General features: G+C 36.8%; 1 protein-coding gene across 1 annotated transcript; it reads right to left on the bottom strand.

The window, feature by feature from the left end:
• Window positions 1-23,292: 23,292 nt before the first annotated feature.
• On the bottom strand, window positions 23,293-60,568 carry SLC6A15 (solute carrier family 6 member 15). Its single transcript, XM_066319237.1, has 12 exons — window positions 60,477-60,568; window positions 49,907-50,381; window positions 40,637-40,794; window positions 40,034-40,160; window positions 38,002-38,183; window positions 36,662-36,772; window positions 33,019-33,260; window positions 32,722-32,914; window positions 31,370-31,562; window positions 28,773-28,932; window positions 26,037-26,199; window positions 23,293-24,647 (listed from the first exon to the last, which is right to left on the bottom strand). The coding sequence occupies exons 2-12, from the start codon at window positions 50,193-50,195 to the stop codon at window positions 24,276-24,278; spliced, it is 2,190 nt and encodes a 729-aa protein (XP_066175334.1). The 5' UTR covers window positions 50,196-50,381; window positions 60,477-60,568; the 3' UTR covers window positions 23,293-24,275.
• Between the last annotated feature and the right edge of the window lie 380 nt (window positions 60,569-60,948).

Raw genomic sequence — 60,948 nt, forward strand, 5'->3', positions numbered from 1 at the left:
TTTACACATTTGGTCATGCTGTTTTTATTAGCTTAATATAGCATGAAGAAAATGAGTGATTTCAGGTAGAACTTTTAGTCTGATCAATTCTAGACATTTAATTTTTTAACTATTACCCCTTCCTCAAGATCTTTTGTCCCTAATCAACTTGAAGAAATTTTTGGATGCCTTTATATTTGAAGGTGTTGACAGTTGTCTACATACCTGTTGTGATTTATATTTTCTGTTTAGCTACTTCTAAAACGTACATGAGTGAGAAGTAAGCAAAGCCACAGAAGGGTGAGCTTAGTACTATTTTTTATCCTAACCTCATGTGGATATCCTCAAGAGTAAAAATATCATTCCTCTGTGTAATCTCTGTAATTGTGTGCATTCTGACAGATGAAGTCGGGGGCAAAATTATCAACTCCTATTTTTTATTGTGTTGCATGTTTTACAAAAATTTGTTGTTGAATAACCTTCTAAAATATATCTCTTCATGTGAAAACATATATTGTTTTATATATTTAACATCTGGTGGCCTGTGAACTCAGACCTGTGCAAGTCCTTATTTTTGAAGAAGGCTTGCTCTTATGAAATTCATACCAAAGGAAAAGAATTGCACATGTAATGATTGATTTTCTTCATATAGAACTCACATATATAAGCAGAATAATTTAAATGTTACATAATTGTTAATAATGGTGTAGGAACCAAATTTAGGCATGTCAATAAAATGCAAATGTTTATTAAATAATGTGAATAAGTAATAAAAATGTGCATGTCTCAGGATTTCAGTTAAAACAACTGAGAAATTGAACAAGTTCCAATGTCAGTCTACAGAGTATAATTTCATTACTTGCAGACTTTCCTAAACTCTGCCACTTTCAAAAAATTAGATTTATTTTGAAAATAAAGATGGATAAGGTTCCACATGAGCATATTTTGCCCTTTCCACTACAAATTTTAATGGGATTTTTTTTTCTTTTAAATCCAAAAAATCAAAACACTGATTTTTCTTCTTTAGGAAACTGAAACCTGAAATTCAGAAGTTTGTGTATGTGTTGGCTAAAGACTCACCATTTTTGCCATAATCATATCTCTGTCAAAAGAGTTTAAGGAAAGTATATGCTCTTTTATTTAACTGAAAATAATTTAGTGATTGGAAAACATAGATATTAAATATTTCTTAGCACCAATAATAAGTCAAATACTGTGTGATTTATGCTGTCCACCCAAATGAGCAACCACTTTTTCATCTTTCTGCTATCAAACACAGTTTTAAAAGGATTTAATGACAGTGGTGGCCAGAATAATAAGTTTTTGTGCTTTCTAATCATATTCTTAATTTTTAAAATACCTTTAAATCTTTCTCCTTATTTCTCTACAGCTGAAACACTTCAGGGAAAATATGAGTCCAAAAAGGAGTGGGGAAAGAAAGTGCAAGTTATTATATTGAAATTTTTGATTGCACAAAAACACCAGTTTCATGTTTCATTTTGTTTTAAAGTAAATACTATAAGTAAAGACTTTGCCTTTGAAAGCAATGAGATTTCTGAAGGTTTAGATTATTTAATTATCTGAAGTCCACAGAAGAAGCCTGTATTGGCTGAAGTCTCTCCTTTGCGGCTATAAAAGAAGTAATGATTTCATTTAGTTCTTTCTTCAATAAACATTTAAAAGCCAACAGTAACTCAGTTTATAAAAATACAAATATTAAATCCTACACTAAAAAAACCAAAAGACACCTTTTCTGTTTTGACCTTAAGAAACATTTCACTGTGTGGTCTGGACAGGTACTTCTGATTAAATTACAATAATGAGTCAGATTTCATCTCTGCTTTGTGTTGTGAATGGGGAAGGCAATTAATGTGGAATCAAACTGGGAGTCATCCTGTATGAAATAATGTACTTTATTACAGGAGGCTGCAAAAGATAGCAGTTCATGTAATGATTTGTTATCAATATACAGTTACCCTTCTGCCTCATGGCAGGAAGGCTGGAAAAATCATCCTTCCATACCCAAGCAATATAACTTTAATGTATACTGTAGTCTTGGGAACACCTGTGCTCCAACTTTGTCATGCCAATAAAGATTACAGATGAAAATGCTTAAATAATTCACCAGTTTTACATCAAAGAGAGACAGATTCTGACGATACAAAACAAGTTAAAATGAACAGAATGCAGAGGAGAACAGGAATTTCCTGTAAAAATCACTGATTACTTCAGATGCCATTGTGTAATTAAAATCTGAAAAAAGCCAGGGATCACTTTAGCTGCCTGTAAAATAAATTGTAATCTTTCTTTTGAACATGTCCCATGCTGCACAATTTGTATTTACCATTGCATTGCCAGGTTCAATTTAAAAAGCTGCACCCTTTTCAAACGGTGTGAAACTGAAATGTAAAAGAAAATATAGTGCTATATAATGTGCAGAAGAAAAGCTTATTAGACTTCAGAGATAGTTAATAAAATCCAGTCTTGAAACAGAAAATAGATTTGAAAAACAGAAATACGAGATAAGACTTTTGTCTCAATCAAGAGGACTTTTACAGAAAGTGTCAAATGTAACAGAAACAAAGTTAGATTTTTGTCTCATTCATAACAGCTTGGAAAAAAAGAGTGCTAGAGCCAAAATGTTGCCTTTAATGTTTTTTTCAGTATTCCATCATGATTTTTATCAGTCATACCTCTTTATAACAAGGCCTTTCTTCTCTTTCCATGTTGAGGCCAATCTTGCTGCAGAGCAAAACAGATCATCATTTTCTTTTTCATTTTTAACCTAGTCAAATGGTGAGAAGAAACATAGCAGTCTGATGTGTTCCCACCCTCTCTGTCCTCTTTTGTAAAATGAGGTATTAATAAAATCCTAGATCATTTCAGTGTTAGTTACAAAAAAATCTAGATATCTTAGGTGCTGAACATAATAGGAAAATCACAAGCCATGTTTTAAAGAGCATCAGTTTTCAACTGATTTTACAAGGACTAGGCAAAGAAGGTGAAAATAAAACACAGTATGTTTAAAAAAAAACAGAAAAATATTTGAGGGAAGACCTCTTTCAGTATGGGGAAAAAAGCTAAAACAATAAAAACCAAGACTTTTTAATAGGTGTCGGGGAGGTACTTGTAAGCAGTTGAAAAGAATCAGAAAATGAGAAATCACAGGGTGAAAAAAGTTTAAAAGGTGAAAATAATGAAATGTAAATAAATGAAATGTAAATCAGAACCAGACTGGCTAGAATAAATTGAGCAGAATTTACAAGGGAAGAAAGAAATAAAAAGAAGCAGATTTATTTCAGAACTAAAGGCCCTTCAAAGAAATCCAAAATGTATAAGAAAGTTGACCTAAGTGAAATGATGTGCAGTTAAAACTGGAAACATAATTAAAAGTAAAATGGTTGAAAATACTATTATGGACAAAAACCTGAATACTTAGAAATTGAAAAGAACCAAAGAATAAAAATTAATACTGCTGACTGAAACATAAAACTCAAAGTAAATAAACTAGAATTTAATTCAGAGTGTGAAAATAATATGGCATAAAAAGCTGCAAGATATAACTTTGTTCATTTCTACAGCCTACCCCAATGGAAGAGACTTGACCTTCATTTTAAATATACAAATCAAAATGGAAAACCATTCTTTTCCATAGACAAAACCAAAGGCTGTCACTTTTTATTTGCAGCACAGTTATGTTTGGGTTTTTCTTACTATTTCTCAACATAGAAGTTTGGAAACACACTAAAAACAGAGATCTCTTTTTTAAAATTTTATTTTACTGACATTACATTGGCAAATACCTATCCTGGAACAAGCTAAGATCATAGTCTTTCTTCACTGATGCCTCATAAGAGCAGGCTCAATAGCTTTGACTCTCTCCATTGAAAAGTGGCTACAACTGGACACAGAAGCTTGTTCATGCAAAAGCTGACTTCTTTGCATGTATTTTTATACCAAAGGAAAAAAAAATATTTTGTTCAATGAGAGGAAGAATAAGAGAAGAAATATCGAGTTTCTATCAACTTTCCTGAAAAAGATGGCATTAAATTTCCTTAACTGACCGGCTAGTCAAGATCAAGTACACCTTTATTTTATGTACTGTTGTAGGCTGCTTGAGGTAGGAAACTCGTGATGAGCTCTGAAGATTGCATATTTGGTTCCTGTAGAGAAAGAGTAGATGTTTAACTCCTCAAAGACTTAAAGATAATCTGGTATCTAGGCTTAAAGGTTTTTTTATTTTCACTTAAGCTCTCTACTGACTTCAGTTTGAAATCAGAAAAAAAAACCCCAAACCAAACTGCAGTATGAGTCTGGTGAAATGAGGCTGCCAGAGTATGTTTCAGATATTTATACTTAGTCTGTTTTTAAAGATCTAGATTTGCTAAAATTTTATTCATAGTATTGCCTTGGATTTACTGCCTATATTAAGCATCTCTACAATAAATTGATCTATTTCTTGTTCCAGTGTAATTTTTATATATTATGGTTATATATTTAAGTTATATATTATGGATCAGAACTAAGGAAAATCAAAACTTCTTAAATTAAAATACCATGTCACCTTCATTTACTTGAAAAAAAGAAACCTTTAAGAAAACAGCATGAAGTTATTCTGATCCACATTTACAGTAAGTATGCATGTGACAAAGAGACTTTTAAGACATAAAATCTTACTAACGGGTATTGTATTTCCTACTATTGGAATAATAATACACCATTCTCTTTTTGAATAGAGTATTTTATTTCAAAGTGTTACCTTTGGTTACTGTGGTAGAAGCAACCCCAACAGTTTTAAAGTTTCTTTTGAAACTTGAGTTGATGCCAATAACAGTGAACTTGTGTTTCTTTTGAAAACTCTGAAATGTGTGGAACAAGCAGCTATTTGAAAAGATATCCTCAAATAGAAACATTCCCTAATCCAACATGGAACAGAAGATGTTGTTCTCCATACTATAGAAATATTTTCTAATTTCACATCAACAAAATGGAAATGAAACTGTTCTTTATGAGTGTATCCTTGAATGTCTAGTAGCATACTCAAGGATGGCATTGAGCAAAAAAATTAGAGAAATTAATGTTGCCTGATGATTTGGCTAATGTTTTCATACTGAGATACAGCTTCTTTCCTATTCTCTGCAGGTCTGCTGGCACAAGCACTCATGATGAATAAAAATGGTACTGTCTCATTTTGTTGAAAAAGATAAATGCCAAGGACACCCTACACCGGGATTGCAAATCCCTCATGATTCGTAGGCTAACACATGGGGTCATGGGCTTGTCACAGCAATAAGAGCACTGACACAGTAACAGGCTAAGAGAAGATGATGCTTACAGTGAGGAAAAGGAAGGATGCACATCTGTTAGTGTAGCCAAAGGCTACACTGCTGCAGATTCCTGGACAAAATCCTACAAACTGTATTCCACAAGATATGAGCTTAGGTGTCAGGATCATTAAACTTTTTCTTGGATTCTTTTTGCCATACTCATTATTTCAACAGTGCCAGTGCTGCTGGGTTTTGATGCATTCAGACAAGGATTCTGTGTTGCTAAGACCATTCACTGAAGAAGGATGGGAATGTTTACTGTGAACATTATGCAACCTCCTCTGCCTCAAGCACAGTTTCTGAAAATCTTTGTGAAAATAAACTTTTCCTAAGGAGCAGGGGCGAGGGGGGGGGGGGGGGGGGGGGGGCGTTGGGGGTATTACAGTAAAAAAACAATCTTTGGTCTTTTGTCCATTATTACTGTGTCAGGGAGGAGGTTTGCAGTTTCAGAAGATTAAGAAGTCTCCCAGTTAGAATATGTCCCTATACTTAAGCATAATTTTCAATATTGTGTTTTGTTATCCATAGTGAGTTAAATCATCTGCATCAAATGTTATTATGTTGTATGAAAGCTGTCTCAAGAAACACTATCAAGGTTTTATGACAAAAGGTATTGAATTTCCAGAAAGATGATTAGCTACTCCTTGTCACAAAACTAATGTGTGATTTGGAAGTTTTAAATACAGTTATTAGTTATCTAGGGAGAATGAACAGATATGAATACAATGTGCATTTGTCACTAAGATGAGAGGACAGTTAAAGTACTAGAATAAAAAATAGAAAGGAATCTAATTAATATGTATGCAGTTAATGATTTTTAGTATGTTTACTGAAAGAAAACATGAAATTGTTCTTCATTAAGTTTGTAGATGATACACAAAGAGAAAGAGTATTTATATTCAATTTATTTGGCAAAGTTTGGCAGCAGGGGAGCTGCTGGGGTGACTGCTGTGAGATCAGATCAGCTTAACCCACCACAATCTTTTCTGGTGCCACACATGAGCTCTGCAGGAATTTGAGAAAAGAGCAGTAACCAAGAGAGGTATTGAACTCGATCTGAACGCTACCAGCAAGTGGAATATTTGTGAGGACTGCTTTGTAGTTGCAATGTGGTATAGGGGCAAAGGGTGTGGGCATGCATGTGTTGCCCACCAGCGTCAGTGCAGTCATGATGGCATTTCAAATTTGGTGGATAATACTCTTTATCTGTGTATGTGAGCTTTGTGTAGACTGTGTGATGAATGTATATTTTAATGATAATTTTTAAATATGTTCCTCGCAGAGGTGAGTGGGGGATGTCTGGGGGGCTGATGACCCAGTGCAGGCAGAATAGATGTAACCTGAAGGAAGCTGCAGCCTGTGGGGGGGCTTGCACTGCAGCAGCTCTGGAAGAGTTGCATCCCATGGGGAAGACCCTTATTGAAGAAGTTCATGAAGGATTATATCTCATGGGAGGGAGACTGCAATGGAGCAAGGGAAGGGCATGAGGAGGAAGGAGCAGTAGACCTGAAGCATTATGAACTTACCACAGCCCCATTCCCCATCCCCCTGCCCCACTCAAGGGTGCAGGGGGCAGAAGTACAGGAGTCAGGAGAATTTGAGCCTGGAAAGAAGTGGGAATAGTGAGAAAGCGTGTTTAATTTTGGTTTTGTTTCTCACTATCCTACTCTGTTTTCAATTGGAAATAAAAGAAATTATTCTTCCTCAGTTTTAATCTCTTTTACCTGTTATTGGTGAGGGATGTCCCTCACTCAGCCCATCAGCTTCTAATCTTACATTGTTGCCTTGTCTTGCTGAGGAGCAGAAGCCACAAAGTGGCTGGGTGGACACCCATTGCAGTACTGAATAAAGAATGAAAGGGTAGTTTCTTATCAACATCCCTATTCTCTGCGAAGTGTGTGCAGTTAAAAATAAAGTCAATAAGCTATGCAAACTGGAGGGCAACTTTTTAAAAGCAATGACTAAAAAAAGGCACTGAGAAAATCAGATGAAGGATAACTGGTTGAAATTGCTTTCTGTTAAGTGTAATTTTTGGGAATATCGTGGTGAATTTCTTACATGTAAGCAGAGCACAAGGATTGGAAGGTGCAAGTGTAGATCCTATGATTTCTTACTGTCTTTCTCTGTGTGGCACTTGTAAAATAATTTTTTGCGATGTCCACTTCTGATGTTTATTCAAAAGAAAAAGAAGGTGATTACATTACTTTCTGAGGAAAGTATGGAATAAATTTCTTAAAGTACAGACTTCTTAAACAGGCAGAAATTTCACAGGTGTACAGTGGCTGGAGGCTTTTACAAGATTAATTCAGACTAATATTGAGGAATTCCTTTTTAACACAGAGTAGCCAGCCATTGAAATAGCGTTCTTATAATTGAATATTATATCATCTGCAGTCTTTAAATAAAGGCTAGATAATTTTTTTAAAACGTCTCTAGCTCAGAAGTTGCAGAGATGGATAAATGATGGATACATCATTTACCAGTTAAAAGTCTACAGCTTCTACAAGCAGGTCAAGCTATGATGATTCCTTACAGACTTGAAATCTGTGTTGATTCTTAAGAGGCATATTAAATGTGAGTGATAGATTAGAAAAGTAATTGCCAAGAACAAGGAAACTTAGGAACAAATTTAGTGAAGTGCTTGTAGAGGTGAAAAAGTCAAACACAGATTTGTATGAACACAAAAGTCTGCATCCAAAAGAATGTGTGGATTCAGTGAATGAGTAGTGATTTCATTTCAATTCATCTTACTATGGGTTTTATCTTGTAACACAAACTGGAAAGGTTTTGGAGAAAATCAACAATTCTATAAGACAGAGTTTATCTTTTATTGTCGTATTTCTATTTAATTAAGTAGATTTCATGTCTGAATTGCAATATTTTAGTCAATGGGTACAAATGGCAGAGAAAGCAAAGAAAACAAGGTGTAGGACTCTCATCTTTCTGTACACTTACCCCTAAAACCCTGGTTTAAAAGTAGGATCACTAGCATTTCATCACATCCAGATTTTTGGTGTTTTCAATTTTCGTGATTCATGAATTCACGCTATATTTTCTGGAGAAACAGCTCTAGAATAGGGTGCAGCCAGGTGCTTATCACAAACTATATTATATATGTAGTCACAGATCATTTGTTATGACTCTGGCCACATACCTCCCTCCAGGCTGAAACTTCCACTGATTTTTGGAGGTGTTTAAGAGAATGCTTGAAGACAAAGGAGAAATTGTTCATAAATTTAACCAGCTTGGAACAACTACCACAGCATTGCTCCCTGAAGTTTTCAATGACAAGAAGCTGACTTTTATGCAGCTGCTGACAGCAGAAGGACAAACCAGCAAAACTAAGCTGTCTATCATTAAACCTGGAGCAAACTTACAATTAAGAAAATAAGTTTAAAAACTGTTATGGCTGACACCATGCAATTTTTTTAAACTTTTTTTTCCTCTCCAGTCAGTGTATTCTATCAGAGTAACTGTGTATTTTTATTATATTAACAATAATGCTTTGTCCAGAAAATAAGAGTGATTAATGATTGATTTGCCATTGTTCTATACTTTACCATGTGGCTCTTGCTATGCTTCAATTTAAATGCAGGTTTTATTGCCAATACCTTTGTTCTACATCCCTCCAAGATTGCTTTTACACAGTAGGAATAGCAAGGAAAATTGCCAAAGGAAGGCCAAACTTTTCACACAGCACCTGTGCACACAAAAGCTGCACATCTCTAGTCAGTCAGAGGGCAGACCAAGTTGATCAGTATAGTTCCCTTTTCTTTTAAGGACCGTGTGTCTTGTGGAAAAGCAATGTGTGAAGTTTGACATCCTACTATGATCTTCCTCATGTGAGAAATAGAAATTAAGGCTTTTCCCATTTCATATGAGGGCTATTCAGGTTTAGGAGTCATGTACAGCAAAATTTATTTGGTATCAAGTCCATTTTCCTTTCTGGTTTGATTCTTCCCATTGGCTTTAGCAGCCTACCTTGTCTAGCCAAATGTGTTTTCTCCTTTTCTGGATGGCATTCACAGGCACCTCATCTTTCAGCTCCAGACAGGATCAGAGTTTTCCTGGAATAGTTCTTCTTTTTCAGAATTGAGGATGACAGCTCAAATGTTCTTAGAGCCTTTGCTAAATGGATTCTGGAAGGTGTCTTAACAAGAGGCAGAGCTGGATACTGATCAGGATGTCTTGCTGTACTAAACTAAGATGCATGGGTGCAGCAACCTTAACCTTTTTTCATTTTCTCCTTGACTGCAGGGAAAAGCATTGTATTAAACCACAGCAATGTAGATTTAAATATAGGTAGAGTTTGGGATTATTTCACAATAAGTGTCCTTTGATTCTTTCACTTCTTGTGGGGCTCACCAGTTCACTACTAATTAACTAACTAACTAGCTAACCCACTCTTAACTAAACTGGCACTAAACCTCATCTCTGCATCTCTTAGAATTTAGGGTTTTTAACAAGTGGAGCTAATGCTTTCCTTATGCAATAGGTGGAGTGGCAGCCACTGACATATTCCAATATTATTCCTGCTTCTAAACAATATTTATCCTGTAAAGCACATTTACCAAGAGTAATCCTACATCATTAAATCTTTTAGTATTCATATTCTATATCAGATGATTTCTACTATCTTTTACCTTTCAAAAAGAGTTAGAAATCTCTTCCACATGCAATTAGCCAGATAGCTGGGTGTCGACTATGTGTGCGTCACTGGGGGATAGTATATCACTACTTGTGAAATTTCAGAAGATACACCAGGGTACTTGTTGTGTGGTTTTATGAAATTATGATGCATTCCACTGGTTTATTTCAAGTTATCTATTATCTGGTTCTCAAACCCAGACCATTTATTATATCGAAAAAATTCATCTCTATCCACAAACCAAAAAGCTATTTCTTGAGAAAAGTTGTAAAAACAGATAATGCAGTTTGATTTAGGAAAACTGAGTTTTGCTCATAGTAAAATATGACTAGCTGGTAAGCGGGCATTTCTTTTCAGTAGCAGAGATAATTAAATTTCTTCCTGGCTCATATTTTTGGATTGGAACAAATAGCTGCAGAGTTCTCAAGGCAGGGGTGTTTTTCACCTCTACAAATATGTCTCCCTTCATATTTTAAAATTAAATTTATTTTCTGTATACAGAGAAAAGAAATAGAAAATCTAGTGATAAACTCTCTTTTTCTGCATTTAAGGGGGGGGTTCTCTAGTCCCCTGTTACTAGACAGAATGAGACGCTCATGTAATTTTTTTCTGCTTATTTGGCTCGAAGTACTGTACACTACAGTACAGCACAGTACTGTACATGGCTATGCTGCACTGTCTCTTTTTGTGTCCATGAGTTGTATGTTTCCAAAGCTCAGAAGTCTGATTCAAAGAAACTATGAAAATGCACAGGCAGCAGAAATGACAACTTAGAATATTTTCTGTGGCTCACAATGGATGGGAGCCATGTCTTCTGTCTCCTGTTACTTTGTGTGGGTGGTCACTTGACAAGGTATCTGCAGGAATATTACTAATACACTGATACTTTCATTTGAAGTCCAAGCCTATCAGTTAGAATGAAATCATGCTGAAGAACAAACACATTTTACAAGGACAGTGAAAACTTTCTTTGAAATAAAACTTAGCCTCATGAAATCCATAGCTCTGGCAAGTGTCTCCAAGTGGATGACCTATTCATCACCAGCAGTTTCTGTAGTTAGTCGAGGAAAACTATCAACAAAACACCTCATTCCCATGAGCATCAGAGCATCCCTGCTGCCAAAAATAGTCTCATTTTTATGACTGTATAACCTGCCAGCATCTAAATATGACTATTAGCCTCGACGCTGTGGAGAAAAATTGCTTTGATTTTGTGAGCTGAGTACTCACAGACCCCCATTACACAATACTCCTAATAAGAAAGCCAGGTGTCATATGGCCTGGATTTCTAGGAAGAGCTTCATGTACATGAGGTACAGAGGTGTTTTACTTAATGCAAAAGCCACCAAAACTTCTTGTACCAGTCTACACATGGTAGAGCTTTTCTGAAAAAGCTAAATATATACTCCCATTACAAATAAAATCAGGCATTAATAAAAGGTTTCAACATCGGCTGTTTTCACTCTATTCGTTCATTTATTTTTTTTTTAAAACTGGAAATAACTGGGGAAAATATGATATTTCCAAGAATATTTCAGTATGAAATAAGCATCTTTCTACCACAAAGAATTACTAAGCAGCTATCAACTTCTCCTTGTAAACTTCACAAAAATAATTACAAAATCCCAAACCCTCCTTGAAACCTGCACATAAACCATTCTTTTTCTCCTGCAGTTTTCTGAGTGAAAGCAGCCTTGCCTACATTCCCCCTGTATGTAATGTGACTGAGTTAATCCTGAAATAAGAGTGCCAAATTAAAATGAACTTCTATAGAAGAGCTCCAGCTGATGTCCCTGTTGGATGCTTTTTCAAGTTCCATTCTGTGTGGGGGCAGCCTTATGTATCATGCTGTCTAACCCATTCATAACTGATTACCTCAAGCCTCTGTCCATAAAGCTGAAATATTATGCGCATCACTGTATTGAATGCTGGATGCACACTTATGACTACACTTGAAAATGAAATGGGTAGACACTCTGCCCAGAATATAGTGCTCTACACTGCCATAATCGGGGATTCATAATAGAGTGTCACAGAAAACTCTCAGGCATTTCTGTCATTGCGAAGAATGGTTTTCATGAAGATTGACCAATCTATCTATCTCTGTACCAATACATATTTCTGTCTTCATTAATCTACTTCACAAGTGTTTCTCCAGATGTGTTGCATAAATTGGAATCTGTGCTCTTATCAGCAAATCTTTTGACCTAAAGCACTTTTACAGTGTACAGTGAAGGACTCACAAGAAATTAAAATCTACATTTGCTTGCAAATCTGTTAGTCTCAGATGGTATCTTACTATTTTGGATATTTGTGAGCAAATTTTTGACTGAAAGGCTAAAAATTGACCTGATTCTCATTCTACCTTGGGAGTGGCATAATTTTATTATCCTGAAGATCGAGTAATTTTATTGTTATTACAATGATCAGGTTCATGGTTGTACTATTTCACTCCCAGTGTAGTCAAATACTGGTAGAAAATTGAATCAGTAGATCAATAACTCTTGCCTTTACAAAGAAAATTTCTGTCCTGGCTAGCCACAGCCTAACTAAAAAGGAAAGTGAAATTACTTATGAGCCTAACTATGAAAGTGTTAAGCCAGCTTCTTTCAGAGAAAGTGTGAGCAGATATTTGTGTCTCAAAGTTGCCCCAGTATATGTGGCTTAAGATACAAGCAACTTCAGCAGTACCAGAAATCCCAGGCAATGAAAAATCTATAATTTAGCTAAGTTAGATGGCAGTGATTGTTTTTGGTGGAAAGAAAAAATCAAGGGTGAGTACTGCTGGTGGAGCTAGCTGAGTCTAATACTGACTAGAAGAGACCTAGGACTTTATTGCTGCTAATCCAACACAACTTTCCTTCACTCAAGTGCACCTAGAATTCCTTATGCATTCTTTAAAAGAAACTCACTATAAAAATAGAATACTAATTATTAACTAGAAAAAGAATACTCACTCTGCTATTTTGATTGTCTTCAACATAACAGTGAAAAATTTATTATTATTATTATATGAGTATTAAGATAAGTCTGGCAACATATTCAGAATTTATGCAGAAATGACAGGTAGAAGAGACATGAATTAAATGAAATCACACAAGAAATCTCTGTCAAAGTTAGGTTTAGAACTAGTGTTCCCTGATGCATAACTCAGTACTTGGACCTTAAGAAATTCTCTCCTGTCAGCTACTTTTTGTATATGCAGAACAGGTTTCAAGCTTACATTGCACACCTATACTGACATTCTTGGTGCTCAGCTGTTTAGACCTATGCAAATTGGATTTGTGCATCTATGTCACAGATCCACATGTGCCTTCTTTATACAGCACCTGCTACCAGACAATCTCATTGTCCCAAAGCACACTTATGTGCTGTATATAGCTGCACATCATCAGGAAATGTCAACATGCATTTGAATTCTCTATTTTTAAAGCAAAAATCCCCAATTAACTTTTTTCCACCTTAAAAAAATTACAGGAGAATAAAATAGTCAAGCCTCTCAATTAAACTACGAAATTGCCTGCTCCTTCGGTTAGTTCCAAAAAAGATATAAAAAAGAAAACCTAGGCTAAACACATTTCGCAAGGATTATAGGGCTATTCAGCTCCGCACTAGGTATGTGAAATTGCATCAGTATCCAGTATCAGTCTCCTAATCTCATAAAATACATTTTAATGTAGGGACACATTTCTTCTTTTGTCTTCATAAGGAAAGTGTCAGCTTCTTTCTCTCATTTCCAGTGACCATGATCTGATCTTTGTTTCTAAATCTCTCCCAAACTTCACTTGTGTCCTTTCTAGTTTTTTTTAATTCCCTGAACAGATGAGATCAAACATCCTATTTAATGGGATCTTTGTGAAAGTACAGATTTAAACTGTAAAAAAAAAAAAAAAAAAAAGACAACAAAAAAAACCAGAAAGCATGCATCATGGGTCTCACAGTACTGGAAGAGGCTAAAATGATCCAAATTATTCTTGCATTCTCATAGGCCTAAAACTGTTGGAGAATCAGTGTTATTTTAATATCAGCCAAGAGAGAAGTCCTGTGTATGCTGTGCACATGCTGTGCACTGCCTGTTGTTTCAAGCAGCAATAACAACCCAACCCATTCCCAGCATCCTGCCTCCTGTGGACTGGTACACTTTCCAGGGGTAGTGCAGTGGCTGGAAAGGAGATGTATCTCATGGAAACTGCACAAAGTTCTACCTGCACAAGAAGAATCCTCCCACTTCCTGATTAAGAGGTTTTCACAAGGTTACCAAGCATTACTCATGACGACCTCTCAGGTTTTGTGACAAACTTCCCCCACTGGAATCAGTTCCCCAATCTGTAATCTTTTTGTTGTTGTTGTTGTTGTTGTTTTTGGGGCTTTTGGTTTTGTTTTTTTTTTGGGTGGTTGATTGGTTGGTTGGTTGGCTGTTTGGTTTGGGGGGTTTTGTTAGTTTTTTGTTTTTTTGTTTGTTTTGGGTTTTTTTGTTTGTTTGTTTGTTTGTTTTGTTTTGTTTTTTTTTTATGAAGAGAAGAAAAGTTAAAGGTGGGGAAACACCAACTTATACAACAACCTACAAGCATACTGTTCCCTTCCATGAAAGATATTGTCTTGGGAAAGGTTTTTTTACTCAAATAATTATTTTTAATAGCACCTATTGATGAGTAGAATTGTCTCCTCCATGTAGAAAGGGAGCACTTGCCAGCAGAGATGAATTCTTCCTTATGCTAGTGATGATGCAGTTCAAAGCTAGACTGCCAATGTAGATTAGGAGCCAGAGCACTGTAAATCAAAAAGATACTGGCACACACTGCACAGCTTGGCACAATTATATGACATGTGAGTCAGGATGTGTAGTACATGAAAGATTCAACAATCAAAACCTTCATTCCTAATGGTTGACATGTCTTTAAAGAGTTAAGCTGTGTGACACTCATTAAAGTAAACAGAGGTTTAAATCTAAAATCTTCTGCCCCACATTCAAGACTTCCCACATGGTAGCATGGCTTTCTTCATAGTGAGCATAAAATATCATATTGTCCCACTAAAACCTGAAATCAACAAAATGAGGGGTTAATCTCTTTAGTTTATTATGTAAACTCACCTCCTGAGCATCATATACACAAAACCAAAAACAAAACAAAAGATTAAGAGAGGCATTATTTTCTCAGTTTTGCAGTGGTTTACTCATTATTTTACCTTTTAAGAAAGGCAAGTGAAGAGGAATATAAGTGAACATCACAGTTAGTGTCTCATTTTTTGCTGTTGCATTTTTCTCCCCATTTTAACAGTTTTAATAAATCTAGGTTTAGGAAGATGTAGACTGGGGCAACAGTGAAGATACCCCACAGATTGCTTCTGTCCAAAAGGGCAACTGTAAGACTGTTCAAGATCTCTGAGCTTGGCTCTTCTTCTACTTGCAATAAAGAATTATATCCACATATCACTAAAGATCACTATTCATTTGCCCTTTCTCAGTAAAACACTGTCTTGAGGGAAGAGTAGGTATGTTCATACTCTCCCACTGAGTATGTTTATCTATACTACTGTCTGTCAGTACCTTGCCTGAAGTAAACTCCAATTTTCTTAATTTTGAGGTGTTGTCTTAAAATCTGTTACACCACATGCTGAATTTCTGAAATATTTTGCCTTCAAACTTCATATATGTCTGTAAATGTGCTAAGAGTCAAATCTCAGATCTGACTTTGGACACACTTGCAGTCTTTAAAGAGGTTTGCAATAGCTAAGTAATGATATACTGTTAAATAAAATTAGCTATTCAGTATTATGACAATGATGATGAAAGGTCAACAGCACACTAAATCAAGACAGGGAAACTTTTTGAGTTAGTTCAACAGCAGCAAGCAAGCAGAGTTAAAAACTAAACGACTGGCAAATTGTAATATTCACTTTGAAGATGGGATTCGGCTCTAATATTTCCCTCACAGTTTTTCCAGAGATTATTAACATACTTTAATAGGAATGTGCTTTATGAATTTAATATACATTGTGGAAGTTCATGTACACATAAGATAGTGTTTTTATTATACAGGGGATTTGAGAACTGCTCCTTCTAGGCCAAAATTTAGATTATCCAGTCATACATCTCTGTCTTGGTGTAATGCCACATGACTGAGAAGATATAATAATTTCATTGCTAATAAATGAGAGATGTCCATCCCCTATCCCACTTCAGTAGTCTATTCCTTTCCTGACTGTACAGTGCCTCCTCCCTCCTGCATCCCACCTTGCACTCATTTCATCCTGTGATGAATCAGTTTGATTCGCAACTTTAGGAAAAAAAAACTTGGAATAACAGGTGAAGCAGTTTTCTGGGCTAATGAAATGGATCTGTCTGTGAAGGTCTGATGAATATGAAAGTGGGCAGGAGTGAGAGTAGGAAGATTAAAAAGAATCTCCTCCTCCTCTTCACCAAATTGCTAGATTTGTTCAGTTGCTTGTTCAGCACATCCCATAACAGGTGCTTCAGCTAAGAATGGTATAAAGTGTTGAAGAGAATGAGAATTAGATCTCTGTGTCCTTTACACAGACAATACAAAGAGATGCAAGATGTTTACACAGAGTGTGTTCTGGTCCAGACTCCTTCTGACCTGCGCAATACTGGCACAAGTGTTTTCTGTCAAGCACAGCAGTACAGGCTCAGCTTCTCTGCATTCAAACTGTAAAGGCAAGTAAGAAAACAAATGTAGATAATTCAACAGTGATTTTTTTGTGTGTGCGTGAGGCTGCTTCTTTGAACTCCGGATACTTCAGCAAACTGTTGAGTCCTGAAGATTGCTGATTCTGTAAGGGGTAAAAGACAGATATGGAAGGATACAAAATGTAAACCCTGAAAACAGAAGGAAAAGGCTGTGTGACAGTGCTTAAGAATTCTGATTCAGTTTTATTTTTAATGATTTTATAAAGTCATGACTTAGTGCCACCAGTGTTTCTTAAATGGTTGTATGGCAATATATCCGTACTGCACGTATTGTATAATTTTTAGCTAGCTGACAACTGCAAATTAGTAAAACTCTTAAGACCTGGATACTTTTGCAATTGTTTATTTGTTCATAACATAGTCTTCATAGAGAGTACTGAATATTTTTAAAGCTGAAAGCAAAATTCCATGTTTCTTTCTTTGGGTGCAGTGCAGGTTTAAGCAATTTCTGCTCTCAGCCCTTCCTTCCTGTCTCTACACCACCATAGCCATTGTGCCAGCACAGCTGTTTGTGCAGCTTGTGGTGAAAATGGGAACCATCTGAGAAATCCTGGGGCAGCAGAGAGGAAGCAAAATCAAAAGGAAGCTTATAACAATGTGTGAATTAAGATGTATGAGAGGCTAACCTTGCATTGTGACATCTATGAGGTCTATGGAGACCTTGTTAAGTCGAACCTAAAGGATCTGAGGTCTAGGGAGACTTTTAGAGTCTCTTACAAAATTTCAAAATACATCTAAAGAATCCTCTTATTTATCTAATTCAAAACCTCTTTCTTTATCTAGTGACCTTAATTTTTAGCTGTTTGTTGCTTTGAAGATTCTTTATGGAGCAATATTAAACTTATTCAAAAATAAACCTTCCTGAGGAGTTAAGACAACTGTTCCCTCTCCTTTTTGCTCTTCTCTCAGAAAGTAACAGTAATTGTAGCTAGATATATGCTTATGAAAACATACAGGTAAAGGGAATGTGTACATATAATCTTTGCAACATTTTGGAAAGCCGCTCTATTTTTTTTTTTTGCATCAGGTAACCAGTTTGTCTGGTTTTGCTGCCTGTGGGGGAGCAGAACATTCATGACAGCTTTCTTAAATACAATATCCATATAATTAAACACAATTTTATTCAAAATGCTTCTTACTTGAACAAAGCTGAATATTAAATTTCTGCAGTGACCCATAGACACTGAGGTCTCGCCCGTCTGCTGGGCAGTTTCTCCAGAGTGCCTCAGTTCCTTCTTTTTTTTGATAACAAGGGGTTCTGTCACACTTAAGTCTCACACCAAACGTTGCCCATTTATAGGCATATGATTTTGGAGCACTTCACTGTCCAGATGCTTTGCATATGGGAGGCTGGGTATCTGGTTTCCATTCCAGGGACCAGGCAGTAAAATGCATATCATTTAGGTGCTTTGAGATTTTGGCTAATTTCAAGTCTGTGAATAATGTTTGGAACTATTCATATCCTTGATGCTAGGCAAATACCCAAGAGATTTACTAAAATGTTAAATCACAGTAACACAGTGGTCTCCAACTCAGAGCTTTTAGTCACAAACTCATTTTTCTTTACCACATATTCTCACACATTGAGTTTGTACTTTTCAGTAATTATTTTTTCTCCTTAAGCCTTAAAGTGGCAAAATTTCACTGCTATTTTACCCTGATAGTTTTGTCTTCAGATCAGACAGCTAAAACGAAGCAATTTTGGAAGGCTGCATGCATTTCCTTAACATCTTTCCCCAGAACATCTCAAAATGCATTATGAAATATAATCAAGCTCTTCAGTATGTCAGAGACACTTGAATGCTTGAAGGGAAATTAATTCTGGCACAGCTCAAGTCTTTCTTCCCAGCCCAGCATTCTCCTGTCCTGATTCATTCCTCCTCTCTCCTTCTCCTCCTATGTTAACAGAACTCAAACTACCTTTGATTCATACCTGTTTAACAGATCTATCTTACTGTAGACTGTTTCAGCTAAAGGCTTGATTACACCATACTTCACCAGCCATCAAAATCTGTTTTCCTTCTGAAGTCCTGTTTCCACCCCATATCCCTTTATCTTTTGGATCAACTACTACCTGTTCAATTTACACTTCATCATTTATTGAATGTCTTATTTCCTCAGTATCCTTTTTCTTCCTCTTTTAATGTGTTCCTTTTCAGTTTCACCCCTTCCATCAATCTTTCGACATGTTTCTTAATTCTTTATTTGCAGGATTGCAAAACTTATTCTTTCTTTGTATGTGCTTCCTTTTTGTTTGAATCAAAACCCTGAAAATCAACTAGACTTCCTTGGAAGGAAATTTCTTTTGCCTTTTCACATCATTCTTCTTTTCACTAATCAGTTCAACTTCTTTCAGTTAAGAGAGTATCTTACATCTTTGAACTTCTAGTGTTGGAAAACATACTCTTCTTTTTTCACCTGTTGAGTTTCGGTTGGACATGAAAGATTCAGAGGGCATCACAAAATCAGAAAATCACGTGGGACTGAATAAAAAAGGAAGAATGTCTACATCTGTTTTTTCACTGAATGTATTCTTTATCTTAACACCTTAATTTAAGGAGTATGCCATGGGAGTTCTCATTCCCATTCTGAGTACTTTGCTGGATAAAAATCACTAAAGACATGTACTGATGCTGATTTCAGACAAGGTTGTCTTTGTTAGTCTTTTTCACTCATTTAGTTGTCAGTAATGATGAATACAGTATAAATGGAAGACACAGTGGTTTTGTCAGAGCTACTGAGAAATGCTTTACACGTCCCTTACCAAAAGGGTTAAACAGATGCCTAAGGCACGTTTACCAGCTGTACTACTCTTAAAATGGTACCAGATATCTCAGTAGCTGCTTTCCTCAGGAGCAGTGTTGCAGGCTAGTCACTCCTTCAGCTGCTGCCTCTTCTCAGTGTTCCTTGTTACCTCCCCAACACCTTTCATCTACCTCCTGGCAACTTTAATCATTTACTGATGATGATGGCAGTGAGAAGCATTGAAGTTTTCAATATAATTATCAGTGTTAGTTGTAATATTAGTCAGAGATTCTTTTATTCTACGAATTTGTCAACTAATTACTTTGCTAATTTAAAAAATGAAAATAGCAAGTAGTAAGACATTAAACAAAATTAAAACATTTTAGAAAGTACTGTTTCCAAATATTGACTCAAGAACCTACTGCCTGCTCGCAAGACCCACAAGTATATTACCTGGCAATGGGATACTCACAGCTTGGTTTTGCTTTTGATAACATTAAAAATTTGGGAGTTTTGAAAATAAAAACCCAAATATGTATGAAAGCTGTTGAAAGAACAGATTATCAAAGTTCTGAGCTTTTGCAACACCATGATCATTCAGAAGTCTTGTCTGGATAGAAAATAAAAATATTCTGCCCTGTTCAAAACTCTCAAGCAGTCCATTTCACCAACAGACATGACATATGAGCACCATCAAGTGGCAAGGCACGTAAATTACAGCTAGTATTTCGACTTCCTCCTTTTTCCTCGAACCACAAAATGTAACTAGGCATTTAGATGTTTATATTTTTTTTAATTTGCATAACTGCCTTTCTGCTAACTTCTCAAAGATGCGATAGAAGTAAAAACCTTTTTTTTTTTTTTTTTTAATATTCTGCATGTCACCTGAACAGGACATTTGAGTGTTCCACAGTGGTTAATATAGGCAAGTATTTTCAGAGTGTCTGAAATTCTGTTACAAACACACCCTTTTTTGTCCTCTGTCACTGCTATCACAATCATAACTGATTCCTCCCTAGTGTGACAAGACCCCTGTTCCCCTTACAGCAGGATAAGGATTTATCAACTAAACTGTATCTCCTACTTCCTGAAAATAGGATTACAATTGTTCCACTCTTTTTCCCCCCATTTTTCGTGCTTACATATATTTCCTCTTTTTCCCTCCCTATTCTTTTTCTTTTCTTCACTGCATGATACTCTATGAAGTATCAATAAAATTTTATCCATCAAAAAAGACTTAGGCATCAAGACTGTATGTCTATTCTGCACTTCACTGAATTTGGGAACCTCCACTGAAGAGCATCGAGGTAATTCTGTGGCCTTCATTTGTGCTATATTAATAGTGACCAATTCTTTTAAATTTCTGTAGCAAAATCAGATCCCAAAAATAATATTGGATAGAAGAACCTTATGCCTTCTGCAATAATTATATTGGTAATCTATTTTCAATTTCCACGTGGATGATTCTGTTCTTAGGCCATTTCCTAAGAACAAAATTATCTAAGACTCAATTAGGATTTTCTTTAATTTTAAGCATGACTGATTTTTGCAATGGTCTCTTCCTTAAACCACCTCCCTCACACCCCAGATTAATTGTAGCTATGATTGACATGACACACAGACATTCCGGCGTTTAAGTAGGTAAATGTGAAACCTCTCTCTTCTGCCTTCTTTTACTACTTTGCTTCCCAAAGGTGAAGTATCAAAGCAGTGTAAATTACCTTGGCTTTAACAGGAAATGCACATACAATTTCTTTGCTTCCATAGTTCATTAATATGTAAGAACCTGGATGTCACACTTCATATTAATTACTTTTAGATTTCTTATAATCTTCACATCTGGCTAATTTTTTTTACCACTATTGCTTCTTTATGCTGGACAGACTGTGCCTTTTTAAGAGACCATCATACTAAACCAGAGCTAAAGAACTTCTGCACTTGAGCATGTTCAATCATAGTTATTATCAAATTATGAACTGAACATCTGACAGTAGGCAGGACATGCATTCTGGGCTTTCTCAAGCCTGAAACATTTCACTAAGCTGAGGTGATGCGCTAACTTGAGTTAATAGGAAGAAACCAATTGAGAACCAGTGGTTTAAATGAGTGGAAAATCTTAATACTTATTAAAAGTGCTGAAGTAAAGAGCAAAAGGGCAAACATGTTCCCCAGCAGAATAGTCTTCAGCAGTCAGCTAAAGCAGCATTACTCCCCCATCAATTAATGGAAACAACTCTTGCACTTGAATAGAAAGATCTTGCTCACAGTCATTTTAAGAATTCTTCTGTAGCAACAAACATTTGACCATGACTGTACATTGAAAACTAGGGTTTATACCAGTGTCAGTACAGGTAACTCAGCTGTAAGAACAGAATTCTGCACTCTGTGGAGTGGGCACAGAGGGATGAATGGCAACTACCCCTAACAGTCCCTTTAGAAGCCTGATGTGGTATGATGGTGGAAATTTGCTGGTACTATGTGGAGGTGGGCGGAGCCCCGGCTGCTCTGCCCAGGAGGGAGCTAAGCTGAGGAGTTAAGGAAGAATTTCGCAACTTCAGCCAGAGCACCCAAGACAAAGGCAAACCTCCTAGCTACGGTGACCTGGCTGGAGACCCACAAGCCCCCTCGGGATTTTATGTAGATCTGTTACAATTGATTGGTTCTGTACCCTTTTCCTCCCACCCTGGTGTCCCATAAAAACCCCTGGGTTTCCTCTGGTCAGCAGAGGTTCCTCGTCCCTGGACCCCTTTCGCTGGTACCCTCTCAATAAAGTACCACCTGAGGAAATTCCATACGAGACCTCTCTCTCTCTCACCACGGCCGGCTAGAAGAGGGGCTAACTCACAAGGGCATGAGCTAAGACCACTGAGCTGAAATCACTAAAAGCTGAAATCACTGAGCTGAAAAATCACTGCTCTGCCCGATGCTGAGAAGCCCCTCTACTCAGCTGAGGAGCGCCCCGACCCCCCAAGGAGCTGTTTCTAGCGAGACATCCTTTGGGGTGGCTGTGGCTCCCTGGGTCCCAAGCGGCGGACCCCATCCACCAGCTGGCATAGTACTATGCCACAGCAGGATTTTGTACCTGCTTGCTCTGTCTCTAATGGTGAGCCATTACATACAAGCTAATATTGCCAATACATCAGTTACAAAAGAACAAGCTGCTTAAATTATGCCAGCTCTACCCCATATGTTCCAATATATGCATTTCAGAGGACTTTTTTTTAAATGCTCTTTTAGGTGCGCAATTTCTATCACACGTAAAATAAGCCTGATAATTAAATACAGGTTTTTGTCAACTAATGCTATTAGTTCAACTTTCTGATGATTGGAAGTTATTTCAAAACCCTCATTTTAAAAGTGGAAAATTATCTGACATTATTTTCTTGTGACAAAAGTTATCCATAAAAATTTTTATCAAGTTGCTAAAGTACTTTGGCTTAAGATTCTGCACTTTCCATTTATTTGACATAGCTTTTCCATACTGACATGCTTAAAACTGTAGTCTTGAGACACAGAGCTTCGGAGGCTTGTATTTACCTCAAATTAATCTGGTTCTTTGATGCCTGGACAACGTAAGCAGGTTCTGCCCTTTGCTTATTAGAGATAAAAAAGTCAGAATTTATGCCTAGTTTTAAAACACTGTAAGGTAAGGAGTAGATCATGTACCAGCTTCCAGAGCATCCTGCCAGTTTACAACGCTACATCAACTCCTGTATTCAGAGTAAATGGCACTGTCCAGTAGTTTAAGGTGACTGATTTTTTGTTTTCAAGTTCTTTTAGCATCTCTATTGATCTAGTAAATGTCCTTCTTTCAGGTAGTTCAGATGAGGAAAAAGCAGGGTGTGTTAGAATAAATGTATTAGATACCACATAGAAATACTTTATCAATCTCTTTATTCATAGGTTAAAATGTAATGCCATACAGTTATTAACAATTACTGACTGAAAAAAAATTATCTGCATAGAACAGAAGCAAAACTGAAGGAGACTAATTTAAAAAGCCATCTTGCTTCAACTTTTGAAACCATTACATACAGAATAATATACATATTTACATTACAAGTATATTATATAAATATAATATATATGTAATCTTGTAACCACAATAAATATCAAGGTCTTTTTTAGGCACACAGCATAGAAAAAAATGCAGAATCTGCACAATCCTTAAGATTCTTGGAGTGACTCACTCTAAAATTGTTTTCACACTGAAAAAGCAAATATTTTACACAAAATATACAGCCACATTTTATGCAGTCCCCAGTGAACAGGGAATCTTTTATCGCCTTCCTATAAGTCTACTCCTTGATTTTCTAACACTATTGCTCTATACAGCTATTACATAAGAAAATAGTTTGCAGGTTTGTTTTTTACTCAGCTAATAGCCTAAGTAATTATCAGTGCTAATAAAGTAAGTACAGCATATCTACATAAGGTATATACAGGTGTTTACACAAACACAGGTTTGGTGAACTACTACAGAGCCCACCATTAATACTTGGGAGTTAACCTGAAATTCAGCAGAAAAAAAAATGGATTTTCAATGATACAGTCTCAGAAATATCATCTGAGCAAGACCTGGGCTTCAGAAATTAAAAACTTTAAATTTAGAAATTAATCTAAAAATCAAATTCTTGGCTATGCTGGCAGTTGTAGGCTGCCATTGAATCTGAATGTTTCCTTCAGTGCAAATAAAAACTCAGAGAATCAATCCAAAGGGAGTTTTCTCAACCAGCACGTTGAGTCATGACATTTTAAAGACTGTTACTATGGAGCACCTGAGATCGCACCCTAGTAAGTGACGCTGACCACTGCTCATAGCAGTGGCCAGTGAGAAAAGAAACAAACAGCACTTTCTTTCCTGTGGTTACAAATCAGACTCTGGCATGTCAGGCATATCTGCCATCAGGTAGCCGATACCATAACGTCCATTTGGAGCCGTGTCCAGGGTTGGCGATCCAGTCTGTTTCCGATAGATGTTTTTACCGAAATTTGGAGATGGCACTTCACTTGGACTCTTCCCATGAATCAGACTTGTATTATCTCCCTCCAGATTAACAGGTTCCTTTATTATCCGCCCTCTTTTGTAGGACACAGATGCCAAACTACCAGAACTGTCATCAATAAGGTTGCAACGGCGTACCATGAAGACTATTGGGACCGGCAGTATGGCCAACACCATCAAAGATATACAGACAATCATTCCCCATGTTGGATAGCTGTGGAACTCTTCCATAGCCTGAGAAATACAACAGAAAAGCTATTAACACATCTTTATTAGAAAAATAACAAAAACCTGCAGTCCTTACTGCCATCTGTAGTTTTCAAGCACATACTCCACTGCACTCACGGTGTGGGCACCACTACAGATCTCAAATTTGAAGAGTAATGGAAATGTAGGGTTGCTATCTTGCAGCCAGTGGAGCACTAAAACACTGTTGAACAGTTTCTGAGAGCACTTCAGCTGCACACAAATCAAGATTTTCACTTTAGGCTTTCTGTTACATTTCTCTGTAGTTGTTCTCTGATCCTTTAAAGGGTGTCCAGAACAGACAAGTGTGCAGTGATATCTGTAACTGTGCCTGGAAAATTTTTTTGTAGGCTAATAAATGGTCTAGACTGGAACCACATCAGTTATTGCACTTTGCATAAACTTCAGGTAAACTATAATGCTGGGGCACTGACCACACCCCACACCTGTACTGCATCCATGTATCAATGGACAACAGGCTCCACTTGCCTAATTTTGTATGTGGGAAGGAATGGCATGTTTGTTATTCTACGGTATTTCTCTTTCTAATGTTTGAGGGCAAGAATCAAATGTAACAAGAGCATACTTCTGAGAATCATGCAGTAGTCTGGACAGAGGCAGGCTTACTACCTACCTATAGTAAAGCCAGACTCTTGTGTTTATCCTTTACCTGTCATTGCTGTGACTCCCACCCGTCCCCCAGGCTAATTTGGGAAAGTTTTGTTAGATTAATTTCTTTGGAATTTTCTTTCCATTTTGCATTAAAAGCCTGTAGAAAGAGCTGAGAGCTCATGAGCCTACAACTAGCCAAAGTATTTAGAGTTACCTTGACTGAATCTCTTTTTGAAGTGAAAGCTCAGAACTGTCTTGCCACTTACCCTGACAAGTTCTTATCAGAGAGAGGTTTTAATACAGCTGCAACCTACATCGTGGTATGTGCTCACAAAGGGAAGAAATTATGACATGGCTATATCTCAATAAATTCCACATAAAACTTGATGTGATATCTGAAATGATTTATGTAGTTATCACCTGTTTTCTGCAGTAAAGTAAGACTTAATGAATGTGAAAAACCTCTCCCACCATTAATAATTTCTTCATCATACATCACAAAATAGAAGTCACCCAGAGCATAAAGGTTTGTGTCAATCACTCATATTTTAAAGCAGAACGACTCTAAAATTAAAAAAATGTTGGTTTTACATCAGTTACTTGAGATAAAAGCAACCATGTCATTATTTATACTGATTTTGAATTTCTAATTGTAACCTTCTTGTTCTGTTCATGTGTTTCTCAAAGGCTTCAGATACAATCACTATGATGACAATATACATACAAACCCTACATTATATACACATTTACATTCTATATACATACCGTATCTTCAATCCAAGCATTGTAACCAGGAGGACTTAATCCCATTTGGACAACACTAGCTACCAGCAAACATAACAATACAAATGGTGAAACATACTTCCACATGTAGTAATAATACTGGCTTGGTGAAAACCCCAGCATATCCTTCAGATCTTCCATAAATCTGTAAAGAGATTAAAATGTTATTGTTACTGTGGACACTGAGATTTGGAGCACTATAATCAATACACAGCACCTAACCTGAGGGAACTGACAGACAGGAAAAAAGGCATATAATAGAAATAGCTGTAGTTTAAATGACTTGATGGGCTGAAAAATACAGTTTATACTAGTAGTGCAGACCAGATGAACAAAAGGAATCCCTGCACAGTGCAGTGACTTAGTAAACCGCTTGCTGGACTGTGCTGGAAGATATTTAAACTCACTTTTCTAACATTCTTTTTTACATATTCTTGTACTGTTTACAAGGTTGTTTACCAGAACATCTTACAGACTGTGCAATATTAGTTTTGAACCCACACACATGCTGCAGTCTAAAAAACTAACTTATGCATAAGCTATGGTTTGCATCATTTAAGCTGCTAAAATAAAACTTTGCCAAGCTATAAAACTGTCTCCTTTCTCCTCAAAATTATAAGTTAAGACATTAACAAAACTCCTATTTCTGTACTCATGATGGAGTACATGGTTCCAGAGCCAGCAGAAACAGAGAATGCTTTCAGAAATAATTCTTTTTGAGTGTGCACAAGCAATGAGTTTTGACTCCCTTGTGGTCCCACCCTCCTTTTGAAATGTGAATCTCAGAAAAGCTCTTATAGAAGCATGTTTTCCAAGCAGTTACACATGTGAACTGTCATGTAAACTCTCAGAAAAAATAAATTAACTGCATGGCTTAAGGCATTCTATTGTTTGTTTACACTGAAATAAAATACATCATTAAAAGAAGGATGAATTTACAAATGTATTGTGCCCTCTATAGATAGCCTTCTCTTTCTGAGATCTCCAGTTCTTCTTCTAGTTGAACATGAATCTGTTACTTTAAAGTCTTCTTTTGTCTCCATCCTACTTATCCTCTTCTAAAAGTCTCCTTTAGCTCAAGCTCCTTATAGCACCAATTCCAGCATGGGAGATTTTCCTTCTTGGCTACAGAAATTCACCCATTGTCTCTTTTCTACATCACCCTTTGGATGATATGCTTTGGTTTTCTACTACCTGATCAAAGACTTTATGCCTAATAAGGCATTTATATGGAATTTCATCTACAAGGAACCCTTGGTACTATCATAGCCAATGGCAACCTGAGGCTGTTGATACTGACAGTTTTTACAAACTGAATTGCTAGGTTCGTGAAGGATATTCTGAAGAAATACACACCAAAAGAAATACTAAGAATACTCCAGAGGGAATATTCAGGTGGTCATCACAAATGAGAAACTTGGCTGTTAACTTTTCACCGTATTCTGTCAGAACACCTTCTGAAAACATGAATTGCCTGCACTGTGAGTAATAAGCAAAGGATTTGCTGTATTTTAGCTATGTCTAAACATCAACTTCCTCATAGGTAAGGTCCTGACTTTTGCCATGTACATTCACAGTGGAGCTTGGACATTACCAACCTTATAACTAGGTCATCTGTTTTATCTTTTGCTTGCATGTGTAAAATAATCTACATGGTGTTTTTCTATCTAAATGATCAATTATAGGATTATACATGTGGTCCAAGCTGGAATTCTCCCTTAACGAACAAGCAGACCAAGTACCACATGCATAGACCAGAAAAAAGGTCTGGAAACCATAAAATTAAATATTCTTCTTGTATTTTTGTTTCATTGTGACAAAGGATTGGCTGATTACTCAAATCAAACAAATGAAAAGTCAATTAAACCCCACCCATTCTATGTCACTTTTCCTTCATGCAAATGAATTATAGACACTTTAATTATTTCAGCATGTTAATACAGTGTGTTCTGTTTGACCTGTGCATGGCACAAGTTATTTTTGATACAAACTCCTCCATTCCTTAACCGCGGCGCATATTGATCTCACTTACTGAACACAATTTGCTGGTTTTGTACATAAAAGGAATCAAGAAAAAAAAATAAAGAAAAGAAAAAAAAAAGGATTTATGGCCATTCCTCTTCACCCATCCCCAACAGGTCACTTCACTGTTGTCAACTCTGCTGCTTCCAAGTAAGCTTTGAGCCTGTTTTTGGCTATCATTTCCTCTCTCACAACTAATGCAAAGAAAAATTAATTACTATAAACACCCCAAACTAAATTTAGTTCATAAATTGAAACCTTTTCTTTTTACTGCCATTAGCGTTTGCTATGTTTTTTTCTCAAGCTGCCTGGAATACTGTATTGAAATATTCATCCTCATCTGTTGCTTAAGACCATGGTTATTCTTGAAATCTTTCTCTTGATGTCTTTGTTGGTACAAATTCCCTATACTTTCCTATCCAGCCTCCTTTCCAAATCTCTAATTTTGTCTCTTTCTCCTCTTTTTGGACCTCTTGCAATCATTCTTTGGGTTTCAGTACACTGTTTTGATGTAGTGAATCTTGCTCCAAACCTGTGCTTAATAAAAGACTAGATTCTTGACCAGACTGACATGCTTTCTAATTACTTATATTTCTGTGTATATTGCAAATGTTTCATACAATATAATTAAAATAGTAATAATTATTGTAAAGAATGTTGTTGATATGGACAGCAAGATACATTTCCTTCACTTACTTGTCTATTCCATAAATTCGGATGACTGCAATATTCTCCAAAATGACCACGATAAGCAGGGGCAGAGTAGCTGAGTAGTCGTCAAACATTGTCACAAAATAATTTCCAGAGCGCTGCACAAAGATCAGGCCAATAAAAAATGCTACCAAGCAGCAGATGACTGGAATAAAGGACAGAAATGTGTGCTATAACTACAACAAAGTTCCATTGACAAAGAGGGACTAAGATATTATTTCACAGAAGTCAAGTCAATAACGTTTAACTGTTTCGGGGGTCTCCATTTTAAGAACTTTAATAATTCCACCTCTTTCCTACAAAATGGAGAAGTTATGAAATTTGAATTACTAGAATCACAGTATCACAGAAGTCCTGCTTAAGCAGCAGAGATTAATGAAGTGATTATTTCTCACTAAACATAATGCAAATGGCAAGGATAAAATCAACCAGTAGGCAAAACATCATACATCATGTTAACTGGACACCAGTTCACTTTTTGAAACTAAGAAGTGAAAAGAACTTAAAAGTGAAAATATGGGGGAAAAGATAATATGAAGAAGTTTCTATGACTCTAAAAAGATTATGATTCTAAAAAATACAAAGACTCAATAGACTTCCCTTAAAAGATCATTCATGGCATAAAGTTCTGTTAGGATCTGTCTAAATGTATTTGTACGTTAAGCAGCATTTCTGTCTCTTCTTTATGGACAACCCCAAATATATTTCTAGAAAGGCTGATCCTGCATAATGGATCTCAATATAATTTTCTCCAGCTATATTTGTCAGTAACAGGACTAAATACTTAAGTAAGTCAAACTTCAATAAATCGTGACATCAGTTGCAGGCTGAGCATCAATAAGACTGATTCTTAAAATTTAAGTGCTCTTTTTATTTTTTTTTCTGAGGAAACTTAGGCTAAGGATGCACCTAAGAAGTCCAAAATTCAGTGAAATTAATCTGGGTCAAAATATAAAGTATCTTTACAGAATACACTCACTGCATGAATCCAAAATAATAAATTATTATTGATTATAGCACTGAAAGTAAAACAATGACACTGTTGCAAACCCTGTGGTAAAAGTCTAATCACTTTCTTGAACCTTGTAGGAACTATTACTATAATGACTTTCTGAACTTTCCACCACTCAGCATAAGACATGACATTGCTGAATGCAAAATAAATTTAAGCGTTTGAGTTGGTTTCCCTGAATTCTAAGAGTTGCAAATGTGCTAACAATTCTGTAAAAGTTGAAAGCTTTTGTCTTGTAAGCACAAAATCTATTGCAGCCATAATCCTTCTTAAATACCATCAGTACTGCCTGAAAAATAATCCAGGTATTTCATTTTTTTCAGTCAATTAAGAAAACACCACCTCAGTTTGTAATCTTTTGAGTACAGCTGAGTTTAGCTAAAATCAAGCATGAACAACGCTTTAAAAAGTTACAAGAGAAAGGCAGTTCTTGAATATTTCTTTATTTTTTTATCACACAGAGTAACAAGGAATTACTGTAAACTACTCCATTACTTCAGTGTAATGACTATATATCATGGTATTTGCACATGTACTTAGGAAGAGCAGCTTATTTCTAATTGTTGCACTGGTTATTCACCAAGAAGTTAAAACCTAGCTATAAAAACCAAACAGACCAAAAAGTGCTCAGTATCTTAGGACTTCTGAAAAATCAATTGATTTATATTTTTTAAGATTTTTATTTTATCTATCAAATATAACTTATTATCTCAGTAAAGTAAGGAAAGCAGTTGGGGAAAAAGTAGTGTTCTGCTGCATCAGGGGTAAACTCTCATAAAATGTATTAGTATTTCTTTCACAGTGTTTATTATTTTCTTCATAGAGTTAGATAATGTTAAATCACTTTTTCTTAAAATTTATTTTCTATCCCACCGTTTACAGGCATTGATATGAAAGCTGAATTTGTGTATAACACATCACATCCCTTGCAGCTGCCCTGAAGGTTTTCAGAAACCTAACTTTCACACCTTTGCTGGTGTTTTATATAAAAAAGAACAAGTCAAAGCTACATGAACACCTCAAATAACTTTAGGCATTTAAGTAATAAAAAAACCCCAAACAAAACAACTAGACATCTTGTTTAAGAGTTAATAAACATTTAACAGGAAAAAATACAGTTCTCTAGAGACTAACTGTACTGATTTTAGCATAATAAAAATTTCATCACAAATTAAGACTTCATCTGGACCACTCAATAATAATTTGTAGTAATTTGCAATGTATTTTCATTCCTTCCTTTTCCTTTGTTTCTCCAATGTGTGACACAGTCTGGAATGGAAAGTATTCTGAAAGAGCACAAAAGGAGTGACCATACAAAAAACTTTTAAAAGAAATTAAATTGAAATTTAAGCTTTAGGGGGTTTATGCTACTGTAACATTTAGGAAAAGGTTTTACTGGCAGATATTAATGTGCTTGTGCATGAAAGTACAGTCTGGAATACAGTGATTTACTGCTCTGTAAAATGCTCTGTAAACTTTTATGTCAAGAAAAAAGAAGAAAAGTTCATAGTTCCAAAAAAAAAAATTTAGTTTACTGCTCTATGGAGAAAAGAAAGTTTGTGTAACTCACCAGTAAGAATTTCTTTCCTGACCTTGAAGGTATCAACAATGGGTGTGATAATGCCTTCAATGGTTCCAAACATACTTCCAAGGCCCAAATTTACCAACATGAGAAAGAACATGACTGACCAGAAGGGAGAAGCAGGGAAGTGGGTCATTGCTTCTGTAAATGCAATAAAAGCTAAACCAGTTCCTTGAACTGCCTGTCAGAGAGGAAAAAAAATTCTATCATTATTCATGAATTTTTTTTGTTGGTTTTTTTCGGTACTGTGACAGCCGACAAGTGTGACTTGGTGTTCATACAGTGTCAGTGATTACATCTTGAAGGCAGGGGAATTTGCTATCCAATATGTAATTCTTCCAGTTAATACTATTAATACTATTTCAATAGAAACATGAGAATTTGTAAGTTGATTGGCATTAACACAATTCTTTCAAAGAATCCTGGATTACTTGGTTTGAAGGTGTCTCATGGATCATCTGGTCCAAACTTTCTTGGCAAATGCAGTCTAAACAAGATGGCCCAGCTCCCTGTCCACCTAAATCTTAAAAGAGTCCAATCACATGGAAGCCATCACTTCCACTGAGATGAGTCCAATGGCTGATTTCACTTGTTATAAAGAATGTTCCTCTCACGTACAATCAGAACTTCTTTCTCTCTTTCACTGATAATTTTGCATGACAGCTACTATATAGGACTACTACAAAATACACTTTGTTTTCTCCAGTAAGCATATACAGGATTTAATTTCTATACTTCTGTTTCAAATTTAGACAGCAGACATACTATAGAAATTTTACAAGCCTAAGTCACCAATTTTCTATTTTATCTTCAGATGCTGCTGCAACTATATAGAAGTCAGTGTTTCAATCTGCAATTGCCTCTCTAAAGCTAGAAAACTGTAATTTCTGTTACAAATTTGGCTTACTGTAAGATTTAAAAACAGGATAATACTCATTAAACAACTACCTAATAAGTAGATAAAATAATTTTTTACTTTTAGTGAAGTAGTATTTAACACTAGAATATTTTGCAGTCTGAGACACTGAATAAGTAACACCTCTGTTTAGTCTTTGGAAAAACCCTCATGCTCAATTCCTCTGAAAAACAGATTAAAAAACTTATCACCTCCTGAGAAGAATCATAAAATGAGCAAAATATATTGTAAATCAGTGAAGACCACAGTAAGACATCAGAACCAAAAGTCCTCAAGTGAGCTGGAATGCAACCATGTTTTCATCCAGCTCTTTATAGGTGCAAAGCTCCCAAGTACACTGTACTGATACTTTGTAGTTACACTTCACAGCTTATTTCAGGCTTACAAATATTTATCTGTTCATAATCTCAGGACTTAATCTCACCTTGTCAAGTTCATCTTCAATTTGACAAGACTTCAGACCAAGAGAATCAAACTGTTCTTCTTTCACTTTCTGTATAATGTCATAAACTAAACTGTAATCTTCGGCTGTAATGCTTGAGAAATTGATATGATGTGGGATTATATCTTGGCTGAGATTGCCCATTTTCAAAAGTTTTAATATCTTCTCTGAATTTCTGTAAAACATAATGGAACAGGGAGAACAAACTCAATGGTCTGTGTTAGTTCATAAATGAAATAAACCATAAAAAAAATTTAAAAAGAAATGGGATATTCATACTGGGTAACACATTTTTCATTTATGATATTGGCTTTGAAGCCCAGAACTGCAAACACCACCAAAGTTGCCAGCACAGAAGTGAAAAAATTGATGAAGGACACCAGTACAGCATCAAAATGGCAGTTGTTGTCTCTCTTGTTGTAGCTTGAAAAGGCAATGACTCCACCAAATCCAAGCCCTAAGGCAAAGAACACCTGAGTAGCAGCTTCTCTCCAGACCTTGGGCTCCAGCATTATTTCAAGCTGTTTGAAATTAGATATAATATATGTCAGCTATAAAAGGCATTTCTATTATATGAAAAAAACAACAGAATAAACCCTACATCATAAAACGCAAATGCTCCACTACAACCATATTTTCATTATGATAAAATGAGAGTTGAATGCGATCCCTGAAGTTGGCAAACTTACAGGCCAGAATTTCTATTTATTTTATATTATCTAAACATCGAAGAGAAACACGCTATACAGTATGTTCCCAACAGTAAGACATTACTGCAGCTATGTAACTGAAATAGCAGATAGTTATACTGAGAAACGAAAACACTTTTTTTATTTACAGTATTAGCTGTCTTTTATTTACACTATACGTACTGACTTCTGTTAGACTTAAGATGTATTTTAGATTGATTAACCCTCTTAATAAATGCAATGAGTATGACTAAAGTTGCTTTGTTGTTACTCTTCAAATGCACAAAAAAATGGTGAACATGAGATACACATGCTTATATGGAATTCTACAACATGCAAATATGTAAATCACAACAAAATATATGAAGGGAACGCTTGCCTCCACAAGCTGTATAGTGCATGAGTCAAGCCTCCTAACTCAGATGCCTTGAACTTAACCCTATGTCAAATGGGTCATGTATTTCAGGGGCAACTAAGCATTTCATCAAAAATTAAAAGTATTGCTCACTTAAATCAACTGCATTGCTCCTTCAAAAAACCCAACTTTGTAACAAAGTTATGAGTCACCATCTGTCTATCTCAACTTCTTCTAGACACTGAATCACAAAAAATAAGTAAAGTACATGTCAAATTTAAGCATCAGATTTCCTCAAGCTAATTCAGGACTTCTGTTAATGCAAGTGACTTTTATTTTCTTTAAGCCCTAGGTTTATTCATAGAAGTAGAACTAAAAAGCATCAGCACAGATATTAGCATTATTAGACTGTCTTATTCTGAGGAGAAATAAATTTGCTATTGCTACATTTTGAATAAAATGTCAGTTTCCCATGGAGATATATATTACAGATAGGCAGCAGAAAGCTTCTTTATTCACTCATATAGAGCTGAAATACAATATAATTGGGAAAACATGAACATATTCCTGACTTGCAATTCAGATTATAATTACAATGCACAAGTGGCTATTGCACATAGTTCTAACTCTGTATCACTCCATTGTGCCAGAGCTTTCCCACCAGAGGGAGCGCCAGGAACATTCTTAACTGCACCAAATCTGTAACTGGTTGAAATATCAAAAGACTTCTTACTTCCTATAATATACCCTTTGGTACCATCAAAAGTAATGTGTTTTCAGAAACACATAGCCCAGACCTTCAAAACAGACTCTACACTGATTTGCCATTACATATTGTCTGTGAAATTTTGGAGTTTCTGTACTTCAGTTTCATATAATCCTACAGTTTAACTGCAGTAGTTGATTTAAGTGGACTATTCACATACTCTTCTTTAGCTTTTCCATGAAGTTTCTTACTTAGAATTTCTGCTTTGTTTAACAGCCATGCCAAACAGAGAAATTCTCCCCTTCTATACTGGTCTTGCACTCTCACACCTGCAGCAATGACCTCTGCTGTGCTCACATAACTCATGGGAATTCGCTGCCACCGTCTGTGCTCAAAATGTGGTCATTTGCTCAGCTAACTGGGCCAACAAGATGCTTCCTTCTGCCTCTCTTCTCACATCTATCTACCTGGATAATTTTCAATTTTCAATAATGCTAGATTGGTTTAGCACTCATTTTTATAGCCTGGATGCTCAAATAAAGTGTTAGCACAGTGGAGTGAATGAAACAACAGGTGGGAGAGTCTGAATTTCTTCAGGTAGTCTCATATGAACCTACAGTCCAAATTAGTGCTCAAATACAAAAAATTATAATGCAAGTATTTTGTAAGGTTTATATTCATTATAATATATGTGACATGGAGGCCTCCTAACTTCAAATACAAACCATAACTTAAATTTTGATACAGAACAGTTTCCAAACTGTGAGAATAAATTAAGAATCATTTTTTTTTATATAATTTATGAACAGTTGAAGCAATTGTATAATTACGTATAACATAACTGTAAAGTAAGCCAGCTGCAACTTATTTTAAGTCTAACTCATTTAGTGGTGAATACTGAAGAGGTGTTGGTATCCAAGGGGAGTTCTTATGTTTATTTTCCCTCAGTATCTAGTGGTACTTCTTCAGCCAAAGAAAGTATTAACACTGTGGTTGAGAAACCAAATTATATCTTATAGAGGTCTGTATTTCTCCTACACTTTACACTTTCTCTCGTTAGTAGTATTCCATTTCTCTCTTGCTCAGGTTTCTCAAATTTGCCTGAGCAGCCTGCAAGTTCCTGCACAAGCATCTAAAGTGATGACAGTGAGTGAAATGGAACATGACTGCATCAATGTGACAGCTGACAAAGGTCATGTTTATAGGATGACAGTTCTCCAGACTCAAAACACCTGGAATCAAAACAACTGACAACACCCTGTCATCTGGCATTAGCCACTATGTGCATTGATTTTGATTATCTTATTATTTAGCTTTTGCTTTTGAATAGTCCTGCTCTTCTCAACTGTATTGTGAAGTGGACTTGTTGGAAAACTCACTTTATAATATGATATGAAAACCAGAGTTACAGATTCCAGAGCAGGGCTCTGACAACTGAAACATGCTGTTCCTATAGTACAGATGTAGCTGCAAGCATTTGAGATAGGTGTGGGCAGAATTTAGATCTTCAAGCTAAACACCTCCACAGTTAGACAATCTAAAGCTGTGTAAGGCATGTTTCTGGCAAAAATATTGGCAGTAAAAAATATATGCTTAGAACTGCTGCTATCTTGGCACATCATATGAAAACTGATAAGGAAAGCTGAGTGGCAAGTACTAAAACTACTTTATTATTAAATACAGGTCTCCTGTACTTTGGGCTACTATGTAAACAGCTTTAATTTTTTTCTAAAAAGGAGGAAAAATAATGCTCCTTTTCAAAAGAGACAAGTTAATTATGTATGCCATGATAGTTCAAAGTAAGGCACTGACAACCCAGAACTAGATATTTCAACATCAGAAAATGGCAAAGTTCTCTTTTCAGTATTCAGAGCTCTCTAAACTTCCTGAATCCTCTAAATTGCACCCTCAGTTGTTTAGCTTTGTAGAGGTGTGTAACTCTGGGGACCCTGACCTAACAGAGGTAACTCTAAAGACCCTTGGAACACCTAGATCCTTTGGACTTTAATGCTTGGTATTGTGCCACTGAGATAAACAAAAATTTCGCAATTTAAGCAAACAGAAACACAGCCAAATGTTCTATGAAAACAATAAGCTTAAATGAGAGCATTCATAAATGGTCAAATTGCCACTGAAACTTTAATACCCTGCAAACAGAAATTAAGTACATACCTTAGGCGTGAACATGTGACGAATTCCATCCACTGACCCATTAAGAAGCAATCCTCTGATCAGAAAGCATAAAAGTACCACATATGGAAAAAGGGAACTAAAATACATGATCTGAAATACAAGAAGGTAAGAAAAAATGTAACATGACATTTAACATGAACTTTCTTTTCAATAGGTTCATTCACAACACAGTATCCTTTGGACAATGACTGAATAGATAATCATATGTTCTAAGAATTATGCAGAACACTTTCCATTCCCCTTGTCTCTGCAGAAGAAAGCAAGATCACATGACTGTAAAAGAAATTAAATTCTGTACTGTACAAAAGCAATACAACTGCTAGATGTCTTTGTCACTAACTGATAAAGAGCCACCAGACTTCCAGGGAAACTCAGTATTAATTCAATGAGATGAAAACAAAGTAGTAAACTGTTGTAGAAATGCTTCTCACTATGAAAGCACTTTGACCAGGGATGGCAAAGGTATGCAGTGTGAATAGAAACTAATTTTGTCTTCAGAAGGAAAGGGGACAAGAATCAATAGAAACTATAATAACAACCAATGAATTCAATCACTAAGTAATGCTTACTGTCAAAACAACAAAAAATAGTAATCAAATCTGATTTCTCATTACCCATCACTGAAAAGAAAATTAATTCTGTAAAGTTTAGTAAAATGATTCGCTATTAAACTTGCTACTTATTTCTTTAACTGAAATGCCCCAAGGAGGTCACAGAAATTTCCATATCAGTGCCAAACTTTAAAAGCAAAGAATTTTGCTACTGGGACAAATTGTTTTTCCTATGAAAAATCCCACCAAGATTCAGCAAAACTTTCACCGGCAAATCTTTGGCTGCACACAAAGGAAAGAACACAAGATAACATTACTCAGATGCAAAGGGCTGGTAAATCATTTGTCAAAAGAAACAATCCAGAATCCTGGAAAGCAGCAGCCAGAAGCATGCATATGTGAATGCACCACTGTCATACAGTGAGTACACATGGAAACTTATTTCCTGAGATGCTCAAAACACAAAGACATATGCTGCACAATAAAGCTGAGGTACAGTTACATGCAGCTATTAGGCTGATGAGAAGCAAAATGATTCTTCTTCAGATCCCAATTCCCACTAAATTACTACCATGTCCAATAAAAACAGGATTCTAATGCTTAACTACTACTGTTTCTCTACTTGAGATTATACAAATGCAGGGGTGAGTCAAAGCACTTAACCTGCTCCTACAGATTTCCTGAGAGTAAACAGAGGGTTTGGTGAACAGAAATGTCCTGAAATGCTTCAAAACAAAACAATGTCATGCAGGTAAACAGTATACTCACTTTGCCTGAAGACTGAATGCCTTTGATCATGGCTAAGCATACCATGACCCAGGCAGCCAGCAAGCAGATAGTCATCTTCCAGTTTAAACCCCCACTCTCTGACAGAGAGCTGGAAATATTCAGTGCTTCTCTGTACCAGTAATAAGTGGTTGCAGAACTTTTTTCACACTCTGGCTCCACAACTGTCAAAGAGACGTTAGCAAGTGAAGAATGGGTGCAGGAGAGAGACTTCATAACAGTGTCCTACCACTTCTGAATATTTCTAACTGTGCCATCGCCATTTATCACAAAACTAAACTCACAAAATAGTCTTAACACATTGTCTAAAAGAAAGAGTGACTGCTATCAGTGAAAGCTTCTGGGTATATCTTTTAAAACACCCTTTTGGGATAATATATTCCTCTGCATTATGGTTAATCCTACTTCAAAGTAGAATTAATTTCTCACTTCAGAACTAAACAGCACACAGGTTTAGATGAAGATATACGTTCCATTCATTCCACATAAAATTACATCATCTGCATATGATTGCATCAATATGATTTGCATATCTACTATGACTACATACTATGAAAATTATCTCTCTGCAATGAACACAAATTTTAATACATATGGAAAACAAACCATTGATCGTGTCGGCTTTGATAAGTCTCTGCTTATTTGAGTGCCATAACTACCATTATAAACAATAAAATAATAACATAACGATACTAAAGTGATGAGAAAAGGAAATAAATGGTCCTACACAGATATATTTAATGACAGTTGCTATGTATATTCCAGAAGTGACTCCTTGGATTATACTGTAATTCTGTTATAGTCATGATACCAAACAGCTTAAGAAACTGTGTATCTACATACAAATAGAAAGATTTCTTCAGAGAAAATATTTACTTAAGTTCTTTATAAATCATTTCTACTTGACAATCAACCATCCATGTAAGCATGTCCTGAGTCAAAATAATTAAGGGAAAAAAAGGGGAAAATACACTCTTTTTAAGAAACCTAACACAGATGACAAATCTTCATTGAAATAACCTATTAAAAATGGTAAGATGTTATCAAATGTAATAGTTTTCTTTTTTTAAGCTTAGTTCAGATGGCCTCTGCTCAAGTTAGGCTGACACATTATATCTTAATATTTAGGAAGGGTAAGACTATATAAACAACCACTGCTGCTCAACTAATGGACAGTAGCTTGTGGAATACAGTCAGTTTGACTGCGTGTCAACATTCACAAGTGCTGACTATTTCTGTATAATACTGAAGCAAGCAATTTTGGAAAAGACACTACAAAAAGGTACAACTTTTCAAACATCCCTGGTTGTTCCTTATTCAAGTGATATTCAAAAGATAATTAAAGAAAAATTACGATCTGAAATAAAAGGAAACTAAAAGAAGAAATAGTTCATATTTCAGTAGCAGTAATAATACAAAATGTGTCCTGTTACAAGATAACCAAACCCAAGGGATAAGGACCTTTTCATGCTGTTACAGAAGAGATCATCTCATTACAGCAAAAATTAAAGGACTGATTATCTCACTTTTATTAATTTACAAAGAAAACAGTACTCTTATCTCTTGCATTTCATTGATATTTACAGTTTTCCATTTTCTCCTTTGTTAGTAAACCAACAACTTTTTGCCATATAGTATCCTACTAGCTGAAATGTAAAAATATCCTTCTTTCACCTTTGTTTTTCACCAAGAAAGTATAAAAAGCAATATCAACATCAGAAAAAAAGAAGTAAGATTTTTTTCTGCAAATTCTCCTAATTTCATTCCTCTTTAAAATGCTGTTGGCAATGCTGGTTCTTTCCAAATACACTGTATGTGTCTTACATTAAGTTTTTGTTGTATTTTTTCAAGTATTATAATGTGACATCTAAGTAAGATAGAAAACCACTTTTGCATACAATACTTTTGCACACAAATATCTTCTTGAATTGTAGTTTTTCTCCTTTTTGTTTGAAAATCTCAGATTTTATATACTTCATATAATTTTAAGAACATTATGTTAACACAGACTTACAGGTGTGAGATGCATTTTTAACTAAAGGACATTGGTCCCATGGTAACGGATGCTGAAAGGACTGGGAAAAGTAAAACAGGCTCCATCCAATAATGACATTGTAGTACAGCGCCACAAAGAAGCATACCTAGTAAAAAGGGAAAAAAAACAGAACCAAAAATTTACATTTATGATGTAAATAAATAATCTCTGCTGAATTTCTGCATATTTCTGTGCGTCAGTCAATGAACTTACGTTTAATTCAACTCAATCAGAAGAAAAAGGGAATGACTAGTCCCATCAAAGTACCTGACATTTTCTAAATTTTCACTTTTCTCCATGTTTATCATGTTACACCTATACTTTTACAGGCATTTTTCCTCCAAGAGACTACTCTGTTCCACAGTTCCTAATTTCAAAAGAATCACAGAACACAAGTTGACTGACTTAACAGACACATATATACAAACAGTTTTAACGGATCAATTCAAGTTCCAAGATCTTTGAAAACACTGTAAACTGACCCTGATGCCCAGCTATAAATTAACTGCCTTTCCCTGCAGCAAAACAGGAAGATGAAATCATAACATCTGAAAGCAAAGGATATAATCATAAAAAACTTACTACGCAGCTTGCAAATCCAATTCCTCCAAGTTTGGGGCTGATATAATTCCACACACCAATACTTCCCCGACGGATCCTCTGCCCAACAGCAAGCTCCAAGAAAAACAGTGGAATCCCTATTATCAGTAGCAAGATTAAGTATGGCACAAGATAGGCACCTATGAGGGGAACAAAGTATGAAAGTATAAATCAGAGTAAATGGAAGAAGAGCCAGAACTTGACAGAACAGATTTGAAAATTTCTAATAGCTTCAAATTTGAATTAGTGTCCTTCACTGATCACATGCTTTTTTGATCACATGCAAGAACAATTTTAGCTGAACTTTGGTCATAAGTCTTTTAAGATATAAAAAACCCAAAGACACCTGATTTACAAAGCACTGTAACATATCTGAGGTAAGCCCTACTGCAAGTGAGATATTATTGAAATGAGTTATTTGTTTGAAATTTTGGGCACTCAAACTTTTTAGAAATACAGAATCATTAGAGCTGAATCAACATTTCTTAGAAAATCTTACAGCTTGACTTTTAACAGAGCAGCAAGACTGAATATAACGGAAATACAGTAAACACTCTGTACACAATATTCTGAGTGAGCTTCAATTGTGAGAAATTTCAGAAGCTATCTCTGAATTTCTCCATTTCTCAGATGCTCAGAAAGGGGACTTCATGCTGTACATAATAATGATGCTACCCAGCTAAGCAAGAAAACCGTATCAGCCTGTTGCTACAAGGCTCCAGACAGAAAACAGAAACATGAGATGAAGTCAAATGGAGTATTGTAGATCTGTATCTTGCAGTACTCACCAACTCTCTTCTTCAAGTCATATTTGAAAATGCAACTGTAACTTCACCTTTATGTAAACATACACATATAAAGCAATTCCTCTTACTTTTTTAAGGTCTTATTCCCAGGAACTGATCATACACAATTCTAACTTAAGGATGCATCTCCACTTACTTCAAGAAGTCTGACTGCAAGCAAATATATCCACATATTAAGAGCACTGACAAGTTCCAAGCCTAACTTCCCCCTTGGTGTTGTGGAGTATTTAGTACCAGAGCTAACAAAGCATGCAGGCATCAGCAATAAGCAACATGACACCTGACATTGTGTGGCTCTTACACTGCCATACAGACCACTGTGCTGGACAACTAACTCAAAGGCCTTAAAACTTTTGTTTGAAACTATTACAAGGCTAAGGCAAAACATTTGAGAGATGCAGACTGCAGTGTGTTGAAGCAAGCTACAAAGCAAAGATCTAAAGGCCTCAGGAGCTTAGATTCAGAGCTGGTAACTTGTATAATCAATGGCTTCATCCTGTGATGAAAGAGAAGCTGAGAGAAGTTCAGAAACAAATTTGGCATTATCCTCAACTCCAGCTAAGTCCTACTTCAAGTTCCCTCATCCAAGGTCAACTTTCTAGAGCTTTTTTAGGAATCTATCAAAATGCACTGGGATCTTCATATCCTTAATGAAAATTTATCTCATGGAATACACTTTATTTTAGAAAAGCTGAACTTTCCTAGGCTGTGCAGGAGGTCTCAGATGTTCCAGTAGCATTTGTTTCCATTTAGGTCCACTTGCTATTTTGCTCCTCGTGAAGTACACACTAATTGGACATCCCCTTCCATTACAAAGATCTTACAAAGATATTAATCACGGTGTAACTGCAGTCTTGAGCTCAAGACTAGGGGGGAAAAATGAATAAATAAAAGCTAGGAAAAACGTGAGCCCCAACACAAGATGTTGACCTCCTGGAATGAGTCGAGAGGCACCAAGTCCATCAAAGGACTGAAAGACAGACCTGGGAAAGTTCAGTTATTCAGTCTGGAGAAGAGAAGGTTCTGGAGAGACCTTACAGAATCTTAAAGCAGGTATCTAAAGGGGACTTACAAGAAAGTTGGAGACCTTTAATAAAGGCTTGTAGTGACAGGATAAGGGGGAATAGCCTTTAGATGAAGGAAGGTAGATTTAGATTAGGTATCTGGAAGAAATTCTTTACTATAAAGGTTGATTAGGCACTGGAACAGGTTGCCCAGGGAAGTTTTGAACTTGCCATCCCTAGAACTGTTCAAGGCCAATTGGATGGGGTCTGAGTTCCTTGCCTATTGTAGGGCAGTTTGTACTAATGATCTTTAAAGTCCCTTCCAAATCAAACCACTCTATAAAAAATTCCTAGCACACCAGGCAAAGAGTATTCATCTCATGTACCTCACAGTCTATAGGCTATGTTATCAATGAAGTAGCTCCTATGTAGTACTCCATGATAATATGCTATGCTGCAGCACTGTTTTTCACTGAGGTAGCAGCTACATTTCTATTCAGCACTTTGGTGTCTCTTGCAGCTCATTTTCTATGTGCACAAAATGGAAACATAACTTTTTATTAAGAAAAGAGACAGAAAGAAATAAATGTGAGGAAAACTGAGGAACAGAGCAACAACCACATTCAAAAATGAGGGGGACTATCTGTCTTAAGAACATGTAACACAGAAATCATTTAAATATCCGTGACTGACTCTCAAAATTTCTGCAAGACAGAATTTACATTTCAAGTGAGAAGCTTTGGCATCACTGTTTTGAAAAAAAAATCTGCTCATACAATTCATTGAAAGCCAACAGTACACAAATATTGTATTATATTATATAATGCGACTGTAAATGATACCTTAGATCTTAATTAGACAGATGGGGCATAGCTGAGTAGAGACAAACCTATACAGCTCAAAAAAATTGGGGCCTAGTGACTTACCCTGTATCCCACTGGATGACTCTACTAGAGCAGGAACTGAACCCAGCTCTCAGTGTCCCAGTCCACAACCTTAATCACAAGGCTGCAAAGTTAAGCACATGTTTAAAGACTGGGCTGATGTGGGTGTTTTATGGTGCAGTATCAATGTAAATTGCAAGATTTATCAGTTAGATTCTACTAAATGAGTTCAATAAATGTGGTGTTAAATCCACATTACATTAAACATGACAACCCTGTAATTCAGTGGGTAGCCAGACACCAGAGTTCACCTCTATACTGCTAGGTTTGTGCAAAGCACCTGAAGTGCTGGTTCTTCTCATTATTTAAACCTGCTGAGCTTGCTTCTGATCTTGTTCCTGTCACCAAAGTGGACATAAGGGAAAATTGTGCATGTGTGAGTTTCAGTACAACAGAGCTTGGACATAGCTCTGATACAACTGCATCACAGCTGCAAAGGGCCTCTGTGCCCCACAGTCAACACGAAACCACAGCACCTCTGGGCAAGTATTTTGCTGGTCTTCTCTTGAAGCTAGACATACTTCAAAGAACTCTAAGACATCCTCACTTCATCCTGAAAAAGAATCACTATGGAAATATCTCATCATCATGTCTCTTATTTGCCTGTGCACAAAAAATGGGTCCTTGCAGTTACAATATTGGATAAGGACTATTCTAATTTGAATTTGAGTAATAAATTGGCCTGCAACAACATCCTATAATCAGTTGTCTGCTACACCTATCAGCTAAGCTGCCTTCTGAATATTAGAATTCTGTGTAGTTCAGGATCTCCAGGTCTCCCTTCCACATTTACAGAATTATTCAACTGTGAAGTCACTTTTTCTTTTGCCTGTTTTGGTCTTAAGCATTGGCTTTCATATTAAAAAATCTCATCTAAATAAGGAAAAAAACCAAAAAAACCCTCATCCTTCTTTACTAGAATGAATGAAAAAGATGTAAGAGATTTCATGAAGATTTCATGATTGTTAAAACTGCACACAGCACTGCTTTGATTTCCTAATTTTTTTATTTAATCAAGCATCAGAATGGGATAGCTGGTAATTTGTCTTTCTTGAAAATATTGCATTTGGCAATATTAATGACCAATTAATATTGTCATTAATATTAAGTGGAACAACTACATTGGTTTTGATTTAAGCTCTTACAAATGCTTAAAAAATTAATAAAATTACATGATTCATTAGTGCTTAAAGAGTTGGAAAATATTTTCAAAAGCAGTAACACAAGGCAACATAACCATTACCACCTTGATACTATACGATTTTCTTCTCCTAGCAATTCTTGTAAACTGAAAAACGTATTAACTTTCCACATTTGTTTCAGCTGCTGTTGTGCTAGATTTTAATTAAGTGTCTGGTGTTTGATTTAATTCTTATTTAATCAAAGTGACTACTGTCTTGAAGAGAGATCTCAGCACTTATCTCTTACTAGACACTTACTAACAGAATGCAACCAAGAAGCTGGCCTTCAGATGAATATAAACTTATTTTCAATAACAAATGCTAAAATTTTCAAAGTTATGACAAGCAAGCAACAAAACACTAAGTTAACAGTATACTAAGCTTAGGCAAGTAAAATTATTTACCGCTACAAAACAGAAGCTGCTTTTGTCAGGAAAGCTCATAAACCGTTTTAGGTTTTATCTGTAGGTTTATAGTCTATCCTGAGAGGAGAGTCTTCCTGTCACTTGTTTCAGTATGTTCAGTGTGCGTGTTTACAAAACTGTGCCTAAAGGGTGAGTACCACCGTAGCCATTTAGCTTCATTTAAGAATTAGACTTGCAAAATAGAAAGAAGACATTTTCAGTACACTAAAGTACAACTCAATTTTGAGTCTAATAATACCAAACTCAAAAAATTATACTGTAGTCATCAGTGAACTCAAGGCACTGACTATAAATTATTGATCCAAAGCTACATACTAAAGCCCCTGAACCCATGTTTAAGTGTTGGATTGAATGGATTGAGCAAAGTGTTCCTTTGCTCCCATTTCTCTTGTACTACTTGTTAGCTTCTAACAAAGGAAAATGCACAACTGCTGTGCTTTTTCATTGAACCACAGAACTTTAATGTCAATCTGCTGGTAATTTCAGTAAAAAATTCAGACTACTTAACTGTAAAAACACAATATGACTCTATCCAGGTCAATCTTTTCAAAACTTAATGACACTATTATCTGGTACAATCTGTACAATATCTGGTATAAATTCCTATTTTGCTCACAGCTTTTATCTCTAATTGTTTAGTAGTTCATTTGATTTTTTACACCACAGAGATATTATAAAGGACTTACCTTCAAAAAAAAAAAGGAAAATCAGAAAAATTAAGTTAATGCTCACAAAAATGCAACACAAAATGTTTGAGCATGTAGTACCTGGTAGACTCCTCACTTTACTTTAAGGTAACACTCAGTCATTTTAGCAGAATAGCTAATTTAATTTTCTTTTGTTAGCTCTACTTACATAACAGTATCAATATACTTCTGCTAAAATTACAACCAAACAGAATAAACCTTGAATATTTTCTTTGTTTGAAAATAGTGAAAGGTGTGCAAGCTGTCCTCCAGATGACAGTTATGAGCACCAGGAAATTACAAATCTAGTTTGTAAGATTTATGAGCATCTTGGCAAGACTGGGTAGACTTGAGCAGTTCATTTTTAAGACTATCAACAACAGGAAGCTAAGGCAGCTCTGAACCTATGTTGCGCTAACAGAGGTTATGAAGTGATTATATAGGAACTGTGCTTATCTGAACAAACACACATATTCACCTTTCTGTAGCAAAGGAGGAATGAACAAATCCTACAGTGCAAAACTGAAACTGAGCATACTCAGCTCCAGTGCAAACTGCCTTTATCAAGAACCAAGGATGAAACAGCCTTTTTTTTAGTGTTAGGCTGCAAAGGGTGGAAGAGGTGCCTGCCAGATGGGGTCTGGGCACTGCCTGCCAGGGGCAAGAATGGCCTGAGGTGAGGACAGAGAGATTTACAGTCCATTCCTCAAAACTTTACTGAACATATTCAGCCCCTATTTCATAGAGCCAAAGACTGCTTTGAACCCTCCCTCTCAAAGTCATAAAATACAGCACCCCAGAGCGCTCTCAGCCTCCTCCCAGACTCTTTTTTCCACTCGATACATTAGGAATTACAGCTACATCTCCAATGTGGATCCAAGTACATCCCAGCTGCCTACCAGCCTTATCTCTCACCTGTCCCAACAAACATTTTTCTGGGAATATAACAAATGGGAAAGTCAGTAAAGAGCTACCCAGCCTAGCTGTAGTTAACTATAAAAAATAGCAGATATTACTCTAAATATTTATGAGTTGCTGTAAATTAAAGCAATAGAAGTAACGGTCAAATAATCACAAGAAATAAATTGAAGGAAATTGGTTTGGTGGAACAGACCAGACCCAGAAACAGAGATTGCAAAGATATATACAGACATCCAATTCTCACTGCAGCGTAGTGCTAGTCAAGTTACTTTTAAAGATGGTATCACAGGTGTATCACTGAAGCTGTAGAGAGCTCTGATGTTAGGGGTGTCATTATACCACAGGCCACAGACATACACAAACTAAATCTCTACTGGACACAGACTGGGAAATACACAATTTTTTCTCCACAAAATTCTCAAATAACATCTATCAATTTGGGCTAACCTTGCCACGTCTTATTTATGTTTAATTGCTCTTGTCACAGAAGTTAAAAAAAAATAGGTAACTATGAAGATTACTACACAGTTAGGATTTGCTTTTTACTGGTGGCTGTGAAGGAAACTAATGGGTAACTATGGGTTTTAATTCTTTTTGGTTTAAATTGGAACTGGATTTATTAGTTTACTACTTTTTAATATACTTTCGTCCTCCCTCATGTTACTTTCCAGATATAAGTTTGTTAAACACAGGGAAGAAAACGAAGGTCTAGACTGAAGGTAGAGACTTAGTCATACATTTCTCAGTGAAAGTCTACCTTACAGCGAGTTCAACGGGTATTTATAGTAAACCTTTATCAGCAGAACATAAAAGTTCTGACACTGATATTTACATGGGTTACATAAAACCACTCTAATTTTACCTAGAATACTTATTTGAAATAGTATGTGTAGCAGAAAACAGAATATCATATAAAATGTGTGGACGTTTTCTTTTCATGTGTTTGAAGTTTTCCCTCCCTCCCCCTATTCTTCTATGGACTTGTGAGAATTATCTGTCCATCTGCACACACATACAGGCACTTTACATATTTCAAAGTTTTGCGTCACCTTCTCCATCTTGTATTATGATTAACTTGAAAACCAAGTAAGCTTCAGCTCTAATGATCAATTACTTTTCTCTGTTGTTCAGAAGGCTGCCATTTGCTAAAATAGTGCAAAATTATTGTTAAAAGCCAAATACAGCCTTGTCTCAGCATGTGCAGAAAGCATTGTATCTCCACAGATTATATTATACATCAAATTTCCTGCAATCACAGCACAGGAGAAAACACTTAACTACAATCTCAAGTGACATCACAGTTACTTTTTCAAGTTTGATTAATAAAGTGTCATAATCCTTGAAGATTGGCTGATTTACTGTTTTAGGGGTTTTATTTCTTTTTTTTTTTTCCCTGAAATGTGAAATTATTAACTAACTTAATTCATTTATATTTGACCAGAATTGAATTTACCCTCACTGACAGAGTAACTTTAAAAGGACATGAGGGCATGAAACCAATAGCCCAAGGACCACACCACTGGAACCCTTCTTTCAGTTCAAAAGAGAATCCAACTGGTTTGTAAAATTCCTAACTTCATTAGACACAGACTTTCAAAGGGACACAACTATACAAAATAAACTGCTGCATTATTACCCTTGAGACTGTATCTTGACACCACACTTCAAATCAATCGTTTAATGACTTTCTCTCCAGAATAAAAGAAAAAAAGAAACTTAAATGATAGTTAAAAAAATCACTAACTAGATACAAAAGAATTTAACTTTATCCTGAAGACAGAATATTAGAAAGCATAAACTTAATTTTTAGTGCCTGAATTGAGAGAAAACAAATAAAGAATTACATTTTTAGCATATTCTAGGCTAGGCTCATGCCTATACTCCTCAATTTCATCAGTTGTATCATTCAGCTTTGAAAATAAGCAGGAGTAGAATGTTATTCATCATTTTCTGTACACATTCACTTTCTGTATCATAAAAAGTGAAAGGTTTGTTTTGAATTTAGCTTAGTAATTAACCACAATAAAGTGTGCATTAATGTAGTATATTTGGGTATGGTATAGCATTGGATGAAATACTAATCCTGCTTTCATAGAGGAAGGAAAGTCTACAGCCTCATATTTCAAACTGCATTCAAGACCACAGATGGTCAACTACCAAAAGCTTGATGTTATTGTTTTAAGCGAAAGGTACCATGTTATTCAGAAAAATAGTAAACCATCTAACTGCACAAAAACAGATGCAGTCCCTTAATTTAATGATTTAAATTACTTATCATCAGTAAAACAAACAAACAAAAAAAGAAACAACAAAAAATCCCACTTTTTCCCTCCCAGAATATTTTTAAGTTCTTGCTAGAAGCAAATCATGATGAAATGGCCAGGAGCTAAAAGCAATTAGAAAGTAAAGGTGTGAAACTTAGTAACTCTAAATACTAAAAGACCAAATGCTGCCTTGTTCTTTAAAGTAAATATATCTTGGAGTCTAGGACAATTAGAGGGGTTTTCCTCAAGCCCTGGACTCCAACATCTCCCCCTCCTGTCTGAACCAAAAACCCCTCGAATTACCCTGGACTCCAACAGATGTAGTTTTAATGCACTGATTTATTGTTAAAGTACTAAATAGAACATTTAAGCACAATACCAGGTCCTAAACAATGCAATCCTCCCTAATTATGTGTTATGGGTAGCTGTGGACCTGGTATTTTCTGAGCCTGAGAATTGATAGCTCTTCTCAAGGGAAACTTTTCAACAGTTTGTTTTTGTTTTGTTTTGGTTTTTTTTTCCCCAAAACAACTTTGTGTAAACAATATTCCTTTCCGATAACAACAGGTGTTGTTTGCTATTTCTGTTACTTAGCCAATGGGAGAGGTGTCCGTCCTATGGAACAAAAATGTGCCTTCTTAGTGCAGCATGTTATAAAAGGGCTGAATGAATTGTAAATAAAGCCTTCTGATTTCTACTGCCTTCTGATTGGAATCAAGCATCTTTATTTCATGTCCTATTGTGACAGGTAGCTGCTGGTTCAAGCAGTAGCTAAGGTCAAATCAAAAGCTTTCTACCCTAAAATAAGGAAATGGCATCTTAGAAGAATCTGCTACTTGCTTTAAGAAATATGTCTTTCAAAATAAAGAGAATGTGGGTTTTTCCTCATAGGCTCTGGCAAAAACTAAAAGAAAAATCTGACATGTTGGAGCAGGTTTGACTGTGGCTCTCTCTGCTAACTTTGATTTCTGAATGGTTAGCATTACCATCTAGATACAACTAGCTGTATCACAAAACTTACCTCCACCATTCTTCTGACAGAGATAAGGGAATCGCCACACATTCCCCAATCCCACAGAAAATCCAACTTGTGCCAGAATATATTGGAGTTTGCTATTCCAAGCAGGTCTTTCATCTTCCACATCTGAGCCTTCTTCAACATCTACATCTTTTTCTTCCTGATCATCAACCATAAGTTCACTTTTCTTGAAGGCATCATCTGAAGAGTCCTCATTAGAGAGCAGGTCTTTAACTGACTCAATGACCTCATCATCTAGTTCTCTTTTCACTACCTTGCTGTTCTTAGGCATTTGTACTTTGAAACAAACAGCAAGGAGATGATGTTCAGCTGAGACAGATGGACACTGAAGTAGACTCTCTCTCTGTTTGGGAAAAAATACTAAATAAAGACTGAAGATGGTGTCTGACGAGTCCTTGATACCAGGGAATCAAGAGTAAGGATTTCTGTTTCTGAACACTTGTTCTACTGAAATAATCTGTGGGAAAAAAAATTAAAACAAGTATTATATTATTGTGCAGAAGAAACATAATTTTGAAATTGTGTGCTTTGTTTTACCCATTTCTGCATACCTCAGTGATTTGACAGGATGAGAAAGCAAGAAGAAAGAGATGTTAAACCACTTTCAAATTGTAGGGAATAAGTCCACTATTTGGTCTAAAAGATTTTACAAAATATATTTCATTCACTTGTTAAGGGTTTTGTTTTGGTTTAATTTCTAAGGACTGATAGGTTAACTGCTCATATTTTGATACGTAACAAGACTCTCCTTATCAGGTATAAAAGGGTATGCTCTTTACATAAAATGTAGAAGCCCAACTCCATTACTTCCTGACTTAACAGCTGTACTCGAATTTACTAGAAGTATACTTTAACCAAAGTAAAATAAGTTCTTCAGACCATTTCAGAAAGTCGTGCAGCAATTAAAATTTTGATAGAGAGGATACACCTAGTAGTTCAAAAGCAATGGTGATTTATTTTCTTGCTATTCTTCATCCTGGAATATATAATCACAGTCACAGTCTGAAAGGAGAGATGCTCACCTCCTATAAGCTTTGATTCTTTAGGTATCTTTAATTATCTCCTGTTTCTAAGAAACTATCTGAAATATTAGAAATGCCAAATTCATTTTAAAAGCTTACTGTTTCAAATGTGTATATAAAGAAACAAAACCACCTGCATTTGAATACATGCTTTCTTAAACACAATCATTTAAAATGACAGACAGACTTGCCTGCCGCTGCCATACAAAAAGTAACCATAAGATTTTGGCGAAGAATGTTTTCCAATAAATTCTTCACTAATCACATGGGATAAAATGAGTGTGTGCAAAGCCATCTGCACAATTAAGAGTCTTAAAAGGGATTTAGATTATGTGTTAAGCTTCAAAAAAGCTCAAAAGAGGGCTTCTGTAAAGAATACACAAGAAGTCTAATCAAGAACTGCTAACTGACGAGAATCAGAAATTACTCCAGGAAACATGAGACCTTACAGCTTTTGCTTATGGACTTGCTGCAACATCTGGTCCATAGTACGAAGGCTGCATCATGCCCTGACTAAATCCCATGCAGTGGAGAACTGCAAGAGATGTTCACACAGTCACAGAGAGATCAAGCACCTCACAGCTGCTTCTGTGCCAGACCCAAAGGAAAGACGTTAAGCTGCTGGAACCCAGCCCATAGCTTATCAAGATGAGACTTCACAGCACCAGAAATAAAACCCCTGCCACCACAAGTACTATCACCAGCCTTCTGCCCAACAGGGCAACCACTTTTTCCAATAATTTCCAAGGATTTGGAAGTTAAGGTTCACTCCAGTTGCCTACTAAACTCCATTGCAACCTCTTTTCATTGATTCCCTAGACTCCCATCACAGTCTTCTCACTTTCCCTTCTGTTACTACCTCCTCTCAGCAACTCTAGCTCTGGCAGACAGCCCAATTTTTTTAAGCATAGTAGAACCTACTTGGCTTGTGATCTGCTTCATGTTCACCACTGTCACTGAAGGGTTCAGGGTCCTATAAACCTTCCTTTTTACATGCGGCAGGACTAGCACCAGGCTTTGCTTTGATTGAAACCAGCTCTTCCAAAAAAACCCCAAAACAAACCAAAAAACTAAACCAAAACAAACACCTATAGTAAATGAGCTAGACAGAGAACAGTAGAATAGGGAAAAAGTTGCATAAACAAGAGAGAAACCCTAATACTCTATCCTGTGTATCTGGGCTAAATGAATGTCTGTGTGGGCCTCTTTTCATCTGTTCTGTCTTTTGCATTGCAGTCTTCAAAGGACTACACCCTCTTCTAGTTCATACTTGATTCAGTGGCTCTTAGTTCTGACTGAGGTACCTATGTGGAACCAAAATGTAAACTTAATACATTAAGTTGAAGCATTTAAGGAGTCCTAATGGAACTTTGGGACCATGAGCCACTGGTACTTCAAACATTACTTTCAGTCACATTTTTTCCCCTTTGTTCCACTGATGCAAATTAGAGAGCAGCTTCTCAGTTCCAGTAACAAGTTCAGGGAATACATTAAAATTAAACAGCTGCACATGTGAAACTGTATCAGTATTTGTAGGTCTAAAATCCTTCTCTGACTGTAATAACAAAAAGAGATTTTCTGTCAAAAAGACAAAAGCCATTCATCAGTATTTTCTGAAATGTTTTAAAAGGTCATACCTGTTTTAATTATTTTAGATAGAGTAACTTGCAGGGCAGCAACATGATTTATCTGGAGCTCTCACTGATGAGTCAATTCCAACAAAAATTGCATCACTCTGTTCTGTCATGCATTAAACACTGCACTGCTACACTTCAGGATAAATGGGCTTGAGACTTTTACTTCTAGCACAGTATCACAGTAACTTCCTTTTCATTAACCTTCCATTATGCTGTATGTTCTCCACAGACTTGCAACATTTGCAGGGCTTGAGAAAACGAGGGAGGCATGCTCAGCAGACTGGTGCATAGCTCTAACAGTACCATTTTCCTAATTCAATACATTATCACCAGCCAGACTGCACCAAGGATGGAGGGCAGTCCTTCTGGACACATCATAAATTCAAAGGCACTATCCACCTGTCAGATTTAACAACGTTTTAATACCAAAGGAGTTGGTATTAAAGCAAACAAGGATTCCTCTCTCAAGAGATACTACCATCAGGTACAAATGTTTGAAGTAGTCACAGCTGGTTTGTGCAAGGTGTCTACTGCTCCGTGCTCGGCACTCCCAGAACACAGTCAGTTCCATCCACAGAAGTCTCCCTTTGATTCAGAACAAACCTGCACAGAAGACTGCTATGAAACTACACAGCTTGAGCTAGGTCTAGCTATGAATGCTCCTGCATGAAGTCTGAATAGGGAGAAAGAGTAGAGTTACTCAGCAGCACTGTTGAGCTAAACATGAACCGCTGAACAAGCTTTCTTTTTCCTCATCAGAGTATTAAAAATGAGCACTTCACCATATAAAATGCTATTCTATGTTCCCACATTATTTGGATGTAGTCAGTATTGAAGTTCCTCAGCACTAAACTAGGAAGGATCACACTAAATTCTGTTAAACTTCTTCAGTTAGTTCCAGTGCTTGTTACCTTCTATACTGCCTTGTACAGAAATAGAGCACTATGCGATGAGACAGTTAATTTTGTAAATCCTTAGTAAAATGGTCATTTGTTATGTAGATTTTTAAATTATACTTAAAAGAAACTATCATTATATTAGCACTCCAAGTCCTAAATCTTGTCAGGTATTTTAAAATATTACTAGGGTATTACCAGTATCTCGGATTAAAAGTGAAATGTCTAAAATATAATTCAGCCTTATTAAAGTTGTTTGTTTGTAGGTTGTACTTTTTTTTGTGTCTTGGATCTAGACCATGGAATTTTATCAACTGATTTAGTTCTCAACTTCTCACCCTTTTCATGACTCAAATGATGCAACATGTCAGATAAGAACACTGAAAGGAAATTTTTATTTTCACATTTACTGGAGAACATGTTTTTCTCGACTTTTCCATGACTGAAATGAGCAAATAAGAAAGGCTTTCCTTTTTTAATGTAAAATTCCATTTATAAAGAAATCTAAAACGACTCTTAAACTGACTTAACAAGTGTCTGTACTGTTTGATGGAATTTAACAGAATGGAAATTGATCAACAGTAAACAGCTTAGTTAAAAGAATGTTTAGAAAATTATTCTGTCACTGAAATAAGAACAATCAATAATCTGAGTTGGCATAAACGAACTTTTGCAAAAAGGCTTAATAAATCAAACATGTGAGTTAGATTTTAATTATGTTTTACTAGCATTGTCCTTGGTATGCTAAAATCTATTTCTTTCACATACTAAAAACAGTGAGACTTTTCTGACTTTTTTGATATCAAGTAAATTGCAGACCACAACTTTCTCTCTCAGAACACAGTGAGAATTTTGGTGGGGTTTTTTTTCCATGGAAAAAGAATCAACTCAATGCATCAGCATGCAAGTAAAGCAACCTGATTAGATCTCCACATTACTAACAGATTAAGCAATAATAATCCCTTGCAACACGGAATTCAGACCCAAATTAGCTCCCAGGGAGATCTCGGCTTGCTATAGAACTTTTACTTCAGCTTCAAGCCTGCATTCAGAAATGCTGGCACGGGGAGGTAAGACTTGCAACGTCTCCACTGACCAAACTTGAAAGCATTTGCAGTAGTACCCAAAGGAACTTCATGAGTCAAAGCACCAAAAGACATTGAAAAACTTCGCTGTATGTCCTTTTATCACAATCTTTTTTCACATGGAATGCCTAGTACGGGAGTTGTCCTGTCTCTATTGAACACTGCTGCTCCTCTTCACCGTTACACTGGCAATGAATCTTACGTCGGGTTCCCTCTGATGTATCTCTATCACACAGATCTGTGTGCCAATCACTGTGTAGATACCTACTAGAACACTGTGCTTCTGGTTCTCTCGGCTGTGTAATACCAATAAACAATTAAAAGTTACAAGGCTGGAGATTTTCTCAACATGTACAGAAAAACAGGCACAAAAAAACTCCTCACTAACGGATTTGGAAGTATAATGAGTACAGCTGCCCCACGTTCTTGGAAATTCAGCACAAACCTCTATAAAATGCCATTTGTAAGGCAATTTTATATTTAAAACATCCCGCAGTACTATTGCAATGACTGATATAACTAAGTATTAACGAACTTCTAGCAGTGTTTTACCAACATAAATTACAACACAATAATTCATACACTGTGTTTCTTTTTAAAACCAGCACTCCCCTCTGAAAAGGAAAGCCAAAAAATATTCTAACAGTGTACTTTCTTCTTTTATAAACTTATTTTTAGTTCTGATGGAAACACAGCAATTTGACAAAATTATTTAGATTTCATTTTCAATGTGTTACAAATAATCCTCAATATTTTTTTAGATTCAATGTTTGCCATTGAAGGGATTAAAGAGATCACCACTCTATTCTTCAGAGCAGTGCATTCTTCCCTGAGGAAGCAGTTACATACCAACATGCTGCTGTGAGGGTGGCAAAATGCAATAAAAAGGTGCAGCCAGTTCACATCACTATAATCTCAGCTTTCAAAGTAGACTGTGCCAGTGTGGTGTACCAGTTCAGTCCCACAAGCCTCTGTTTTATGTTCCTGTTCACCAAGTCTTCCCTTTGACTCTGAATGAAGAAACCTTGTTTGGTTAAGCAGAAGACATGGAACTAAACGTCAGGACTCTCACCATGACACATGTTCATAAATGATCTTTATTGATATTCATGCCAAATGTTTCAGTCTGTGTGAAATCACTGGAGGAAAATCCATATGCAAAAGTGAAGAAGAGTAGCCTGGGAAGAAAATGCATGATGGGAACAACCAATACAGAAAATGAAAACCAAAGGTTTAGGAGCAACAGACTGCTTTAAGTCTGCAGACAGAATGATGGGAATACCCGGTGAACATCATATTTGAGTGGAAAAGAGAGGAAGAAGACTGCAGGAGCAAACCAGGTTTCATGGGAGTACTGACTGTGAAGAATGGCTATCGCTGTGGGAATCTGTGTACAGCTAATTATTTCAGGAAGAGTTACACAGGTACAGGAGTCATTGCACAGACTGAATTACTGCTGCAATGCAGCACTGTGCTCTTTGGCGGAAATAGGAATACACACCATAACCTTTTTGCCTAGTCAAGCCCATCTTTATCTATGAACTGAAACAACCACCATGCTGCTCTTCAGCATGAACTACATGATCTAGCATTTTTCCTTACCTAGTTTAATACTGCCTGGAAGTAAGATATAGATTCAATAAGTGCTTAACTCAATTGCAATTAAAGATAATTATATTTATACAATTATACTTATATTAGCATGTCTCAGAAATATCACTAAAGAATGTAAAGAAATCTGTTACACATTCATGACACTGTAAAAAATAAGAGCTCTGTGGGCTATGGAAGACTTAAACACATTAGAAAAAGCTTTTATTCTGGTGTCTACAGCAGAACCATTTATACTACAGCAAAACTATTTAAAAATGCACGACTAAATTCACACCTGCTGCAGATACAGGTAGTTATACAGACTTCAGTGACACTGCATCTGTCTCATATTGCTGGGAAATTTGTTCTCCATTCCTACAAAACTTTGTTCAGGGCTTTATCCAACAACAAAACCCTGCACAGAACCAAATGCAAAAAATTTAAGTTCCAGATTAGTCTCCTTAAATTTTAGCTACAGGACTTCCTACTATTATAGAACAAATACAATAAATTGACAAAATCTGCTAAGTTTCTTTCTCAGGGTTGTTCATTATCAGTAGACATGATCTTAACAGCTTTTATGACTACTGCCAAGTTACTGGCCCAACAGAAACATCTAGAGACAGAATGTTACTACCTAGAGCTCTAAAACATCAGATTTTCTTTTCACTGCAGATAACCACTAAAGAATAATTTGCCTTACTGTAGTTTCTCACTTCTGCTTTCACAGGTCCCTCAGTATTTTCTTCTCACAAATCAACCTCACTGAAACACTTCAGCGACTTACAGGATGAGTTAACTGTAACCTCCTATTCAAATGGAGAAAATGTATCACTTATTCAGTAGTTTTTCTTGTACATACTTTACTGAAGGAACAAATAGTAGTTACTACTCCTTCAAGTGAAGTAATTTCAGCAATTATGAAGAAACTCTACCCCTGGTTGGTCAAACTCAAAAGTGCCACTACTGGCAACTTGAAACAACATCTCCATATTCTAAGCTTACCATATAAGATACAGGAGAACCATGAGTTTATTGTACAATTTTATCACATTTCTCAGAAGCCAGAGGTTATAAACATATATTAAGTATTTAAATAAATTACTAAAGTTACTTAAATTGCAAAATCAGTTACTGAAAATTATATATTACCAGATACACAGCTGCCCTGAGACCCTCATTCTCTGACCTCTGTGCTTTAGAATGGATCAATAGGTAAATCGAGTTGACCATAGGAAGAATTTATGTGATTATTTCTTCCTCTGTGTTTTTTACATACAAGCAAAAAGCCAAACTGAACACATGGGTTATTTCTCAACCCATCTGATTATTATTTGATTTTATTACATGAATCACACTTTCAAGTTATGTTACAATAAACGCCTATGTCTTTAGAAAGAAAATTATTAATACCAATTCTACTATAGATAGTCAAACACTGTAAATGTCCTATAACAGTTTTCATCCCTTCTCCATTTCGGCTTAGGGAGAAGATGCTGAATTATTAATATTGCAGTACACATTTCTGACACTTGAAATGCAAAACTGTTCTTTGCCAGCAGCAAGAAGCTTCCCAAATAGATTACTGGCACTATGACTTGAGGCACTGTTGTCCACAGGACTACACAAACTTTGTCTTTGCTTTCTACCATACAAACAAGGAATCCCTAGCCTGCAGAGTGAAGCATAAGAATGCAGAGCTCTGTTTCAGTGCAGGCTTACGGGAAGCTCAGCCCAGTTACTGCCATTGCCTAATGCAACCCTTCTGGCAGTCACCACGGCATTTTCACAGCACTGTGCACTGTCTTGCCAGGATTTGGGCTTCCAACTCTTCGCTAGAATCGCACTTGGTTGCCATCGGTCAATGATACTTTTTTTCCCTAAATCATTTCAATACATTTCCTAAGCATTGGCAAGGTTAATTTGAATGAATTTTCAAGGACAAATGTAGTTGCGCAAGTTTTAATCAGTCACCTGCTGATAGGTCAAAGTTATTCTGCAACTGAGAATTCAGAGATCTCTGAAGTCATAAGGAAAAGCTGCTACCATTGCTATTATCCTGATCTATAAAATTTGAGACTGAAAACTGCTGTTCTTCCAAAATCAACATGTACTTTGTCTTTTAATTAAGAGCATTACTCATGAAGATGAGTGAAATGGTCAAAACAATGGAAAGTAATCGGGAAAACAGGTAAAAATTTCCTTAATGTTGTGTACACTTCTGGTACACTACTCTAGAGATTGATTAAAAAAAAAAAAAAAAAAAAAAAAAAAAAAAGCTTCCCAGAAAGATTCTACTACAAATACCACTTGAGTAACTCAATACCACTTGAGCAGTGACTACTCTTACAGAATGTAAGAATGTAATCTAAATCAAAAGGAATAGCTGCAATGAGTAGATTGTGTTTCTGAATAAACTGATTTTTTCTGACTAATTCAGCATTTGAAAAGTTTTGTGCATATGGGCTTTTGCAATATGGAAAAAGGCAAATACAAGAATGACAAGAAATGAAAGGTCAACAGGAACCAGATTATGCTATAAAACTAGTTTCAAGATACCTTGGCAGTTTCACACACTCAGTTTTCTGTATTGCTGATACATCTGAATAGCTATAAAATGGTTTGGTTTTCCATGTACAGATGAAAACCAATGGGATTTTTTGATCTTGAGTCTAAAGTGCAGAGCTGAGCCCAAAGGGAGTGTCTGATATGCACTGCATGCAGGCTGTGATTTTAAGATTATCTTAATATGAGGTGTGGGTAAACAAAAAACTTGTTTATTAGCCAAAATGAAATTAAGCAATCTTTCCTAAGTATATTCTTCACAGTTTACTTTCTAATGTGATGCTGATAATGGGAAATATATTGCTAAATACAAAGAAACTGATTAGGTTGCCATTGGTTTTTAATCAAATGGAGAATGCTGCCTGCATAGCACATCCAGCATACATTTGCACGGCACCAGACAACAAAATATTTACTTTATTTACACTTTTCTTTGTAGGGGGAAATTAGGTTCACATCCTATGGTATACCACAGTGACAGAGATGACAGATAACATGCCATTTAAAAATTATTAGACTTATCTTAGAAAACAGTACTACAGCAGTGAGCTTGTTATGCAGCAGTATCACACTGAAAATTAAACAGTTGATGATAATGTGGTCTTAAAGTGCAATTTACTTAAACAGATGAAATCCCATCACAGCTCTCACGTGTGCCAGGTCAGTGTGACTGTGTGGACATATTACAATCATCTCATTCACTTCCACCGCAAAAGCGAAGAAATTCCAGTTCGCTCTAACGCTAGCAAAATGAGAACAAAATCAGGTAATACAGGCATAGGAAATTAGAAGGATTAATAAGCAAATCGAAGCGAAAAGGAATCACTAGGAGAAAACCGTAGGTATCAATCCACCCTGTCGACATGCCGTAGTACACGGCAGGCTGCAACCATCGAAATCCTCCACAGAAAATAAATCCAAGAGGCACAAGGGTTGGGAGAAGGTCCTCATTACCATACCCACCCAAACATGGCTGACAGCGGGCGCACAGCCCCCGGCCGCGGGGCTTGCCCCCGCCTTGGCGGGGCGACAGCCGCGAGCGGCGCGGCGCTGCGAGGCACCGAGCGGCCCCGCCGGGCGCCGCCCACGCTCCGCAGCAACAATGCAGCGCCCGGGCCCGGCCCTCGCCCCCTGCGCCGTGGCGATGGAGCCCGGGGCCGCTCCCCATGGTACCCGGCTCCCTCAGCAGCCGGCTGGTCCTGCTGTCCCCGGGCCCGGGCTGGTCCGTGCGGCGAGGCACATCACCGCGCTGCTCCCGGGGGCAGACGGCCCGCGCCTCCCGGAACACGCGCTACACGCGCATCTGCGATTTTTTTACGCAACGCACGGGAGATGAATGAAATTTCTTTTACTCGGAAAACGATGTAAGTTCTTCGCCCTTGCCAATAACAATAGCAATAATAATAACGCTAATTAAAACAGCCCCCTACATCCTTTTTACCTACCGCCGAGTTAAAAACACATGGGCGGCTTTTAACCGGCGCTCGCTATTGTCTCCCGGGGGGCCGGCTCTCCCCCCGCCAGCGAGAGCCCGGCGCCAGGCGAAAGCAGCCTCCCGATGGTTTGTGAGGACCCCCGATCCGCAGGAAGGCGGACACCGGGCGGAAAGAAACCCCCCACATATCCTGCCCCTTCCCGCCCGGCGACACACGCGAGGCGGCCCCGCTCCCGGCCGCCCAGCCGCATGGCAGGGCTGGGGAAGCGCGGGCCGGCCCGCGTACCCACGCTCAGCGCCGTGCCGTGCCGTGCCTTACCTCCGCCCGCCGGGCGCCAGCTGCGCAAAGGGGGGTCCGGGTGCCCCCGCGGGCGCGGATGGCGAGCGGGGCCGTGCGGGCGCGGCGCTCAGCGGCGGGCAGGCAGTGGCAGCCACATGTGCCCAACCCTCACTGCGGCGGCGTTTAAAGACAGACATAAAAGCGGCGGGGGGAGAGGAAAGGGGAGGGCAGCGCCGGGCCGGGGGAGCCGCACCTCCTGACGCAGGGAGGAGCGCCCACCCACCCGCCTGCAGCAGCATCTCTCTGCCGGAGGCGGGCGGGGAGGAGGCCGACGCGGCAGCCAGAGGACAAGGAGGGAGGGGGCCCTATCACCGCCGCCGCGCCAAAGTGCCCGCAGCCACGCTTAGGCACCGCGGGTTCCTCGTTTCTATCCTCCCTCATCTTCATCCCCTGCCGCCTCCGCCTCTGCGCCCAGAGTCCTGACGGTGCCCGGGTCCCCTGTGCCGCGCAC

Source organism: Sylvia atricapilla, chromosome 5 (assembly GCF_009819655.1).
Source record: "Sylvia atricapilla isolate bSylAtr1 chromosome 5, bSylAtr1.pri, whole genome shotgun sequence".
Lineage (NCBI taxonomy): Eukaryota > Metazoa > Chordata > Aves > Passeriformes > Sylviidae > Sylvia > Sylvia atricapilla.

What these genes read in the sequence shown, in the direction of transcription:
- SLC6A15 (XM_066319237.1), bottom strand. Translation starts at nt 50,195, where the DNA reads ATGCCTAAGAACAGCAAGGTAGTGAAAAGAGAACTAGATGATGAGGTC. An exon ending in CTGTCAGAAGAATGGTGGAG is followed by an intron (nt 40,795 to 49,906) that starts GTAAGTTTTGTG and finishes TTCCCCTCATAG; the next exon opens with GTGCCTATCTTGTGCCATAC. An exon ending in GCATTCAGTCTTCAGGCAAA is followed by an intron (nt 36,773 to 38,001) that starts GTGAGTATACTG and finishes CTTGTATTTCAG; the next exon opens with ATCATGTATTTTAGTTCCCT.